Raw genomic sequence first — 70,733 nt, 5'->3', positions numbered from 1 at the left:
CTACACCATGTGTGCTCTTGGGGACAGGTGCAAGAAGCCAAAAGAAGAGAAATGTGGAATCGGAAAATGTACCCTGGTGAAGGTGGTTCTCTTGATATGGGTTTGGCTGGAGAGTTGATGCCTTGAGGCTAGATGCCAAACAGCTGGAGTTATCTTCTTCCAAAGTGGAAGCTGGTTTCAAGGTCATTCCCACCCTCACTGGCTACCATGATGCCCTGAGCTTCCCATAATTTCCCTTACTGAGCCCAGTCCACCATAGTCACGTAAGCTCAAGACTTTCTCCTCTGGGGACCATATGCTGGGTATCTCTAGGCCTGTGGATCCTGTGGGACATGTGCCATGCCAGGCTCATGGGGAAAATAGAAGCCCTTACATCATACCAGATATTCTATTTTATCGGCTGGAGTAAGTTTAGAAAGCAATAGTTCCTTTCATTTATTATTTGGTGTGTAGTATTCGTATAAGAAAATTGCTATAAATGCTTGATTGTTTCCATTGATTGATCAGGCTTTAAGACAGTGAATTGCTTTTCTGTCATCCTTCAAAAGAAACCAATTAATTGTGTGGGTTTTGTTGTTGTTGTTGTTGTTGTTCAGTATCATTATGAACTCATGGGTCAAACATCCAATAGATCGCAATCATTATCATTATCAACCTCATTGAAACTCAGATTGTCCCATTTTGGCCAGTGGAGGCCTCTCTCAGCTGGCTCTTGGGTCCCTTTGACATAACCTTAGCAGCTTGATAAATTTCTCTCTATCTAATATAGCAAGATGTTCCAGACTCATCTGAGCCGCTTCTTGTCCCAAACTAGGAATCTTCTATTTCTCCAAAACCCTGGTTTCTTTTCTTGGGAAGTAGGAAAGATAGTGTAATCTGGGCCCTAGGAATAGTCATTGCTGCTGGGTTAGCCATTGTTCCCAGATGTTTTCAGTGGACAGAGATAGAAAATGTAAATGAGAAATACATAAATACTTTAAGATCAAATACTGCAACCATTTCATACTGGGTCTTCCAAATCCAAATCCAATATTACACAGCTGTTATTTTAGCCTCTACTGTCTCCTTTTTCCATATCAAGATTCCTAGTTCCCAGTACTTGGGAGAGGAAGAATTAGAATATCCCATAAACATTTGCTTTACCACACTCTCATATGCAACAGTATCAGAATAGTGATATTTATGTTACCACCACCCATATGATTATTGAAAGTGGTTTAAAATATCTCTGCATACGCACTCATATTTCTCCTCCTGCCCCATAATCTGTGGTGGACGGTGGAGACGAAGGGACATGCAACTTCAAGTTCCAGTGGGAGGCAGCCACCCACCAATGAGGGGCATCTGTTGGGGTCTCCATGTGAGTAAAACATAGACTCCTATTGCATTCAGCCCCTGGGATTTAAGGAGGGAGGTTACAACAGGTAGTATTGCTTTTAATCTTGTAGTTAACAGTCAAATTATCTTTTTTTAAGTTTTACCTTTTTAAATTTATTTTTAGAGAGAGAGAGAGAGAGCACAAGTGAGGGAGGGGTGGAGAATGGGGGAGAGAGAATCCCAAGCAGGCTGTCAGTGTGGAGCCCCATGTGGTGCTCAAACTCACGAACTGTGAGATCATGACCTGAGCCGAAATCAAGAGTTGGACACTTAATTGACTGAGCCACCCACGAGCCCCAACAGTAAAATTATCTTGATCTGATGCATTTCTAATCATACATCTTTTAACAGCTTTTTTTAAAGTTTTTATTTTTAAGCAATCTCTGCACCCAATGTGGGGCTCGAACTCACAACCCTGAAATCAAGAGTTTCATGCTCCTCTGATTGAGCCAGGCAGGTGCCCCTAAGAGCTTTATTGAGATGTAATTCACACACTATACAAATCACTCATTTAAAGTGCACGATTCAGTTGTTTTCTGTATAGTCACAGGGGCAACCATTATCACAGTCAATTTAGAACATGTTTGTCACCACATAAAGAAACCTCCTACCCCTTTGCTATCACCCCCCTAATTCCTCTGCCCTCACCCCTAATTCTCAGCAACGATTAACCTACTTTCTGTCTGTATAGATTTTCCTATTCTGGACATTCCATATTAATCAAATCACATAATTATGTGGTCTTCTGGGACCGGCTTCTTTCATTTATTTATTTATTTTTAAAGATTTTTTTTTTCAACGTTTATTTATTTTTGGGACAGAGAGAGACAGAGCATGAACGGGGGAGGGGCAGAGAGAGAGGGAGACACAGAATGGGAAACAGGCTCCAGGCTCTGAGCCATCAGCCCAGAGCCTGACGCAGGGCTCGAACTCACAGACCGCGAGATCATGACCTGGCTGAAGTCGGACGCTTAACCAACTGCGCCACCCAGGCGCCCCTATTTATTTATTTTTAATGTTTACTTATTTATTTTTGAGGAGGAGGAGGGGCAGAGAGCGAGGGAGAGAGAATCCCAAGCAGGCTTCGTGCTGTCAGCGCAGAGCCCGATGCAAGGCTTACACTCACCAATCGGGAGACCGTGACCTGAGCCAAAATCAGGAGTCCGATGCTCAACCGACGGAGCCACTCAGGTGCCCCTGGCTTCTTTCATTTAATGTGATGCTTTAAAGGTTTATCCATACTGTAGCCTGCGCCAGAATTTCATTATGTTTTATGGCCAAATAACATTCTATCGCATGGCTGTAACACATTTTATTCATCCATTCATCCACTGATGGGCATTTGAGGTGTTTCCACCTGTTGGCCATTAGGAATAGCGTTGCCGTAAATATTCGTGTACAAGTTTTTGCGTAGACATATGTTTTCACTTCTCTTGGGTTCATGCGCGGAGTAGCATGGCTGGGTCATATGGCAACTCTGTGTTTAATCATGCGAGGGGAACTGCCACACTATTTTCCAAAGTGGCTGAAGCATTTTACACCCCCACCAGGAGTGCGTACATGTTCCAGTTTCTCCACATCCTCGCCAACACTGAGCCACCCAGGTGTCCCTTGGCCATTTTTAAATTAGATGATTTATCTTTTTATTATTGAGTTGTGCTAAGTCATAGATCTTCATGACCTTTTAATCTTGTGTATTGTTATGGGTCTATTTAATTTGGGGGAGGGGATGAGTTGGGTGATTTATCTTCTAAAAAGCTATGCGTTTCTCTAGTTCTTTAAATTTATTGCCATACAGTTGTGGGTCATATTCACTTGTAATTCTTTTCGTCTCTTTCATGTGTGTGGTTCTATCACCTTTCTTGCTCCTAATATGTGTTTTGAGCTTCTCCCCCAATCTGAGTCAGGCTTGTTAGAGGTTAGCTTTTTTATCTTTGTTAAAAGCTAAAGTTTTGTTTCATTAATTGTTTACTGTTTTTCTTCTTACTTATTTATTCCCTCTTGACTTTGTAGATATCCCCAATACTGCCTTTCTATTTTATTTCTTTTATGGCTATGTATCTTGTTTTAAGTCTTTTATTCTGAAAAACAAAAATGTGAAGGCTATGCATTTTCTCTTGTGAAGAGTCTTGAACGTGTCTGGTAAGTTTTATATAATTTGTTAATAATTTAAATTTTGAGTTTTGATTTCATCTTTGACACAGTGTTTATTTTAAAAGTGATTGGGAGCATCTAGGTGGCTTGGTCAGTTGACCTCTGACTCCTGATTTCAGCTCAGGTTGTGATCCCAGGGTCGTGAGACTGAGCCCCACGTCAGGGTCTGTGCTGAGCATAAAGCCTATTTAAGATTCTCTCTCTCTCTCCCTCTTTCTCCCTCTCTCTCCCTCCCTCCCTTTCTTTCTCCCTCGCCTTCTCTCTGGGGGCGCCTGGGTGGTTCAGTCAGTTGAGCGTCTGACTTCAGCTCAGGTCATGATCTCACAGTTGGTGAGTTCGAACCCCGGATTGGGCTCGTTGCTGTCAGGCACAGCCCGCTTCGGATCTTCTGTGCCCCTCTCTCTACCCCCTCTACCCGCTCATGCTCTCTCAAAAATGAATAAACATTAAAAAAAATTACAATAATCTTTCCGTTTTTGAGACACCTGGCTGACTCGGTGGAGCATATGACTCTTGACCTCAGGGCTGCGAGTTCAAGTCCCACATTGGATGTGAAAATTACTTCTTAAAAATTCTTAAAAACATTTTTTTAATAAAAATAATCTTTTCATCGTTTAATTACCATCCAAACGAATTTAGATCACGTGAATTTGGCCTATAAAAGCTCTACTTTTGGAAGTTTATTGTGTATCTTTGTGACCAAGTAAGGAATACATTTTTGTTAGTGTTTCGTATAGTTTTACGCGAGACACGATAATGCGAGATGCATATATGTGTACATATAAGGTGCATTTATATATGATCTTGGTGTTTTAATTATTCAGACCCTCCACGTCCTTGCCTAGTTGTGTCTACTGAATTGTCCAATTCCAAAAGCTTTGTGTTTGGATCACCAGCGTGACTGTGGGGCCTTGTCAGTTCCTTATTTTTCAGTTCTGTTTTGTATCTGTCAGTTCTGTTAGAAGTGCGTGTTGAATTTGATCTGCTGACACGTGGGAACGGAATCTCCTAACACCGGACCGTCAAGCGAAGCCATCTTGAACCCTGATACATGAGCTTGGTTCCTTCCTGTTGAGTGCCCTGTGGTATATATCCCACAGCAGGAAGACATCACCAGGTGTCCTCTCGCTGTCTCGTGGACACCTAGGAGTTTTCCCATTTTCACTATTACAAACCGTGCTGCAAGGAATATCCTTGTAACCACTCCCAGAGCACCTATGTGAGTGTCTCCAGGGCTCGCCCGCATGTTGTGAGCAGACCACTGGCCTTTGAGATTCTGGTGCCCGAAGCCCAGCACCTGGGTGTCCTTACTCTTTACTCAGGAAACTCATAAATATTATCACTATTAATAATGAAGAAGAAACACTGAAGAGAACTGGGAAGAATTGTCATAAGGCTTACACATTTGTTTTAACTATTTATTTGAGAGAGAGAGAGAGAGAGAGAGCACCAGTGGGAGAAGGGCAGAGAGACGGGAGGAGAGGGGGGACAGAGAATCCCAAGCAGGCTCCGCACTGTCAGCATGGAGCCCGATGAGGGGCGCAAGCTCACAAACCGTGAGATGGTGACCTGAGCCGAAGTCCGGCGCTTAACTTACTGAGCCACCCAGGTGCCCCAAGGCTTACACATTTTTAACTCTATTGGATTTTTTCTCTTTTCAATCAAGAGTTTACTTCTTCCATAACTTTACTGCCTATCTCCTTTTCCCAACTGTGTGTGCGCGCATGCATGTGTTACGTGTGTGTGCGCGTGTGTGCATCTGGTGGAAGGCAGGGAATGCCTGTCGCACGGGCGAGCCTTCTGTGGCCCTCAGCTTGTCTGTTCTCAGGGAAGCTGCTGCCCTTACGCTTTTCCTTTGCATCCTGGAAATGTTTCGCCATTTGTATCTTTCAGTGGAAATTTACACTTTCCATCCTGGAAATGTTTCTCCATTTGTATCTTTCAGTGGAAATTTACACTTTCCGTTCAACTCTCCATTGCCTCCGAGGGGAAGGTACATCAGCCACTGTATTCTTTGTTCATCGCTGTCTCTTACCATGAATTGCCCTTCTTTCATAGAAGCAATGTGTAGTAGGAACCTACTATGTGTTTGTGAGGTGCTACAGCGACGGTGATCACGAGATGCGGCCCTCGCCCTCGTGTCCTCCTTCCCCCTTTGCTGCACTGTTCCCCACTGGCCCCTACTTTTCTCCCGAGGACCCCTCCTCTCATGAAGAGTTCCTTCTCTGGCCCTTTGTCGGATGCACGGATTGCCACAGCGTCCGCATAGAACCCTCAGCTCCGATGGAATCCTCCTCACGGATCTAAGGTGGAAGACGTTGCGGTATGTGGTATTCGGCCAGGCCATGGCCAGTATTCTTCACATGCTGGCTCCCCTTCCGGGTGTGGGACCCTGTGCTAATCCTCCAGGCAACAGGGGCCATAGGCCAGGGATCTGTCTCCTGCTCCTACCGCCCCCCTCTCTGACTTGGGCAGCTCTCCTCGTTGGAGTTCCGAGACCCACGTTTGCTGCCACAGGGTCCACATGGGCCTGAAGGGACCTCTCCTGCCTTGCTCCGGAGGCCCCCCCAGCATCGCCCAGGTCAGCGTCAGGAGGACAGCAAAGCCAGTCATAGAACCCTATCCAGGACGCCCAGCCCCCACCCGCCCCTCACCAACAGCATCTTAGTCTGGGCCCTTGCTAGAAGCTGCTGCAAGATCTGCCCCGACACAGGCTTGGTCTCTGAAGCTGATACAGATACTGTTCTTATTTGCGGCAAACCCAGGTTTTTCACGAGATATGGGGAAGGGGAGAGGCAGCCATGACACGTTTACTTTAGAGACGGAGGAAGGGATACAGGAGTGGGGAGTGTCCGGGGACAGCGCGGCCATTGGCAGGGTGACCGGTGGTGTTAAAGAGCATGCTTACATGTGGCATGGCTGCTCCCCAAGCCACCACATGTGGAAACCCTTAGGATGTTCCCTCTGGAGAGGAGAGAGAAGCCCTAAGGGGGACATGGCTTTGACCAGGCTGACAGCCCTTGGCCCTTTGGGGCTCGCGGGTGGAATGCCATGCGCCCACTGAGTCCCAGGGGAGCTCCTGGCCATTTCCATCCCCTCAGCCAGCACCTCCTAGGGAGCACCCACCAGGACCACACACCATTAGCTTAGAACTGGGGGGACAGAAGCACATGAAGCCAAGTCCTGCCTGTCAGAGGAGGAGACTGAAAACACTCAGATCCGTAAAAGAGGTAATATGCTCAGTGACCGCTATGTTCCGATCGTTGCTTGTTAGCATGGCCTGCTAGGTGCAAGGGGCAGGGGGTGGGGTGGGGTGGGGTGGGGTGGGGTGGCGTGTTGAGCCCTCACAGGACCATGGCTCTACACAGTGGTCTCAGTCACCCCCCCCCCCAGTGACCTGGCCAGCTGAGGGTGCTTGTCCTTTTTTCACAGACCAAGAAACTGCCCTCCAGAGCCCAGGTGCCCGCACTGTCTCATTCTGACAGGTAAGACCCCTCCACCCTCCCCTGGCTCATTCCAGGCCCCTCCGTGGCCGTGGAAAGGTGGAGGCTTTGCAGTTGCTGGATGCCGTGGGTGCTAAGGCCTCGCCGCCCGAGCGGGGGAGGGGCTCTTCAGCCTGGGTCCTGTTTGGGGTGGGGGAGGGGAGGCACCGGAACTAACTGGCGACCCTGTTCAGATGCAGGCTGCTCCAAGCCCCGGTTCTTCCCTTCATTCCTCTAACTGGCCTCTCCAAGCCCTGGCGTCCTCACCTGCAAAACGCACATAATGGAGCACCTGCCTCATTGCTCAAGCGACAGCTAAACAGGATGGAGAAGAAAATACACTAAGCATGGTGGATAGCAATAGTGTTGGCATCTGGCCTCAGCTTCCTAGTCTATAAAGTCGGGTCGGAAAGTCTCGTCTACGCCAGCTTCATAGAATGGTCACTGGTTTAACGACCATTTATTGAGCGCCTACATATGCAGGCATTTATGGTGTTTTGGGCTCCCTCACCCTGTGTCTCACTCCTAGGGGGTAGGGGGTGGGAGGCTCACTGCAACTGCAGCCCCAGCACCCCGGCCCCGGGGGGGGGGGGGGGGGGGGGGGAGGGGGCAGGCTCGGAGGGGAGGAGAGGGTGGAGGTGGAGTGCTGGACTCCAATCAGCGGTCCACAGCGCCACCTAGTGGCGACAGGCAGCCATGCCAGGAGACTTGTGCCTTATGTCTTTCCGGGCTCTCAAAGACGACCACCAGGCTCCCTTCAAGGGCTCACAGACTGTGGGGAGCCAGGACTCGGTGCCAGAGCCAGCGACCCCATAATATTTCTGGGAGCTTCCCAGGCTCCAGGAGGGTGGCAGGCAGAGCAGGGGCTTGGAAGGAGCCAGGCTCTGGGGTTGCTGGCAGGGCTTCTTGGCATACAACTTACCAACTAGTCTGGTCTTGGTTTCCTTCCTCTGCGAAATGCGTGATAGTAAAATACGTCCCTCCACACCCAGAATGGAAGCGAGGCCAGGAGGAGATGGGAAAGGAAAACGTGGAAGAGTTGGCTACATCTTTCTCATGAGATGATGGGTAGTACCGTGTGAGCTAGGAATGAACTGGGCAAGTCCAGGAACCTACTGACTGAGCCAGGGTCCGGGGGTGAGGTTGGAGGGGTCAATAGGCCTTCCAGGGCCAGGCTGGCACAATGTGTGGGAGCAGGGGCTGCTTGGGGCTGATTTCCCCACAGAGCGTATCTCCCCAGCTCATCCTTTCTTGCCCTTCATTCAACCAGTCTGAGCTGCTCCTGTGTGTCAGGCACTGGGCTGGGTGCTGGGAACACAGAGGGGACCAGACACCTCTACGCTGCATTCTGTCCAGGACTGCCTTACCTCCAGCCTGCCCTGGGCTCCTCTGAGGCCGAGGGTCTGAAATGCCTGTTTTTGAAACAGCCATAAAAAGCAGTGGGGGGGGGGGGACCTGTCTGGCTCATTCAGTAGAGCGTTGCAACTCTTGATTTAGAGTTGTGAGTTTGAGCCCCACATTGGGTGGGGTTTTTTATTAAAAAAATAAAATAAAAACTTTAGCAAAGGGGGGCGTGCATCTGGGTGGCTCAGTCGGTTAAGCGTTCAACTTTTGATTTTGGTTCGGGTCAGGATCTCATGGTTGGGATCTCAATGTGGGATTGAGCCCCACATTGGGCTTCTCGCCGAGTGTGGAGCCTGCTTGAGATTCTCTCTCTCCTTCCTTCTCTCTCCTCCTCCCCCGCTCATAAGAATGTCTCTCAATAAATAAACATTTTTTATTTTTTTTTATATTTTTTTTTCAACGTTTATTTATTTTGGGGACAGAGAGAGACAGAGCATGAATGGGGGAGGGGCAGAGAGAGAGGGAGACACAGCATCGGAAACAGGCTCCAGGCTCCGAGCCATCAGCCCAGAGCCCGACGCGGGGCTCGAACTCACGGACCGCGAGATCGTGACCTGGCTGAAGTCGGACGCTTAACCGACTGCGCCACCCAGGCGCCCCTAGATAAACATTTTTTAAAAAGACACAGGGAACAGATTGGTGGTTGGCCAAGGGGAAGGTGGGAGTGGGCAAAATGAATGCAGAGGATCAGAAGGTATAAATTCCAGTTAAAACGAGTAAGTCCTAGGGACGTCCTGTAGAGCACGGTGACGACAGTTAACGGTACTGTATTGCATATTTGAAAGTTGCTAAAAGAGTAGATCTTAAAAGTTCTCATTACAAGAAAAAAAAATGTAACTGCGTGTTGTGATGGATGTTAACTGGACTTACTGAGGTGATCACTTTGAGATACGTACAAATAGCGAATCGTCTTGTACCTCTGAAAATAATGTTGTGTACTGCTATTTGCGCACATGGAATAAATGTTATGTGCCAATTATATCTCCTTTTCGAAAAAGATAAGTAAGTGGTGATGGACGTGTTCATGAACTCAACGGTGGGGATCCTTTCACAGTGTGTATCGTCACATTGTACACTTCAAACACCTAATTTTGTCAGTAAAGTTGGGAAGTGAAGTTATTAATAGAATGAAAAAATAAATGTTAAGTGAATCTGAAGAGAAAGAGTGAATCAGAGGAGAGGAATCAGAGACAGAGTATGGACACTCTTTCAAAATGGTTGCAGTGGGAGGAAGGCAAGATATCGGGTGGGGGGCAGGAGGCTATGGAGAAAGTAAGATCAAGAGAGGAGCGCTTGTTTGTTTCCAGATAGGAATAGCAAAGCTTGTTTGTATCCTCATGAGAATGACCCAGCTGGTTCTTTGAAGGGATCAATACAATTGCTAACCCCCGGGCCAGACTCAGTAGCGAAAATGGAGAAAAGTCAAATTACCAATATCAGGAATAAGAAAAATGTGATCAGTACACATTCTGCAGATATTAAAAGGATTATAAGAGAAAGTTCTGAGCAATTTTGTGCCCATAAATTTGACATCTTACATGAAATGGGCAAATGCCTTGCAGGATTAAGCTGCCAAGCTCTCAAGAAGAAAGAGCCTGATTCGCCTAATATTCAGTAAAGAAATTGGAATTATTGGGCAAAATCTGCCTACAAAGAAACCTCCAAGTCCAAGTAGCTCCACTGGTGAATCCTATCAAACTTTTCGGGAAGAAATTACAACTCCGCACAAACTCTCCCAGAAAATTGAAAAGGAAGGAATACTTCCCAATGAATTCTATGAAGCCAAGACATTACAAGAAAACTACAGCCCCAAATCCCTCCTGAACATTAGTGCAAAAATTCTAAACAAAATTCTAGCAAATCAAACCCAACAAATTATTGTCAAAAAAAAAGTGAGGGGCACTTGGATGGCTCTGTCAGTTGAGTGTCCGACTCTTGATTTCAGCTCAGGTCATGGTCCCAGGGCTGTGAGGTGGAGCCCCATGTCAGGCATCATGTCAGGCTTGAGATTCTCCCTCTCTCTCTCTCTCCCCGTCCCTCTGCCCCTCTCCCCTGCTACACGCATGCTCTCTCTCTCTCAAAAATAAAAACAAAATGAGTGGAGCTTATTTGAGGAACGTGAGGTTGACTTAACACTTGAAAATCAATCAATGTAATTAGCCATGTTTAGAAATTTTAAACAATGTAGAGAAAGCATTTAACAAAACCCAACATCCATTCTTGATAAAAATTCTCAGTTAAGTAGAAACACAACAGAACTTCCTCAAACTGATAAAGGACATCAATGAAAAACGCACATCTAACATTATATTTAAGGATGAAAGACTGAATGCTTTCCACACGAGATCAGAAGTAAGCTAAGGACAAGGTGCCTGGGTGGCTCAGTCAGTTAGGCATCCAACTTCAGCTCAGGTCATGATCTTGCAGTTTGTGAGTTCGAGCCCCACATCGGGCTCTGTGCTGACAGCCCAGAGTCTGGAGCCTACTTTGGAATCTGTGTCTCCCTCTCTCTGTCTGCCCCTCCCCTGTTCATGCTCTGTCTCTCTCTTTCTCTCAATAATAAATAAATGTTAAATTTTTTTTTAAAAAAGAAGTGAGCCAAAGGCATCTATTCTCACACTTTCTGTTCAACATTGAATGAAACAGAATAGAAAATCCAGAATAAACTCACACGTATGTGAACTGATTTTCAGCAAAGGCGCAAAGGCAAGTTGGTGGAGAAAGAGCTGTCTCTAAACAAATGATGCAAGTGCAACTGGATATTCATTTACAAAATAACCGAATTTCGATCCCTACCTCACACCATACAGAAAAAATTAACTCAAAATGGGCCATTGCCCTAAACGGAAAAGCCTTACATCATTATAAAGCTTCGAAAAGAAAATAAAAGAGAAAACCTTGCAGCCCAAGGGTTTCTTAAGTGGGATACCCAAAACACAACGCACAAAAGAAAAAAAGTGATAAACCGGATTTCAAGTTAAAATCTTCTGTTTTGTGAAAAACACTGGTGAGAGAATGGAAAGACAAGCCATAGATGGGGAGAAAAGACTTGGAAATCTGATATGTGATAAAGGACGTATATCTAGACTATGGGAAGAATTCTCAAGCCTCAGTAAGAAAATGAGCAAGACAATTTTTTGAGAAAGATTTGAACAGATACTTCACAGAAATTAGTGCGTGGTGAACACAGCCATGAAAAGGTATCCAACGTGGTTAATCATTGAGGAAGTGCAAAGTAAAACCACGATGAGGTATCACCACACACCCACACCAAATCCTGGCAAGGACATGGAAGAACGTGGGGGACCCTACATGGCTGGTGGAGGTGTAGAATCATGCAACCACTTGGGAAAATACGCTGGCAGTTTCTTATAAAGCTGAACATAGACTTACAGCTTTCCACGCCCGAGTATTTGCCCAGGAGAAATGCAAGTGTGTGTCCATATGAAGGCATGTACGTGAATGTTCATAGCGGCTTTGTTTGTAATAACAACAACAGAAACCTGGAAGTAAGACAAGCGCCCATCAGTAGGTGAATGGATAAGTAAGCTATGGTATATCCATTCAGAGGAATATCGCTGAGCAGTAAAAAGGAACGTGCTACTGATACATGCTACAAAATGAGCAAACCTCAAATTAATCATGTTGAATGAAAGCAGCCCAACAAAAAGAAGAGTACATGCTGTATACACCCACGGATATAAAATGTTAGAAAATACAAAGTCATGTATAGAAATGGACAGCAGATTCATGGTTGCCTGGAGATGGAGCAGGGGTGTGGCGGGGAGGCCGGTAAAGAAGGGATTCCCAAGGCAGGGCGCCTGGGTGGCTCAGGGGGTTAAGCGGCTGACTTCAGCTCAGGTCATGATCTCGTGGTTCACGGGTTTGAGCCCCGCGTTGGGCTCTGTGCTGATGGCTCAGAGCCTGGAGTCTGCTTCAGATTCTGTGTCTCTGTCTCTCTCTCTCTGCCCCTCCCCTGTTCACACTCTGTCTCTGTCTCTCTCTCTCTTTCTCTCAAAAATACATTTTAAAAAAACATTAAGGAGGGATTCCCAAGGGGCAAGAGGAAATTTTTTCTTAGCATGATGGAAATGTTCATTATCCTGATTGTGGTGATGGTTTCCTTAGTGATGTTTGTCACTTTAAATAGGTGTGAGCCCCCCACCCCCACCCCGGGTGGCTCAGTCTGTTAAGCGTCTGACTCTTGATTTCCACCCAGGTCCTGACCTCACAGCTCATGAAACTGAGCCCCATGTCGGACTCTGCCCTGACAGCACGGAGCCTGCTTGGGACTCTCTCTCCCCCCTCTCTCTGTGCCCCTTCCTCTCCCTCTCAAAATAAACAAATAAACTTAAAAAACACGTGGTTTATTTTACCTCAAGTACACCTCAATAAACTGTTAAAAAATAAGTTTGGCGAATATCGTATTTGGGATTTGTATTCCAAGTCAGTCTTCTGGGACACGTGATTGTTTTGTTTCTCTTGGAATTATGGAACAACAACAAAAAAGCCCAACATTAAAGCCTACACACCTCTCCCCGTTCCGCAGCTATTGCGGGCTGCAGTAACAAGGTCATTTTCTGTATGTGCCACGGTGAGGCAACAGGATTAGTCTTGAAGGTCATGCTTCCATTCTTGTGAGATGAGGGGCCGAGAGGATGTTGTCGCTTTGAACACCAAAAGAGGGCAAGAGCAGAAGCATCCCAACCTCAGGACTGAAAAAGTCCCCTCCTTGCGTCCCGTTTTGCGTTCTAGAGAGGTGAGTGGCTGCGGCTTGGAAGGAAAAGAAGAGTGAAGTGTCAGCTGGAGCTCAGCCCTCTGTGGCCACCCACCCCGCCCCCTGGTCCCCGTAAGCGGCAGTGTCACGTAGAGGGGCGTCTTTGCGCCTGCGCGTGGTGGCAGAGAGAAGGAAGACAAGGTGACCAGAGGTTTTCAGGTTACAGGGTACTATGACTTTGGATAGACATACTCAGGGGGAGTCCCAAACTCGCTCAGTGCCTCTGACGTCTTGCTGCCCCAAAGACAGCTGCCTCCCACTCAGCACAGAGAGAATCCTCAGAGAATAGCCAGAGCCAGGAGGCCACCAGCCAGATGCAGGGGGTGACCTGGCCTTGCACGCGTAGGTCAAGATGGGGACCGGGTGGAGGTTCCAGCAACAGCTGCTGTGACCACCCCTTGGGGACAGCTGCAGCATCGGCCATCCGTGCTTTGCACACCCAGGACCATGCAAGCGTCCACACCGCGGGGGAGATTGTACCTGGCCTCACATCACGGCTTGGTCACTTACCAGCCCTGTGCTTTGGGCAAGTTACTTGATATGCCCCAGTCTCTCCATCAATAAAATGGAGACAACACAGTTGCAAGACTTAAAGGAGCTAGTAGCTGCCCAAGGTCTAGACGGGCTCCCGACACAGTGCATGCTTGCTGACGCGTTTGCTATTGTTGCGTTATTCTATCTTTTTACACACCCCTCTCCTGCCCTTTTCTACACCCATCGGAACTCAGGCCCGTGTACGTGGCCGACCAAACATCCGACCGCTTCACTTCTGGGTGTGGCGGGCAGTTCCCTAACACAGACCGAGTTCTTCAGGTCTGGGGGCTCTTGCTGTTTATATCTACCGCTCTAGCTGCTAAGAACCGCACGGGAAACCTGGAACCCACGTCTTGGGGCAGGGAGGCCTGGGCGGGCTGATCCGTGCAGTTCCTGCCATCTCCAGCAGGGGGAGATCGGCACCAAGCTTTGCTGGGCATCCAGCGTTGTTCCTCCCGACCCGGGGCGGGGGGGGGGGGGGGGGGGGAGGGGGGGGGGACCGGGAACCAATCGCTGCTTTCTGTTGGAGGGAGAGCGGCTCAGGTTCGAAAGCTGCGGGTGGATTTGAGGGCACAGCGCCTCCCCAGACCCCTGGCTTTCCTAGTTCCCATCTGTCCCCGCTTTCTGGAGGAGGAGCCTCTTGCCATAGGTGGCTTTGCCTCAGTTTCCCAGTGTGTAAAACAGGGGTTGTCATCTCTGCCTCCTCCGAGGTTTCCCGCAGGTGAATGAATCGCTAGCAGGAAGGGCAGGTCCGGGAGGCTCCGGGGGCAGCCCACAAACACAGCTGGGAAAAGCCATTTCCGTAAGAAGCAACACCAGAGAATGGGAGAGGCTGTCCCAAACCCGGAGCAGGCGGCCTCCAGCCAGCTGCTGATGCACCAGCTGCAGTGTCCCCAACTGTCCCAGATCTTGGTCCCATAGTGCCCTGCCCTTCCCCGCGTGTCCCACCCCCCCCCCCTCCCCCGCGTCAATCCTTGCACCAAGGAGGGGCTTCTAAGCCCGAGTTGAGGACTTCCCCACTCCCTCCTGATCCTAACGGCACAAATGAAACACCAAAAAAAAAAAAAAAAAATCAAATTTTATTGTTTGATTAATAAACTGGATTGGAGGGGCAAAAGTGGGGTGTGTGGGGACACACCCAGCTTTGATTAGTCAGAAACTCCTGTTAACCATGTACAAAATGTTACAAAAATCACGTAAAAAAGAGGGTCAGCAAAGCAGCAGCCTTAGGGAGGGCTCGAGGTTCCTGGGAGGCTGGGAAATGGGCCCAGCCTGGCCTCCGGGGTGTGGCCGTGGGACTGCGGGCGCCTGGGGGCCACACGCCCTCTCCACCACCAGGCACCCATGCTCTCCTCCCTCCTCGCGTACAAATTGCTACAAAATCGCCTTCAAATGGGCATAAACACCACAGGCCAAGGCACTGCCAGAAATGCCATGGGCCCTGAGCTGGGCGCTGGGCACCCCCTTGCCCGGTGGCCCAGGCCTGGAGAAGGGACGCTCTTGTTGTCCGCCCCTAGAGTGCGGGCAGGCACAGGACCCCGGGACTGGGGAGGGCCTCCTCTCCCCAGAGAGGCAGCGGCCGTGGGAGGTCCGAGCAGGCCGCCAGAGCAAAACACAGCCGGGGCTTTGGACAGTGCCAAGTCTGCGGAGAGGACCCACAGTCCTGTCCGGCCACTGCGGTGTGGCCTGAGCGGTGCTGTCGCGGCACGGTCCTGCGGGAGCTGCTGCCCCAGGCCGGGGCGCTAGTTGGGGTAGCACATGCAGCATCCTGTGCCTGCCGCCTCCACGCTGGCCTTGGCACCAGGTCCCAAGAGCCCGTCGGTGACAGAGTGCTCCATGATGATGTCCTCTACCCGGGTGATGTACAGGACTGTCAGCAGCACCCCCAGGAACTGAAGAGAAAGGGCAGGGTGGGCGAGAGCATGCGGGGGATCTGTATGGCCCTCTCTGGCAGCCCCCAACCCGGACCCTCCTCTCCCCCTCCCAGGAAATCCCAGAGACCCTCCGTGCGCCCCATCAGCAGAGGCCCCTCCGCTCTGGGACCCCTGTCTCCACCCCGGCCATGCCACTCACTATCCAGGGGACCTCGGGCAAGTCACTCAACCTTGCCAAGCCTCAGTTTCCTCCTCTGTAAAGTGGGCATGATAACAGCATCTACCTCACAGAATTGAAGAAGGCAGTGTCGGCGAAGCACTTGGAAGAGCTTTATAAGCAGAGCTACTGCCATTCCCCCTCCCTTCCAGCCCTTTCTGCCCTCCAGGTGAGCCCAGACTGATGGTACAAGAGCGTTCTTCACCCCACCCCGTTGTACCTTTTCTGCCCTCTGTCACCACCAAGCCATGCTTTCTCCGAACCGACACCTTGCCCGCCACCCTACTTCCAGCTCCCCTCCCTGGGTGGAGGGGGGACCAGCCCACCTGGGGGAGCAGGATGCCCAGCAGGAGGCCCGCCATGATGGTGTAGTTGTCCATGAACCAGATGATCACGGCGTTGGTGCAGCCTCGCACGTAGATGACATCCTGCACGCTGAGGCGCTGCACAGGGAGAAGCCTGGCTGACACCTGACCCGGCAGAGCCCCAGCCCCCACTCTGCTGCTCACTCGACGTCCAGGCAAGCCCCTCCACCTCGGTGAGCCTCAGTTTCTCACATGCACTACGAGCAGGTGGCTCGAACCGGCGGGTCTCAGTGGGCAGCAGTGTTCCTTAGAGAGCACCGAGGACATTCTGGTGGCACTTCTGGGTGTCACAGCAGCTGGGGTTGGGGGCTGAGGGACTACGGAGCTAAGGGCGATCCTATCCCACAAACAATGGCCCTGTCTACCTGTCTCTCAGAAGTCCCCCAGGGGCATCTAGACGGCTGGAAACCCATCCAGAACTGTCTGAGCCAAAAGCCCAACTTCAGGTACTTATAAAAACCACAGTGTTTTCTGTGTGGTTTTACTGTGCACAAATACATAGTATACATACATACACACACACACACACACACACGCGTATGCTATATATAACTTTGCAGAAATACTACTATGTAAATTACAGAATGATTATACGGTATTTTGTCTGGAATTTTATCAAGAATTGGTCGCCATATTGGAAAAATAATGCCTGTGGTATACACGTTGCCACTCGCCCTGCCGGGGGTGTCAGCTGCCCCTGTGGTACAAACCCGTGACTGCTTTTTTTGCGTCTTCTGTTGTATCTAATGCCTGAGCATTTCCATGTGAAGTATGCTATAGGATTGTAAGTTGTTCTATTTCTCCTTTTATCTCGGATCCATCCCTCGTTCTGAAATTGGGTGTGTGTCGGTAGATTATATTATCTGTGGATTTCATTTCGAGATAATAACAAGGGCATTCCCACATGATTTTATAATACCTGGGCATCGGGTCTGATGGCTTGAGAACCTCTGCTAGTCTATGACTCTCCAGCTGAAATGTGTGTCAAGCACCTGCTGGGCTCTGCCCCAGGAATGTGTGTTTCTGGCAAGTTCCCAAGGCTGCTGTCACTGCTGGCCCAGGGAACTCACTCCTCACAGGCACCTCAAGCCATCATGATTTTTAGCTCCCTCCCAACACCACCCCAGTGTCTCTCTTAGTCCCCGGAGTTGCAAGGCAGACCGGCGCTGAGCACGGCTGGGCACACGGGCGTGCGGGGGGCACCGGCAAGGGCACGCTGACCTCACACCGAAAACCCACAGTAGGTGCTCAGTAAACACAGGCAGGCAGCCCCTCCCAGCCTGGGGGGTTCTTGGCTCCCTGAGTCCTTCTGTATCTGGGCACAGGTGGAAAATCCTGGCAGCACCTGACTCCTATTCACAGCCAGGAGCCCCACCCCCAGGAACCCTTCCAGTCACCCCGCGGAGGGGACAGGAAGAGCAACCCTTCTCAAGGAAAGAGATCCCAAAGACATTACCTCCTTGTCAATAGTTCTGTAGCCGCACATGGTGTTGACAACTTCTGTCTGAAACAGAAATGTGTATTAGCTGACACATAATGGTTACTGTACAAGACGCTATCAGTCTCCCCTTTTACTGATGAAAGGACAGAGGCACAGAGTCCGTATGAATGGAGCTGAGATTCCCTCCCAGGCCATCTGGCTAGAGTCTGCATCCTAGCCTCCCCACCCCCCCGCGCCCGCCAAGAGATGCCCAGGAGGAGGGACAGGAAGGTTAGTTCTGCGGCATGTGGGGAAGAGGACGACTCCTCCACCAGGGGCAGCCCAGGAACCCGGAGAAAAGCGTGCCGTCCCAGGCTCCCTTGCCGCCCCAGGGCCACGGCTTTGCGACATGGCCATACTCGGTCTCAGAGATGAGGGCTGGGCTGTTCTTGCTCCGCGGACTCTTATGAGGCAAAACCTCAGAGGGCAGCCAGGACCCTGGCCAGCTGTGGTTTACCTGAGGACAAGGCTGAGGCCGCTGACCACACTTCCCTGCCCCTGCAGACCGCCAACCCACCAGCCAAGGCACCACCCGGGTGTTCTTCTGGGAAGAGAGTTGCTCTCAGGACAGGGAAAGCTGGGGTCGGCCCTGGACGCCCTCAAGCCCCTTCTCAGCGTCAGGACTGGCAGGGGCACATTCCAGCACTGTCTATGCCCCGTGCGGCCTCCTTTCATTCTACAAAGTGACAGAAAGCTAGATGCCCCGGCCCCACCCTGTGACATCCAACTGAGAGCTGCTGTCGCTCAGGGCACTGCAGGTGGCAGCAGTGAGAGCAGGAGAGTGGCCTGGGCAGCCTCTGGCATCATGCTTACCTGGTCCGGGTCTGGCTCTGCTACTTATGAGCTCTGTGACCCGTCTTAGATGGCGCTCAATCAGTATTTGTTGAATGAATGAATGAATGAATGAATGAGATTCTTTGGTGTCTTCGATGAAGCAATGGTGATCAGTAAACCCACCTCATGGGGCTGTTTTGACCATAAAGTGAGGTACACCCGTCAACGGCTTATCTCAGGGCCAGCCACGTGGAAGAACAAAGGGATGCTGGCTGGAGTGACTTTGGACATGATCCCAGCCCCTGGAAGGCAAGGAAGGCTGTCAACTCCCCTTCCAAAAGAGCAGGTTGGACCGCAGGCCTCATCTCAGATGTCAGGACCTGGTTTGTGGGCAAAATAACCTCCCTCAGTCTAGACTGTACCCCAGGCGCCCCCTGATCCCAAACTGGCCAGCATCCACTTAACACAGGTCAGCATTTGTGGCTCCTCCAGGGGGTGAACATGACCCCCATGGAGAGGGTCAGGCCTGGGAAGCAGGTGCATGATAGAATGACGGGAATGATAGAAAATGGTAGAAAACACCTTACTTGTTCATTCATTCACTGAACAAATATTAACTGAGCACCTATTATGTACCAATCAATGGTCTAGGTGTTGGGAATGTAGAAAAACAAAGGAAAGTCCTTGCCTTCATGGAACTTATATTCTAGAAAGGGGGACCCACAATGAACATAATAAGTAGGTCATCTGCACGGTATATGGAAGGCAACAAGATTAACCACTTTGCACGGTGCTCCCAGCCCTGGAGGCATCGCCCCTGCCCTCAGGGAGCAGACATGCACCTGGCAAGGCCTCCTTTGCACCCACAGCCCCGACCCCTCCTCTGGACACGCCTCCCCTGCCAGGAGAGCCCCCTCCCCCGAGGGGTAAGAGGGGTAAGAGGCTTCCATGGCTCTTTCCAAAGGTAAAGCCTGTCTAGGTTTGAGCACAGAACGAGTATTCTCCAGAGCCTCTGCTGAAGGTTCGCAGGCCCTGAGACCAGTACTTGGTGGCCTTTTCCATCTGGCACAGGGCCACAGACAGGAGGTCACGAAGGGGGCTTCTGAGCAGCCCAAAAACGAACGCAGCAAAGTTCACAAGGGTTCTTCCCAAGTGCCGCCTCTCACTCTGGCACAGGGCTGATGAGCTGGGGTACCTGGGGTCTGAGAGGCCAGGGGGAAGGGGGGGAGAGACGCCTTGGGGGACAGGCCCCCTAAGGGTAGCCAAAACTGAGAGGGTGGATATCTATAAACATGGGCCCAAGAGCTCAACAGGCACGGCAGTCTGAGGCCATTTAACGGAGAGGCAGAGTGCCCTCTACGCCAACCCAGGCCTTGGGGACATCACAGCATAACCAAATTTTACCCGAGTGATCCCTGTTGCTGTTTCCAGTCTCCTGTAGGAAGCCTTGTATAAGACATTTCTTTTAATGCTGAGAGCTAGGGGGAGAAAGTGACTTTCCCTGAAGAAGAAGCTTGCTTTCCTCCGTTGAACATAACAATGTATATTATGTTCACGTCTCCTCTTTTCCTTTGGCTGCCAGGAAGCTCTCAACCACCAAGCATAAGGCTCTGGCTTCTGATTATTTTCAACTTGAGTTTTTTCCTGTGTATTTCCTGTGTGTCCATTCAGACCCCGTGGCTAAATGAAATAGGGTGAAATAAAAAGATCCATACACGAGTTCACACGCAGATTCTAGGAAGGAAGGAAACACCCTCTTTTCTATCGCGAGAGGAAAATCCCGTGGGAGACACAAGGTGAGCCCACCAGTGGTTCTGTAATACAGGACAGAGATAGCCCAGCTGGGTGAGTGTCACCTCCCCACCTCACTGTTCCCGTCCAGATGCGGACTTGACACTTCGCTTCCCTGCAGGGTCCGCGTTGATATGCCCAGCCTGGACTTTTCCCCACACTCCAGACGCCTATATCCACCTGCCTCTTGGACATCCCTGCTGGAATGCCACCCGGCTCCCAAGCTCCGCCTGTCACACTGAACCCCTGATCCCCCAAACCTGCCTCACTGCTGTCCTCCCCTCTCAGGCAACAGTAGCCCCGTCTTTCGTGTGGCTCAAACCAAAACCCGGGAGTCCTCCTCATTTCTCCCTTTCCCCCACCTCCCATATCTGAACTGTCGGCAAATCTTGTGCAATTACGTGCAAAGCCAAGCCAGAAGCTGACCAGGTTTTATCACCTCCGTTACCATCGCCTGACTCTGAGCCTCTGTCTTCTCCCACCTGGTGGGGTGGGTGCTTCCCGGAACCCCTGAAACACTGCGAGCACAATCGGCAGGAGCCTTAGCTGTCAGCCCTCGTGATGATTGTTACGTGTCGTTAATTTTATGTGTCAACTTGACCGGGCCCGGGGTGGGGTGCCCAGATATTTAGTCAAACATTATTCTGGGTGTTTCTCTGAGGGTGTTTTCCAGGGAGATTAATATTTAAATCAGTACATGGAGTAAGGCAGATTGCTTTCCCTAATGTGGGTGGGCCTCATCTGATCAGTGGAAGGTCTGCACAGAACAAAAAGGCTGCCCTCCCCCAAGAAACCGAGAATTCTTCCTGCCCGACGAACTGCCCACCTGAACTGAGACACTGGCTCTTCCTGGCTCTTGAGCCTCCAGCCCTCGGACAGGAACTACCCCGTCAGCTCTGCTGCTTCTCAGGCTGTTGGACTCAGACTGGAGCTAAACCCTTGGCTCTCCTGGATACTCAGCTTGCTGACTCGTCCTGCAGACCTTGCTCTGGCTAACCAGCATCTCAGAGCCTGCTTCCCGGACAGCCTGACCTGTGACACACGGACCGCCCCTAATCAGACTCCCCATGTTCACCTCTGCCCTCCCAGCAGTCAGCGTGATCCTAGTAAACCTGAAGTCAGATCTGCCACTTAGCCACTCGAGCCCGCCATTTGACTCCTTGTCCCTCCAGGGAAAACCAAAGTCCTGACCATGGTCTTCAGGGCACCCATGACGTCCCCAACTTGATCTGCTACTGTTCTCCCCCACGCTCACTCTGCTCCAGCCACAGTGGTTTCTGTGCTGTTTCTCAAATGCACCGGGGCAATTCTCACCCCAGGGCCTTTGCATGTGCACTTCTCTGCCAGGAAGTGCATCCTCCAGATATGCATGGCTTACTCCTTCACTTCCTTCAGGGTGTTATGAGAACTACCTTCTCAATATCTAAAATCACAATCTTTCACGCCCCTCCTTTATTTTTCTCCTTAGCATTTGCCACCTTTGAGGGTACAATCTGGCCCATACTTTGTTGGTCTAAAACGTCAGTACCGTGCAGGCAGAGTTCTCCATGTGTCTACAGACCCCCAGGACCTCGAATCACATCTGGCACATAGCGGGTCCTCAACAAATATATGCTGAATGAATAAACACACGTAGGACTTCCAGAGCTTGACGTGGACATTCAGGTGCCACTGCCCTATGTGACGAAGTTCAAGATCACCGCCCCCCCCACACACACACAAACACAGGCTTCTCTGAAAATGCTGGGCTCTTCTCCAGCGCTCCCCCTTCCCAGAAAGCTACCCTAAAACGGCAGCTAAAATTTCCAAACAAACCTTCTCTCCTGGTCCAGGCTCTTTTTAGGGCCGATGCACTTGGCACTGACTCCCTGACTCAAGGGTGAGGCCCCCCCCCATGCCCACCGGCAGCTGCTTGGTTTACAGAATCCAGCAGTGGGCACAGAATGGTAGAGATGTTCGAAAAGACATTTTCCATGACTGTCCAGGCATGAGTAATTGCAAAGCTCTCCACCTCGTTCCAATCCAGAAACCGAGCCGTTGGGGGACACGTTAGTCAAACACAGGATTGAAGAAGCCCTTCGTTTATAAGTGGCGACTACACAGGACAGCCTCCCACGAAGGCAGGCCCCTGATGTTTGGGTGCCTCAATTTCTTCATCTGTACAGTGGGTAAAATAACAGGACCCACCCCAAGGTGTTGTGGAAAGGGCTGAATAATCCAAGAGAGCCTAGGACGGGCCTGCACGTGAGAAGTGTTCACTAGCTGCTCACGACCACTGCTCTTAAAGACCAGCCTTCCACGCCCCCACCCCCAGATGCACCCCTGTCAGTGGCCCTGGGGACTCGGGAAGCCGTGGCAACGACCACCACCTCCTGCCCCACCCCCACCCCCTTCCTGAAAGACGAGAGGCGCCTGGCCAGCCCGGGAGGCCAGGAGCAGCGGGTACCGTGTTTCTGACGCAGCAGGTGTAAGGCACCCCGCAGGCCAGGGGTCCGGGGGCGTCGCAGGCGTGGTACTGGTTTTTGCTCCAATCCCGGTAGTCTTCTCCGCCGCAGCACTTAAACTGAGAGAGAGGCGAGCAGAGGGGTGCCGTGTCACCGCCGAGGCCCCAGGCACGGACCAGGAAGGGGCCCTGCCGGGAGACCCTGCGGTTTACGATGGGTCTCCTGGTAGGGGGAGCACCCGGGGCCGCGGTCGGCAGGTTGTCCTATGCTCTCCCGGGAGGCAGTAGCACCCCATCGCCAGAGGGGCACGCAGGCCAAGGCTGGGCAGCCTCCCAGGGTGGGTATGGGGAGGGTACCAAACACTGGAGGGAAAGTTCTCTTCGACCCCCATCTTCACGTCCCCAGTGCAGCTGCTCAACCCTGAAGGTCCCAGAGACTAGGGCTCCGTGGACGCCCCAACAGCCCAGTGGCCTTATGCGACAGCCACCCCAGCTCGGCCTGGGGGTGTTCCTCAGCAAAGGGACACACACACGGCCTGCCATGTGGGCTCGGGACCGAGGGTGGGGACAGGGCGGGCCTCCTTTCCCCCTGGCTTAGCTTCTCCGGGCACCAGCCCCTGCACTGGCACAGATCCGAGGAGCCAGTGGCTCCCTGGAGGAGGAGGAAGAGGAGGAGGAGTGAGTGGAGGAGGGGGAGCGGGGCAGGAGCGACCGTACGTTGGGAGGTCAGGGAGGCCCCTCTGAAGACATGACATTTAATCTGAAACACGAACAGCAGGGAAGAGCCAGTCACCAGTGCATAGGCCCCACAGAATGAGCCAGTGGTATGTGGGCAGCGGGCACAGAGGCCTGTCAGGAGCAGGGCGAGTGAGAGGGGAGGGACGAAGGGGAGAGGCCGGCCTGGGCCGCAGCACGCAGAGCCTACTGAGCCAGAATGAGTAGGGAGCTGAGATCATATTCTGAGTGATGGGGAGTCGCTGCAGGGTTGACTAGGGGAGTGATGATGCCAGAGAGACACAAAGCAGACACCCTTCCGCAGCCCCCCAGGGAGCCCTTCCGGCAGTTTTTAGGACCTGGAAGTGCCTCCCCAGGGTGCAGTTAAACGGCATTTGCTTTGCAGTCCAAGAGACCAGAGTTCAAATCCTCAGGCTACCCCTCCTAGCTGTGTGACTTTGGGCAAGCTGACCAGCCTCTCTGGGCCTCGGATCCTCATCCGCAGAGCAGGAAGAGCAATGCCAGCTTTGCACAGCTGAGCTGAGGGTGACAGAGCCAGGCCATACACGAAGCACTCAGCATGGGGCCTGGCACCGAGCATAAGTCACCCCGCCCCGCCCCACCCGGGGAGAAATGAAATCCCCAAGCCAGTTGAAGGCTGGTTCCAATAAAAACATCATGCTTCACCCGACGGTCAGAGCTGGCCGCCACACCCCTGGCAGAGAGGGGCCTCCCGGAGGCTGCACCTGTTGTGACCACAGTGAAGGCCTGAGCCAAGGGAGTGGCCACTGCGGGTGGCCCTGGGTGCGGTGAGATTTGGTTCTCACTGACGGCTAGCACGGGAAGCAGGTCCCAAGGCCATGTCCCCAGAAGTGCAACGTCAAGGCACAATGACATCAGGACATCAAGAGCGAGGGCCCCTCCCTGATGCAGATGAGGAACCTGAGGCTCAGGACTAAATGAGACCGAGGTGTAAGAAGCCACTGAGGGCTTATCATTGCATCGACAGACTTGGGTAGACGTTGTGGGGAGAAGGACAGTGTCCCAAAATGACAATCGTCGCGTTCACAGAAGTGCTATGGGGGAAAAGGGGACGTCGTGTTCTGTTCCCCAATGCAGGAGGATGTGGGATCAGGGACGAGCTCTTTCCACATCAGGGCTGTCCCTGACTTGACAGGGAGTGAGCTCCCCGTCACTGAACGGACCCTGAACTGGGTGGCTTGGAGGTCACTCCCACCTCAAGGAAGGATGGTCTTTGCCCATCAGAGAAGGGTACCCTGGGACCCTGCAAGGTGGCTTTTGGTTTTACCTGACCTTATTCTTTTGGGGGGGAGGGGAGGGTAGTAACTAAGGAGAGACAAGAAGAGTAAGGACATTCTGGGCCAGGCACGTGGGCAGAGGACTGGTTGAGAAGGTCAGGCCCTACACTTGGTGGCTGTCCATGGCACACCATTGCCTCCCAACGTGGCCAGCTACTTGCTTTGGGAGCGGACAAGCCCCTGCTCCGTCACCCTCACCCTCTTGAGCAGGGTCCCGAGTCGGGGGGCAAAGGGCATGGCAGCTGTGTCTCTGACCCACGGCGCCTGGCTCACCTCCTTCTGAACAAAGTCCATGATGTTTTTGAAGTCCAGATCGTCATAGTAGTTCTCGATTCCTCTTCGAATGTTGTCATTCAGAAAGTCGATGGTCTATTTAGATGGAGACAGTATGAAAGAAACAGACCTCCCCTCCCTGAGCCCAATCCAAGGTCTCCCAGGACTCGGGATTGGAACAGAGTGCCCACGTGCCCAAGGAGCTCCCACCCCGCCTGCACGAACGCCCCACCACATCCCTGCCCACACCCTCTCCATGCCCCCCGTGCCCATCTGATGCCTTAGTCCCTCTGCCATGTCTAAGCAGGAGTGATTCACACGCTTTCCCATACAGATCAGATAGGCCAGGACCCAAGAGATGGGGCCCTTCCCCAGGGAAGCAGCCACGCCAGGCTGGGACTGGGCTGGCCCTGGTGCCTGCCTGGTGTTCCTTCCACTGTCCAAAGACAGGCCTGAAGTGAGTCTTCCTTTGGTCCTCCAGACCTCCTCTCCACTCTCAGCTGCTATCCAAGCTCTTGCGTTATAGATAAGGAAACTGAGGCCCAAAGAGGGGCCTGACTCTGCCAGGGCACAGAGCAGGCAGGCTAGGGGCCCGGCCAGGACTGGAAATCAGCTCTCCTCACTTCCCCAGCGGTTCATCGCTGCGGGGCTCTGGCCTGAACAAAGGGCCCACCCCCTAGCTCGGACCGGGAGGGGTGCTGGCACATCGCCCTCTCCCGGTCACACTGGGCCTTCTGGATCAACAGCTCGGCTGTTGTGCTGAAATCCAGGAGCACAAAAGGCCCCACAGCGGGCAGGGGTGGGGGCAGGAGTGTGGGCAGCCCAACCCCAAGCTCAGAGCAACAATCAGGGCTTTCAGAGCGGGGAGGCCCGCATATCACCAGAGATCGTGCTGGCACAAAGGGGGCATTCTTGGCTCTGGAGCCAGACGATCCCCAGGGGAGGCGCCTGTGGGCGCCCCTGGGAAAACCGGGCCCTGGGTCCCAGGCCTGGTCCTGGGCTGCGGGCCCCACCACAGCCACTTCTCCTCTCTGAGCCTGAGTTACCCACTGGTGAACCAAACCTGCGGGCCCGTCTTTAAGGTAACTTCCAGTTCCGAGGACCAAAGACTAAGCTGAGAGATGCTGTCGAGGCTCAGAGTCAAGAACAGGCCCCCGCAGCCAGCCAGGCCGCGGACGCTGCATTTAATACCCGAGCCTCCAGTTCCTTACCTGCAAAATGGGGAGGAGAGATGTGAGTGTAGACGGCCTCCAGAACAAAAGCCAGCGGCTAGCCTGGGACCCCACAAACACCCTGCAGCCCAGGGAGGCCATCTGACCACAGTCACCTCACTGGTCACTGGCAGAGAGACGCTAGAACCAAGGTGGCGAACCCCCAGCCTGACAACACTAAGAAGCCAAAATAAGAACTCAAGGTTCAGTTTGGGGTCATCTCCCCACATCATCTCCAGTATCAGGAAGAGAGGAACAAAGGGTACATCAGCCACGTGCTTCCCGACACTCACTGCTCAAAGCCAAGACAATAAAGGAGACCGGCTCGGGGAAGCCTATCTCTGTGGCCAGAAGGAAAACCCTCTGCTGATGAAGGCCAGCTGCTCAGAGGCAGACCTAGGAGCCGACAACCTTGACGGTGGCCTGCGGGGGACATGGGGCAAGTCCACTCACCGGCGCGCCAACGACCGTGCTCTCACCAGCCCTCAGCCCCTGCGCTGACCCCGGGGCAGGGGCCGGCTGGCCACACAACCCGCGCAGAGCAGGGACCCGCCTGGCCTCAGGCCCACGCTTCTCAGAGGCCCCAGGCCATGAAACCTTTCCAACCTTGGGTGCCCGCCCCTCTGGGTGATGAAGGGACAGGCCAGCCAGCTGGGACACTGTTGGGGGCACCTAAGAAACAGGACACTAGGGTGGGGCCAGTCTGCCACCCAGGGTAGGGCAAGGGAATGAGCTCATGGCATTGAACGGCACGCTGCAGGGGGCCCCTGGGTGAGCGGAGATGCAGGGGTGATGCCAGGGTCAGGGCCTGTTTCAGTCAACTCTCGAGGCATTGCAGACACAGTCCCCCATGTCCCCCTGGACCTACCCCAGTCCAGTGGCCACCTCCTCGCCCCTCTACTGGGTCACATACTGTTGGGACTCCCCCGGGGCTAGAGCTGGGGGGCAGGGGATGAGGGCAGGAGGCCCGGGGCAGGGTCAGCCGAGGGGAGAAGCCTCTCCCTCCCTCTTTGGTGAGCCGCTCTGACCTTTCTCTCCAAACCATCTCAGTCTCTGGGCACTTTCCAAACATGCTGACTCCGAAAAAGGCCTCTGTGAAAATCAGGCCTCCAATCTGGTAAGCTGAGCCGGGCCCCTGCAGGGAAGGGAGGCCCCGCCAGAGGTCCGTGGAATGGGCAGGAGGAACAGATGTCCCAGGCTGCGTGGACCGTCCCCAGTTCCTCAGGGACCTCTTCGGATCACACTTGCTCTTGTGCTCTTGTGTGCATGCGCTGCCTGTGGCACCGTGAATATGTGGCCTCAGGGGCCACGTGGCCCGGGCTAAACTAAGCAAAGAGTAAGCAAACATCAAAGGCCACAAGATTTTCAGAGCACAGTGTTTAAACCACCAGAGGCAAGCTACAAAGAACTGTCCTTTCTAGTTCTTTCTTTTAAATCTAGTTTTAAAGTTATCCAAAGCCTCCACAGCAGCTTTCCCAGTAGAGGTGCTTTCTGCTTTTAAATGGAATTGGGGAGCCCGAGGAATCGGGGAGCCTGGGCTGCTCAGTTGGTTAAGGCGACCGACTCTTGGTCTTAGCTCAAGTCATGATCTCGGCTCAAGTCATGATCTCATGGTTCGTGAGTTCCAGCCCTACATCAGGCTCTGCACTGACAGCGTGGAGCCTGCTCGGGGTTCTGTCTCTCTTTCTTTCTGCCCCTCCCCTGCTTGTGCTTTCTCTCTCTCTCTCTCTCAAAATCAATAAATAAACTTTAAAAAACCGAATGAGGAATCAAGGGAGTGGGACCCGTGGCAGCCACAACCCAGGGCTGGGAGGCTGGGAGGCTGGGAGCAGGCGGAGAAGGGAGGAGGGGCAGGACGTTGGCAGGAGCCTCCTGCCTGGCCTCTGGGGATGGAGCTTCCGCTGCCTTCTCCTCAGCTCCCGAGACCCCAGGCTGCGGCCCCACTGCCACCAGTACCAGCCCGGTTCCCACAGTGTGGAAGGGGGTGCTCGGCCTAGGACTTCCTTCCCTTGCACCTGGGCTGAGCCGGCACCTCCGGGTTTCCCTCAGTGCCCCAGACTGTGGGGACTTGTCCTCTTGCCTCCAGTCCTGAGAGGGGGCCCAAATCTAACAAGCAAGACCAGAAGAGAACCCAGGAAGCAAGAAAAAAGGAGCAGAGAAAGCTACAAGGTTCTCCGGAACACGTGCTAGACCCTTCCTCAGACCTGGCCGGACGTCACGGGTTTAATCCCGAGGGAGAGGAGGCCATGCTTCAGCTTCGCAGGTGTTTGGGGCTCCAGCTGTCCCTCCCACACTCTGTCCACAGCGGGGCACCCCGGCTGTGAGGGTCTGGCCAGATCTCAGCAGAACCTTCTCTACTTGGCTCCAGATGGGAAAGTTATATACGTTTGCGTGCTCAGCCAAGCGGGCCACCGTGCCTTCTCCTTTCTCCCTGCCCCTGAACTTCAAGGGCATGTCCAGAACCGGCTAGTGCCAGGGCCATGATAAAAAAAAAAAAAAAACAGGCTGGGTGCTGTCCACCGTTCCCTGGCCCGGTGTTGGGTGTGACCACAGCACCCTCTGGTCAAGGCCAGGAAAGAGGCCACTCTTCACCCCTGCCTTGGTAGCAGAAGGAAGGTAGAGGCAAGGAGGCCTGCGACGGGCATACAGGTGCACCAGCTACAGCCCGGCACCCTCTGGGTGTCCCGCTCAGCTCTGCCTGACTGGGAGCACATGGGCAGGAGCTGCCCTCTTCCCACACCCCTACACCCTCGGGAGAGGTCCTGGAGCAAGCTGCAGCACTAGGAGGTCACGGTGAGACGCGAACCATCGTGGAGGTCACTCAGACTCTCCTCCCATTGGCTGGGGTCAGGACACTGCACTTCAGACGCCCGAGCCCTCGGGTCTCGGTGCCACTAGGCTCTGTGCAAACAGAGAAGCCGCTTCAGTCTGACCGCCAGGTCATGCCTGACAGCAGAAACGCCACCCAGGGTCAGGGATGGAGACTTTCTTCCTTATATCCAGGGGCATGTTTATATATTGCTGCCTGGCTGGGGCCATGGCCCGCGCACCTTCCTGGGAACCCAGCGTGAGGTCGTTAGCCTAATTTGTCCTCATTTGTCACCAAGAGCGACTTAGACTTGACTGGTAGCCCGTGGGGCCAGACTTGTTAACAGTGTGTCTCAGAGAAATATGTCTTCTCCTCTTGGTGAGGAGAAAGGGAATCGAGAACTCACCTCCTCCTGGAAGCGGACCTTCATGGCTCCTCACCTTTTTCTCCACCTTACACCGCCCCTTCCTACTGACATCAACAGCCAGGCTGTTTCCCTATCCTCACCATCGGCCAGTCTCATATTTTACATTCGGGTTGGGAGGGACATTGTTTTTTTTAGGTGGTATTTTTTCCCATGATTTTAAGAAAAAGAATATTTGGGAGCTAGGGAAAAAATACAAAGAAGAAATAAAAATCACCCTAGCCCTACCCCTCAGAGGATATAAAAGTTAATATGATAATATTTCTATTATCTTCCAGATTTTTCCAGGCCTAGTTTTTTCATGGTGGAGATCTGACCGCATTTATAATTTCCTATCTCATTTTTCAATGATTTTGAATTCTGCATCACAGGCATATGAGAACGTGGCCCACGATGAGCCTCCAAAGAGCTGAGAGCCCTGACGGTGAGGGTCTTTCCTGGGTTGCACACAGAGACCCTCCCCTGACAGGCCCCATGAAGGGACACACCATCCAATCCTCAGGGTTTGGGGATAATGAGATAATGAGAAACTCTCAGCCCTGACCTTGACCCACGGCGTCCTCAGCTGTGAGGTCTAGGGGGTGGAGGTCCTTCGGTGGAAGAAGGAGTGGTGGGTGTCATGGCCCCTGCTGAGCGACAGGGCACTGGGAAGATGGCTGATCGGGCCGCCTTTGTGAGAGTGCTCTGGAAACCAGAACTGCTGCTCACTTAGGGTACCGTTTATGAAAACAGTCGATGCTGCTGACCACAACCTGGACCTGGCTCTAGCCAGGAAAGCACTATTCCGTAACCTCTGGAAAGCCACAGGCTGGCTGGGGGCCCAGCGGCTGCACAGAAACACATCCCCACGGACGAATGGAATAAACCTCTCTCCCCTCAGGCTGCTGAGAAATGAACCAACACCCCGATCTTCCAGCTCTGAGCAGACAGTCTGAAAAGCAGAAAAGGGGGAAAGGGAGGAGCAGGTAGTGACACCAGATCGAAAAGATAACTGATGAGGCAAAGAAAAAGGGAAATAAAAGAATATTTTGAGACAAACGAAAATGGAAACACAACATACCAAGACTTTGGGGATGCAGCGGAAACAGTCACAAGAAGGAAGTTTATAGTGATAAACATCTACCTTAAGAAAAAAAGAGAACAATGTCAAATAAAAAATCTAACTTTACACCTCCAGGACGCAGAAGGAGAGGAGCGAACCAAGCCCCAAGTTAGTAGAGAGGGAAGGTAGTAACAAAGATCTGAGCAGAAATAAATGAAGTAGAGACTAGAGAGTCAATTAAAAAAATATCTACAGGGGCACCTGGGGGCTCAGTCAGTTAAGCATCTGACTTCGGCTCAGGTCATGATCTCACAGCTAGTGGGTTCAAACCTTGCATCAGGCTTCGTGCTGACAGCTCAGGGCCTGGAGCCTGCTCTGGATTCTGTATCTCCCTCTCTCTCTCTCTGCTCTCTCTCCCTTTCCCCAAAATAAAATAAACATTAAAAAAATTAATAAAAAGACAAAAAATGAAAAAATCAAAGTTAAAAAAGAAATAGAAAATCTGAACAGACCAATCACGGGTCAGGAACTAGTAAACTAGTAAATGTCCAGGGCCAGACGCTTCACTGGTGAACTCTACCAAACACTTAAGGAATAATTAATACTAATCTTTCTCAAATTCTTCCAAGATATTGAAGAGGAGGAAACACTTTGAAGTCATTACGAGGCCAGCATTCCTCTGATACCAATGCCAAGCAAGGAGACTATAGGAAAAGACAAATATAGGCTAATACCTCTGATGAACATAGCTGCAAAAATCCTCAGAAAAATACCAGCAAACCAAATTCAACAGTACATTAAAAGGATCATACACCATGATCAAATGGGATTCATCCCTGGGATGCAAGGATGGTTCAACATCTGCAAATCAATCCATGTGATAACCACATTAACAATGAAGGATAAAAGTCACAGGATCATTTTAACAGATGCAGAAAAAGTATTTGACAAAATTTGACATCCTTTTCTGATCAAAAAAACACTCGACAAATTAGGTATAGAAAGAATGTACCTCAACATGACAAACACCATACATAATAAGCCCACAGTTGACATCATACTCAATGGTGAAAAGTAAAAGCTTCTCCTCTAAGATCAGGAAGAGACAAATGTCCACTCTCACTACTTCTATTCAACATAGTCCTGGAAGTCCTAAGCCAGAGCAAAGAAATTAGGCAAGAAAAAGAAATAAAAGTCATCTAAATCGGAAACGAAGAAGTAACATTTTCTGTTTGCACACGACATGATCTTACATATACAAATCTTCGAGACTCCAGCAAAGATCTGTCAAAATTAATAAATGAATCCAGTAAAGTTGCAAGATACAAAAATCAACATACAAAAATCATTTGCATTTCTATACACTAACAATGAACTATCCAAAAAAAAGGAAATTAACAAACCCATTTACAATAGCATCAAGTTGAATAAACTATTTAGGGAGAAATTTAACCAAGGAAGTGGAAGATCTGTATACTGAAAATCATAAAACACTGATGAAAGAAATTGAAGACAACACAAATAAATGGAAAAGTATCCCTCGTTCACGGATTGGGAGAATTAATATTACTAAACTATTCACACTACCCAAGGTGATCTACAGATTTAATGTAATACCTATCAAAATTCCAATGGCCTTTTTTCACAGAAATAGAAAAAATAATCTTAAAATTTGTATGGAACCATAACAGACCTCAAACAGCTAAAGCAACCTTGAGCACAAAAAGTAAGCTGGAGGCATCACACTTTCTGATTTCAAACTATATTACAAAGCTATAGGTATCAAAATAGTATGGTATTGGCAAAAAAAAAAAAAAAAAAGACAAGACAAGACATACAGATCGACAAAACAGGATAGAGAGCCTAGAAATAAACCCAGTCATACCCACTAACTTTTGATAAAAGCACCAAGAATACACAACAGGAAAAAGATAGTCTCTTAAATGGTGCTGAGAAAACTAGATATCCACATGCAAAAGAATGAATTTGACCATCAGCTTACATCATACACAAAAGTCAATTCAAAACAGATAAAAGACCTAAACATAAGACCCGAAATTACAAAACTCTTAAAAGAAAACATAGGGGAAAAAGTCCTGCACGTTGGTCATGACAATGATTTTTTGGATCCGACATCAAATGCACAAGCAACAAAGGCAAAAATAAAGAAGTGGGACTACATTACACTAAAAGGTTTCAGGGCACCTGGGTGGTTCCATCGGTTAAAATCTGACTCTTGATTTCAGCTCAGGTCATGATCTCACGGCTTGTGGGTTCAAGCTCCACATCAGGCTCTGCGCTGACAGCATGGAGCCTGCTTGGGATTCTCTCTGTCTCCCCCACTCTCTCTCTGTCCCTCCCCTGCTCACATTCTCTCTCTTTCAAAATCAGTAACATTTTTTTTAAGTTTCAACAAAAGAAATAATCAAAAAAATGCAAAGACAACCAACAGAATGGGAGAAAATATTTGTAAACCATATATCTGATAAGAAGTTAATATCCAAAATGTATAAGGAAACCTTACAACTAAATAGCAAACAACAATGACAACAATTATGATCTGATTAAAAATGGGCAGAGGAACTAAATAGATGTTTTCGTAAAGAAGACATCCAGATGGCCAACGGGTATATGAAGAGACGCTCAACATCACTCATCATCAGGGAAATGTGAACTGAAACCTCAATGAGATACCACCTCATGCCTATTTGAATGGCTATTATCAAAAAGACAGGAGGTAACAAATATTGGAGGGGAGAAAAGGAAACCTTTGTACGCTGTAGGTGGGGGTGTAAATTGGCACAACCATTATGGAAAACAGTAAGAAAGTTCCTCCAAAAATTAAAAATAATGGTGCAATATATCCTTTGGCTATATATAGTACAGCATTGTTCACAATAGCCAAACTATGGAAACAACCTAAGTACCCATTGACGGATGATGGAGATATATATGTGTACATTTTTTAATTCATATATTTTTATTTTATTTTTTTACAGTTTATTTACTGATTTTTGAGAGAGAGACAGTGAACAAGCATGAGTCGGGGGAGGGCAGAGAGAGAAGGAGACAGAGAATCCCAAGCAAGCTCCCGGCTGTCAGTGCAGAGCCTGACACGGGGCTTGATCTCACAAACTGTGAGATCATGACCTGAGCTGAAATCAAGAGTCAGATGCTTAACCAACTGAACCACCCAAGAGCCCCTATATATTTTTATTTTTATATTGTATCGTACGTATATTCATCCATTGCATATACACACAATGAAATATTCTTTAGCCATAAAAAAAAAGAAGGAAATCTTCCATTTGTAACAACACGGATGGACCTAGAGAGCATTATGCTGAGTGAAATAAGCCAGTCAGAGAAAGACAAATACTGTATGGTATCACTTATACGTGGAATCTACAAAAAAGTTGGGCGGGGGGCGTGGTGGGGGGTAGTGGAGCCTGGATGGCTCAGTCGATGAAGAGTCTGACTTCAGCTCAGGTCATGATCTTATGGTTCGTGAGTTCGAGCTCCGTGTTGGGCTCCGTGCTGGCAGTGCAAAGCCTGCTTAGGATTCTTGCTCTCTCCTCTCTCTCTTCCCCTTCCCTGCTCATGCTCTGTCTCTCTCTCTCTCTCTCTCTCTCTCTCAAAATAAGCAAATAAACAAACAAATAAATAAATAATTTTTTTAAGAAAGGGAAACCCATAGAACCAGGGAGCAGAAAAGGAGTTACCAAGGCCGAGGCAGGAGTGGGGGAAGAGGGAGACGTTGGTCAGGGGTACGAACTCTGAGTTATATGACGAATAAGTTCTCGGGATCTAATGCATGTCGTGGCGACTATAGTTAACAACAGCATAGTCTGTATGTGAGATCTGCTGAGAATAGGTCTTGAGTATTCTCACTAAAGAAAAAACAAATTACCGTCTGAGGTGACGGGTGTGTTATTTCACTGGATTGTGGTAATCACTTCACATTGCACAGTTTGAATATATTACAATTTTACTTGTCTCCTATACCTCGGTGAAGCTGGGGTCGGGGAGGAGCAAAGAACTGAAAAAGAAGACTGAGCCGACTCGATCCTGCTGTGTGCTCTCAGTTTTCCCAACCTCTCTGTGCCTCCCTGACTCCACTGAGATGGGAATCTCCCCTCCCCTCTCCTGGAGTCCATGAAATGGAAAGAAGGCCCCTGGATTCCGGGGGTGGAGACAAGCCTGTGTTTAAGGCCCATCCCTGCTCCCACCCGGGCCAGGATCCAGCTGCGCGCATGAGGAGCTTGGTAGGAGTCAAACACCGGGTCATTTGAGGGATCCGGGATAGTGATGCTGCCTTGGGCTCAACTTCTGATAAGAGCGACAACCTGGCCACAGTCCTGATGCAACTGCCCCGCAGCAATGCCCAGGAGCGCCAGGGCCCAAGCTGTCTGGGTGGGGAGGGTGGAGGCAGGGGGTGGACAGACAAGGCAGAGGTTGTGCAGACTTGCCCTGCTCCTCAAGTCCCACCTCCGACACCAAGGCCAGGATGAAGACAAAGGAATGGGCTATGGGAGAAATGACAGAGCCGTGAGTTGGAAATCAGCCCTGCACAGCCACCAGCTTCTTGCAGGACCGTGGGCCAGTCCCTTCTCTTCTCCAGACTTCAGGACAGAGTTGCTAATGTGTAGCAAGAGTCCAACCGGGGGGGTCATTGCCACGCCAGGTTCTCACATGCATTCTCTCATCAACTCCTCACCCCACATCCCAAGAGCTAGGAATGATAACGCCTTGAGATCCTGAGGATCTGAGAGGCTAAGTGACTTGCCCAAGGTCACACAGCCCGTGTAAAGTGGCCCCTAAAGCATGGCCTACGAGGACCTAGGGGGTCTGTCTTGGTGGCCCTTGCGACTTTTCCTTCCATGCCTCCCCATCAGTTACCCACTTCAGCCCAGTGGCCCGCACACTGGTCCACAAACCTGCCAAGCTCCTTTCTGCTTCAGTGGCTCCCTCTGTCTGGACTTCTGTTCCCCCTGCGCCTTGCCTACCCCAGGCACTCACCTGTCACCTGTTCTGTTTTCTTGTTCTCTGGTTTACTTGTTCAGCGCCCGTCTCCCCAGCAGAATGGACGCTCCACAAGGAATTATCTACCCTACTGTCTGCACACCCCTAGTTGACAGCCCAGGGCACGCACGGTGGGAGCTCAGCATACACATGGCTGATACATGCACCAGAGGCCCACCTGGTTCCGGAAGATCAAGGCCACCACGCCACCAATGAGCTCAATTATGAGGCAAATCCCAAGGATATACATAAACTGAAAAACAAAATGCAGAGATTCACTTAGAGGGATGCTTCACTTAGAAGCATCCTTTGCCCCAAGGTCAAGTGCGATGAGGAGAATCCTCTCTGTTGGAGCTCCTCTGGCTCCCGGGCTTTTTCCTCCTTCCTCCTGTGAGGGCACGGGATGTGGACAGATATTCCCCGGGAAAACCCATCTCTGGGGCCAGTCAGTGGTCAGGAAGTGTGACTCAGCTGTCCAGGCCAGATGGTTGTTGAGGTTTATCCCACGGTCCTCAGCAGAGTCCAGGCAGAAAAACACCCTTCCTACCGCCACCGCCACCAGGAGAGCTGACCCAGAGTGGGCAGGCCTGACTAGATGGGCAGCCGCCACAGCATTTCCAGCTCTGCCCGCAGAGCCCCTCAGAAGTGGCGTCCCAGCACGCCCCCCCCCAGAGTGGGTGAGAGAATGTCTGAGGCTTGAAGGATATATCCCCCCACCCCTGCCCCATCACAAAGCAGGTATTGTCCAAACTGATGCCAGCAACTTCCAGCCTCAGGCAGCACCAACACACTGCTTATCAGGGCTTTTCGGACCTTCCCACGTGAGAGGTGACAGTGAGGTCAAACACACACGTGGGTACAGAGTGAATGGATCTGCCTACCCCGTACCCCCAGCTTTGGGGAGCCATCCCTCACTGTGCAGAATGGGGGGCAGGTAAGGCTGGCGCCATGGCAGGCACTTACTTGGCCCGGGCAGGCCCATCAGAGTCCTGGGACTTCGGCCATAGGTTACCAGGAAACGCTCTCTGGGATCAAGGGCCATAAACCCTCTATTGGCCTGAGATGCCTAGTGACCATTGCAAAGAGAGCCTGAGGACCCAGCCTGGCATCCAGCTGGGAGGTGGCGAAAGAGCAGGAGCCCAGGGGTACCATCTAAAGCCCTGGTCTCAGTGTGGGCTTGCTGATTACGTGAGCCAAGGACTCACCACCAACATCTTTGGGGTTTGCTTGCTCTCGTTTGAGTATGGTTTCTCCCACTCGCAGCAGAGAGTCTAGACCAACACAGGGTTTAAGTAAGAAGAATATTCAAGTCAGCCTTTATATACAAAAGTGGAGGTGGCCTGGTCTCTCTTGGGCCAACGTAACAGAGAGGTTGATCCAGGAAACCCTCTAGAAAGTGTGGTTTGAGGCAAGGACTGAAAAAAAAAAAAACAAACCGGGCTGCCCAAAGGCCCAAGGGCAGTCTCCCCAGTTCTCTAGGGACTCCAAGGACCGCCCCCCACCCACCGGCTGAGGGGTGCGTGGGGCCAACTCACCGCTTGGAGAAGGCACAGGTTGTCGCGGAGGGAAGCCAACACTCCAATGAAGGACACGATGAACATGATGACCCCCAGGAGGATGAGGATAATGGCTGGGGCCAGAAAGGCACTTTCAAGGGTTTTATATTTCTGCCGCTCAACTTCTGCGTAGATCCCCACCGACAGGATCAGGCCCCCGATCAGCTGCAGCAAGAAAGCAAGGAGTGAGAGCGAAGGACTGGCAGTCACTTGATTTTCCTACAAAGAGTTCGTCTGGGGGTTATGGTGCCCGTCACGGGGGGGCTCACCCCGGATGACCACAGACGAGGGAACGCGCTATGGGCTGAACCGTATTCCCCCGAAGTTCATACGGGGCACTGCTAACCCCCAGGGCCTCAGAATGTGACTATATTTGGCGACAGAGCCTTGAAAGAGGTAATTAAGTTAAAATGGGGTTATACGGGTGGGTCTTAATCCAGGATGACTGTTGTCCTTGTAAAAGGAAGAGATGAGGGACAGACACACACAGAGGGAAGACCACGTGAGGCCACAGGGAGAAGGCAGCCACTTACAAACCAGGGAGACAGGCCTCAGAGGAAACCAACCCTGTGAAACCTTCACCTTGGACTTCTAGCCTCCAGAGATGTGAGGAAATAGACTCCTGTGGTTGAAGCCACACGGTCTGTGGCGTTTTGTTACAGCAGCTGTAGCGCGCTGATACAGGCTCTGTTTGGAAATGCCGCGTTAGAGGCAAATACTGGTGAGTCGGGAGAAGGGCCACTGGTTGGAGGGTCAGAGGGCCTGGGTTTGAGTCCCAGCTCCGCCATTGCTAACCGTGGGCCTTAGACAGGTATTTGAGCCTACGGTTCCGTGTTGCCATCTGAAAAGCGTCAGAATGACACTTGTTTCTGCCCTGCTCACGCCCCAAGTTTCCGCAAGGCTTTCGTGAGATAAGGAAAGTGGAGAAACAGAAACCTAAATGCTCGGGGCCGCTGTAAGGACTACTACCCGGGCAGGTCACCCCGAGGACGTTTCAGAGCTGCTCAGGGGGACGGGCACCGCGCAAGCACCGTAAATATGGACTGTATTTGCAGAAGGACCGTCAGGAGGGCCGAAGGTTGGAGCAGGAGGAGTTTTGAGAGGATTTTTAAGTCAAATTCCTTGTTATCAACTTTCCCAACAGTGGAAAGACGACTCTTATAGCACTCCATCAGGAAAATTCAGGTGACAAAGTCCCCTTGGAGGGGCTCCTCCTTTCTCTCAGCCCGAAAACTCGCATACTAAATTTTCAGGGATTTTTTTTTTTTTACTTATTTTGAAAGAGAGAGAGAGCACGAGTGGGGGAGGGACAGAGAGAGAGAGAGAGAGAGAGAGGGAGAGAGAATACCAAGCAGGCTCCACGTGGTCAGCACAGCACCCGCTGCAGGGCTTGAACGCTGGAACCGTGAGATCGTGACCTGAGCCGAAACCGAGAGTCGGGCACTTAGCCGACTGAGTCACCTGGGCACCCCTAAATTGTCAGGGAGTGTTATCAGCTGACACCACTCCCAACCCTCAGACAAGTCTGGGGCTCCCTCGCCCGGGATCCCGTAGCAGTGTCCGGACTGACCCCCTCCAGCCCATTCTCCACACCAGAGTGACCAGGCAAACCCTCATCAGAGCAGGCTGGTTCTCTGTAAGAATAAAAACATCAACCTCGATCACAGACGATAGGCCCACATGACCTGTCTGAGCTCACCACTCCCTCTCCTCCTTTTCTCTGCTTTAGCAGCACTGGGTAAAACACGCTAGCGTATAACCCCAGGGCCTTTGCCCGGGCTGTTCCCCCTCCCCAGAATGCTCTGCCTCCTGACATCCACATGGCTCCCTCCCTCACCTCCCTCTTGTCTTTGCTCAATTGTCAGCTGCTTTGTGGGGCCTTTCTGGGCCATCTGATCTAGAAGGAGAAAAATCCCTCCCCCTGAAAGTCCTGACACCAGTCTCCCTTTTATTTTCCTCCTTTGCACTTACCAGTATGTAACAGGCAACTTTTTTCTGTTACCTTTTAATTGCTTGTCTTCCCCCGTAAGACTATAAGCTCCAGGTCAGGAGGGATTTTCCAACTCTTTTGGGCATCCCCAGCACCCAGAACCGTCCTGACATTTAGGTACCACCAGTGTTTACAATCCACGTGCGTTGAATGGATGCGAACCGGACTGTCCAACCAACCCCCTTGGGTTTGAGGCCAACGCTGTCTACCCAGTCTCCTGTCTGTCCAAGGACCCCGACATTCCATGCTACACGCTGCTGGGGGCAAGGACACCTCATTAGCTATGCTGCACTTCCCCTCCAAGGAGAAGCTGGTGTGAGAGAGTAACCAGAGCTGAGGTGCAGCCAGCTAAGGTGCCCGGAAAGGAAGTGAGGGATCATACAGACGGGATGTTGGCGAGATATGCCACGAACATAGCTACCCTAGAGTCACATCCAGAACACTGAGGAGGCCGCCCCTCCAGTTACTCACCGGTCTTAAATTGGCTCAATGTGCCTTCAAAATAGATCTCCGTGACTTCCTTCTAAAGAGCACTAAGACTGCATCCTGGGTAAAGGGAGGTGCCTGTTTTCCCCTCACTTTTGACAAGTAGTGAGGATGCCAAAAGTCAAACAGACCAAGCTTATTTAGAACCACCCCCCCCCCCCCTCATCACAGAGGATTGCCAGGAAGCCATCTCCCCCTGGGGGTCCTCTGTATTTGAAAAGATAATCCGGGATTACTGAGACCCACTTCCCCCCAGCCTGAAAGGAAGAACTTTCCAGCACAGGAGGTGCTAACCCAGCTGACAGACTCAGCCAGGAGTCACTTATTAACAAGTTGACCATATCAGGAAAACCATGAGTGAAACGATGTCATCGAAAGTACCCACTTGGGTAAATGTTTACATTTATAAGGCAGAACACACACACACACACACACACACACACGGAAAAACTTCTATAGGAAATAAAATCTACCTTTACCAGAGCAAGGTTATCTGGTCAGTTCACGCTCCAAAAGCCAGAACAAGGTAAAATGATTGTTCGAGGCCGTCCTGAGCCCTGTGGGTCCTCTGGGAACAAGAACAATCATTTTAAAAAGCCCAGTCTCCCCCTTCTGAATTACTGGACTGCTAAGGAATCGCCCACTGAACCCTAACCCTGAATCAGACCCAGAGCCCAGAGATCCCTCACCCCAAAGCTGAAGATCGTGCTTAAAGAAGACGGCACAGGATGGAAGTCTTCACAGCCCAGGCAGGGAGTGAATTAAATATGCAAGGACACAGTGTACTTGAGGGCTTCAGAGGTGGGGTTTTATCCTCTGTCTTGATGAAAAGTGAAATTCTCCTTCTGTGGCTGACCCAACAAGATAATATCTAAGTATTTTCAGAATTGCTTCCATATACTTCTGCGAATTTTGTGTTTCCTGTTTTAAAGATTTTTTTTTAAGTTTATTTATTTATTTTGAGAGAGAGGGAGAGAGCACACGAGCAGGGGAGGGAGAGAGACAGAGAGAGAGAGAGAATCCCAAGCAGGCTCTGTGCAGACCCCGATGCGGGGCTTGAATTCATGAACCGCAAGATCGTTTCCGGAACTGAAACCAAGTGTCGGACACCTAACCAACTGAGCCACCCAGACATGCCACTGTTTCCTGTTTTAAAGGAAAACAGGCTCTTCTGGGCCGGGGGGACCCAGGCCCTGACATCTAACTAAGCTGTCCCTCATTCCTGCCTAAGGCCATGCTTCTGGGTTAAGGTAGCCTGCTTTGGAAAACCATCTCCAAAACAGCAGAGCAGAACTGACCCCAGCCCTCTCCATAAAGGCAGTCAGTGGCTTCTTCTATTTTTACAAGCTCCCTAGAGCCCCGGGACCCACTCCAGAACAGCCTTGCCGGCAGGAAACAAAACTTCCTTTGGTCTGAGCTCCCTCCTGTTGCAAAGCATCGCATTTTCCCTGCCGGTCAGCCTTACAACATTTCCAGACCACCAAAGCCCTAGGAAAAACTCCTGTGGCAAACTTAACCCAAGCCTCCTGGCTCCACGAGCACTGTGCACTGAGTCGTCACACGCATACTTCTCCCGGCCCACCCACTTCTCCTGCCACCCCAGCCCCCCTAGCAGCCTGGCAGACAACCCCTGAGGCGGCTCCCAACTCAGCACAGGCCGCTCTGGTTTCCTCATTCAAGTGATCAAGGGGCAGTGGGCCTGGGGAGAGGCAGCCATACCCCCTTTCCAGGAACTTTAAGATTTCCAGTGATATTTACATATCCAATGACATCGGTTTATGTTTACATTTGAGTATAAAACTAACTGTCATTGTAAGCATGCGATCCCATCCAGTCCTCTCTGCTAATTATAGCCTTTCCCCCAAGGCTGCTGGGGGACCATTCCAGCTCCAGCCGGAAGCAAATGGCCCATCTGTCATGCAGGACATCTTCAGCTACAGACAGCTGGGGGGGGGGGGGGGCGGGCAGGGGGTGACCACATGGCCATGCCCATGTGGGGCCCAAAGCGGGGGGGATGCTGCTGGCAGCCACAGGCCAGGCCCAACGCCCCAGGCTTTGCAAGCCCTGTGGCATCATCAACAGGCTGTGCAGGAGCCCCGTGGTCCAGCATCAACTGGGCCTGAAGGTTCCCGCTGAGCCCTGCAGCTTGGAACCAGTTTCCTTCTCGGCAGGGAGAAACCCAGCTTCACACAGCTGCCGGGAAGCAGGAGGCCCTGTGACATTCCAGCCCCGGCGTCTCCTCCTTCAGGAAGCATCTGGTCACCAGTCTGCCAGCTCACTCCCAGCTGACGCATGTCTGCACTTACAGACCCGTTTCACCCCCAAAGGCACATACCAGGCACCTAGTATGTCCCAGGTCCTGAGGTCACAGGGGTCACAAGACCAGATAGGGGTCAGATAGGGGTCAGAGAGGTGGGAATTGACCTCTACAGTCCACTGGATGGAATTCAGCGGGTCTTTGAACTGGGGTCGGAGAAAAGGTCATACCTTTACTTTTGTTAACCTCTAGCTGAAATGTTTCTGGCACAAAAAAAGTTGCCGATTCCCTGGTCCATGGGAAGCGAGCTGCGATTCTTACCATGGAGAGGCACAGGGGGCTCTGGGAATTCCATAGAAAGTAATGGGGAGAAACAGAATGTCAGGAAATCAGGATGGGCTTCCTGGAGGAGTCAGTGAGTGTTTCCTGGAAGATCCCAAGAACGGCTCCATTCTGGAACTGTTTCATGAGGCCACTCAAGGCTCCAGAGTTCTCTGTTGGGCCCAAACAAAGCACTTTTCTGCGTTTCCGGCTTTGAAAGGATGTGAAGGGTAGCTAAACCCCAAGGCCCAAGAGAGATTTTAGATAAGACGGGGTGAGCAGGGCCCCTGCATCCGGCCAAGCAACCCTGAACCTCGCATGTACCAGCCCTTCTGCCCCGGGTCAGTCCTGCCTGGCCCTGGCCAGACAGCCCCCTCCTCCACAGGCTTCGTACCAGCTTCTCTCCCGTACAGACAGACGGGGGTGCCGGAAGGAGCGGCAGAGGGGAGACAAGAGGTGGGAGCTGGCGTTCTGGGCCTCCGTTACCAGCTCAGTGCTCCTGGCCACGTCACGTCTCCTCTTTAAGCCTCATTTTCCACCGGTAAAGTAGGGAAGCCCGCTGCCGCTTACAGAGCGGTTACGCTTACCAGCAGGCTGCATGCGCTATACCAGGTCAAGAAGGCTGGTCTGAGATGTCCTTGCAAAATACACCAGCGCCCATAGCGGGACAGCGCTGCGTTCTAGGATGACGCTACTGTCCAAGATCGTAGCCACTTGTCACGCTCTCGAAGTGTGACTCGTGTGCCTGAGGAACAAATTTTTCGTTTTATTTCATTGGGCTTAATTTGAATTTGACCACGTGAAGCTCGTGGCCACCATAGTGGACGGCACAGCCCTAGAGTGTGCCCCTCACCATTCCCCCGCAGTGGTCCTTTCTGAAGTCACAGAGGCCAGCCTTATTTAAAAACCATGTGCCCCAACCATCCAGCCACTACTAGAGAAGGTTCAATTAATATTCACTGACCTCACTCAGCAGAAAACAGTCTCTTTGCCCAGTTGCCCCAAGAAAGCTCAGCTCGTGCTGGCCCACTCCTCCTGCCCCTAAGGAAAGCAGGACAAGCAGGATCCAGAAGGTCCTGGCAGCGTCCCCAACCCAAGCTGACATAGGGCCCATTCTGTCTCCTCCGGAAGACTGCCAGCCCCACCCCAGGACCACTGAGCAGTATTCCCTGCCCTTGGGTGCTCGACCCGGTGTCCCGCCCTGGCCCCAGCCCTACCCACAGTCAGCCCGTGCTTGGGGAAACCAAACCAAAGGCAGCCCTTGGGGAAGCAGCAGTGGCTGTCCCCTCCTGCCGGCGAAGGATCCAGTCTCTGGTCTTCGTCACCGGACTCTGCTGACAACTCTGCCTTGACCCTGGACAGGACTTCTTTAAAACAAAAAAACTAGACATCAAGTGCAGAGAACCTGGTTAATTGCAATCCTTGGTCCATGACATTCTCTGACACAGCCCGCTTTTGCTTGTAATGTAATAAGCACCACTTATTATCCAGTTCTCCTGTCCCCGCTGATTTGGCACGACTCTGTTGTCACACATTAAGGTTCCACATACGCTTAGGTCTGTTTCTGGCTCCTTATCCAGTCCATCGGTCAACCTGGCTATCCCCAAACAAACCTCTCCGTCCCAGCAACTCCCGATTGGTAACACATCTGGGCATCTGGTAGGCCAATTGCCTCCTTTATGTCTTCTTCCCAAGTGGCCAGATATCCTTGGACATTAATTCTTCCATACACGTTTGAGAATCACTTTGTCAAATTCCACACACACACACACAAAAACCTGCTGAGGTTTGACTGGACCACATTGACTCCATAGATCTCTTTGGGGAGGATTGACATCTTTACTCTGTCAGGGCTTCTGGCCCATGGGCATGGTGTATTCCTTCTTTGTGTCTTCTTTATTATGACTTCTCTATAAACAGTGCTCTCCATCCTCCTCCAGGCAGAAATGGGGAAAGGCCTCTAGAAGGCTGGAGGGCCCGCCAGCTAGGTCCAGGGGTGGAAAACACAGAAAACAAACCTCTGGGAAGCAAGGTGGGCACATCAGTCTGTTTTGTGCCCTCTCCCGTCCCCAGCAGTCAGGTAGAGGCTCGATTTAGAAGACCCCTCCATGGACACAGAACGTTCCAGGCTACGAGGGAGCTAAGCTGGGAGGTCTGGCAGCCCCAGCTACAAGAGCCAGCCATGGCTGAGAGCGGAATTTCTAATTAAGAACCCCCACACGTACTGAGCACTGTGGGTAAGCGCCGACCCAGCTGGGCCTCTCCTTAGGAAAAGTTGGGGGGCAGACATGTGGGCAGTGGCAAAACAGATAACCAATAAGGATGTTCTGAGACAAGAGGCACAGCAATCAGGTCCTCCTGGGAAATCAGGAAAGGCCCATTGGGGGTTCCCACTATTGGACCCTCCACGAGGGCAGGGACCACCGGCCCAATGCACCTGTCGGAGGGATGAATCTGAGAAATGACCTTGCTTCGGATGCCCAGAAACCCAAAGAAGAAACCCCGGGGATCCCATTCCAGAACAGAACGTTCCACGGCTTACAGATCAGAGTGATTTATGGTTAATCTGAAACCCGGGGAAAGAGCCAAGGCAAAAGAGGAGAGTCCGGGGCAGATCCCCTCCACCCAACACACTCCTCTCCCTGGTTTCCTTTTTCCCTCTCCAGACCTCTCTCTCCCCCCCACGCCTTCACTGTGTCAGAACCAAGAGAGCCAGAAGCCACATCCTCCCGGGGCTGTGTTCCCATGACATCTGAGTGATTATCTCAGCCCCAGGTGGGTCCCAGCCAGGCGGGCTCATTAGCAGAAGCCAATCTGAACAGAAGCCACTGAGCCCTGGAATGCACCCTGGACAGGTGGGCCTGGCAGTGGGGACAGGAAGCCCCCCAGCTCTGGCCTCTGCAAGCAGCACCCTGGGCTCAGGGCTGTGGCTGTTGGCGGGAGTGGGTCAGGTGGCCCAGGCCGCCCCACCTCTCAGACCTTTTAAAAGGACACACAGGCTCACAGAGGTGGCGAAGGGGCTTTGTCCCAGACAACAGGCCCCGGCAGCCTTTCAGAGCATACACGTGTCTACCAGATACCGGGCCAGACATCCCCGATTCTTCCACTGGCCTGGGGCTTTTCCCAGAGAGAGCATGGGAATCATCCCTCAGAACCCGAAGCGAAGGCAAGAGGAACTTCAGGGATGGGGTCGGGGAGTAGGCGGGGGTCTCCTGTGACCTCACTTCTCCCTGACTCTCCGGGCTGCTGGAAGGAGAAGCTCCAGTAAAGGAGGCAGCTGCCTGGAAAGGACTGGGCAGGGCAGGGCAGGGCAGTGGCAGGGGAAGGAAGGGAAGAAGGGCTTCCCAGCATCAGCGCAGAGGGCATTGAGGCCCCACAGCCAGGCTACCGCCTCCCAAGGGTCACGTGGCTGGGTTGGGCATATACAAATTCGGCGTTGTCTCTACGCTAAGTGTTTCATGCTTCTTATCTTTAACGTGAGGTATAGTTTTATATCGAAGAAAAAAAATGAATCAAATTGCTTTTTATATATACGTGGCCCTCGGCTCGTTCTTTCCCCCTCTGCCCCTGAACTAGAGTTGGAAGGCGGAGGAGGCATTCAGAACACAAGTGTCAGTGCTGGGACACTTCAGAACTGCCTCCACGCCAAGGGCTCGTGACTCCAGAGACACGAGGAGACAAGGGGAGAGCGTCACACACTGAAAGGAGCACTGGGGGTAAGGGGAGACTATAATCCCAGCTCTGCCGCTGACTCCCATGTGACTTTGGGCAAGCCCCTTCCTATCTCTGGGCCTCAGTTTCCCTGCTCCAAAAAGGAGGGCGTTGGCTACAAGCTCTAGAATCCCTTCACTGCTCTAGAAGTCCATGAAAACTCACAAGAGAATAGCCCCGCCTAGAATCCCGGCCACTAGAAGACAGAATGTGGCCCGAAGTCTCCTCTCCTGGGGTCCTCTGCTCTCCTACCTGGTCCAGGATGTCACATTCGGCATGAGAAATAGCCCTACAGGGGACAGAGGTCCCCCCACCCCAGCCTCCACCAAGGCACGCACCCCAGGGCTGTCTCCTAGAGCAGCAATGGAAAGGAGATGAAGAGTTGTTTGGAAATAGTAAAGGTGTAAGGGGCTAATTAACACCCATCCTCCAAAACTCAGCTCAAAGCCCTCCTCCCCTGGGAAGCCTTTCTGGATCACCCCAGCAACAGGGATCTCTCTCCACTCCCGATCCCCTGTGAAACCAACAATGGGAAGCCCTCACTAGTCCTGATATTTACAGTATGAATGATGCCCATTGAACAGATAATTCCAGGTGTTTATTCCCTACTGCACACAGGCCACGATGGCAGGACCCCGCAGCACCCATGCCGTCTTTGACCTCAACAACTTCAGAGTCTTCACAGACTACGCCGAATCAGTTCCACAGGTTCGCAGGACGTGTGGTGGCTTAGCTCCCAGACCACACCCTCCCCACAGAAGCCACATGATAAGCGGGTAGGGCCCACACCGGCTCACAGTGGCCTGATGAGCCACAATGTCCCTGAAGCTCCTGACACCCAGCAGGTGTTCAATCAATGTTATTTCTCCTTCCACACTAAAGACATAGGACTGTTCTTTGGTTGCTGTGTTTTTTTTAAGTTTATTTATTTTGAGAGAGAGAGAGAGAGAGAGACAGTGTGTATGTGCCAGCTGGGGAGGGGCAGAAAGAGGGAGAGAGAGAGAATCCCAAGCAGGCTCCTGGCTGTTAAAGCCCAGTCCAAGGCAAGGGGAGGGGCTCAATCCCACCAACCGTGAGATCATAACCTGAGCTGAAATCGAGTCAGCCTCTTAACCGACTGAGCCACCCAGGCTCCCCAAAGATATAGTACTGGTCTAACACCGATGTTTCAAAACTCAAATCAGATGCCAGAAACCATTCCCCCTTTTAGAGACACTTTGGTTCACGGATAATTCGGGGAAAGGGGTGTCCCTATTCTGAATGCTGAAGGCAGCATTCACTGATTCAACATACATTTCTTAAGTACCTATTATGTACCAAGCCCTGGGAATAAAAAGAGAAGACGTAGTTGCTGCCCTCAAGACACCTGCTCACCAATACATGTAGCAGAGTTAGGGAAATACAATGCGGGAGTCGAGTGTGCAGAGGGGCCAGGGAGGAGCAGATGCTAAATCACAGGCAAGACCGGTGAAATCTAGGAAGGCTTCCCGGAGAAGGTGACGTTAATGGACTGAGTCCACGGAAGGCATGTAATAGACAAGCAAAGATTTCTGAAGTGGATGAGGGGTTTCAGATACCCATGAAGGTGCCATGGAAACAGCAGGTCGGCACAGCTGGAGTCAAGCACGGGTAGATGGAGGAACAGAGGAGGCCAGGCAAGCCCACAGCCGCCAGGCCACCAAGGCCAGGACTCTCGGATTAAACCCAAATGTCCATTCACTCAACATCTCTTCACTGAGAGGATTTGTAAGCCAGCGGTTCTCAACATTTTTCATCCCAGGACTCCTTTTCACTCTTCTGGAGTGGAGGCTCCCAGGGCTTTTATTTTTATGGACATCTATCAATCAGTTACTACCTAAGAAATTAAAACACATATTTTAAATATGTATTAACTCGTTTAGAAATACCAATAGATTTACGTATTAACATACATAGCATGCTTTTTATAAAAGATTTTCCAAAAACAACGGAGGGAGAAGAGGGGCACGGGCTTTACATTTTTGCAAACAGCGGGGGCTGATGGGAAGACGGCTGCTCCCCACTCAGTCCGCCGCCACGTCACCACGCTGTGCCCTGAAACGCTCCGCGGAACACCCCCCAGGATGAGGATGTGGGAGGCCAGCAACATCTCAGCGTCAGTCACTCTAAAAATGGTTCTGACTTCGCGGACCCCTAGAAAGGGTCCCCGCAAGGATCGCTGGAGGCGCACACTCTGAGAGCAGCTATTTGGGGAACGAGAGGCGGTGGGGGACACAGCTATAGCAGCGACCCAAACTCGAAAGTCCCCGCTCTTGGGGGCGGGGGTTCACATTCTAGCTGGGGAGAGACAAATAAGAAAAACGCAGTATGCCATGGTTATAAGTGCTATGGAGAAGAAAACAGGAAAGGCCAGGGAGGCTGGGGGGGGGGGGGGAAGGGGGAGGGGGAGACTGCCAGTTTAAATAGCTTAGTCAGGGAAAGTGACATTTGAGCAAAGCTTGACATAGGTGGAGGGCTCTCTACCATCCACGGGGATGTATGGATGAACGGTCAAGCAGCTACCAACACCTGGGAATGTGCTCCCGTGCTCACAGAAGAGCAGCCACGGGGTGACAGAGGGGGAGAGTGTGGGAGAGGAGGTCAGAGGGCAGGGGTGGGGCAAAGCAGCTGCCGGGAGCCTTTGAAGCCCCTAAGAGGACTCTGACTTCTGCTCTGAGTAGGTGGGAGGCACACAGGTTTCTAGAGGAAGGTCTGCCTGACTTTGATCTTTTTTGAATGATTATTTATTTTTGAGATGGGGGGGGGAGCGAGGGGGAGGAGGGGCAGAGAGAGGTGGGGACAGAAGATCCAAAGCTGACCCTGTGCTGACAGGAGAGAGCCGGATGTGGGGCTCTGAGTCTGAGCCACACAGGCACTCCCTGACTTTGATTTTTAAATGAGTTACTCTAACTGACTGCTGGGCTGGGAAGAGACAGGGTAGGTAGGGGTGGGGGTTGGGGGGCGTGGGGGGAGGGGTGGAGGTGCAGAGGGAGAACAGTCAGGAATCTCCTGCAGTCACCCCGATGCCAGGCGGCAGTGGCCGGGACCACGGTGGGCAGGAGGAGGTGGCGAGAAGCAGGCAGACTCAAGATAGATTTTGAAGTTGCAATAGGGAAATAGCTGAAATAACTTAAGCAAGGAGTCACATGCTCAGATTTGCTTTCAGAAGTTCTCTCACTGAACAGAACATTCACATGGCCCGAAGAGCCACCTCACAGCCCATTTGCCATCGAGGGGGAAATGCGTGTTAGCAATAGAGGGGGGCTGGCGGTCTAGCTTGGCACGGCTGGCGGTGCGGCGGCCAGGCATCATATGCCTCTGAACGCAGCATCCCGGACCTTCTGCCAAATCCCCTGTGCGGCGCTTATACGGGAAATGTGTGTGGCCTGAGCCCAACGACAAGGAACCTGTGAAACGAATCCAGAACGCTGGTGTTCTGCAGATCACCAGCCTGGAAGGCATCAAAAAGTCAAAAGCAGTGGGGTTGAACTAGATTGGGGGATTCCAGAGACACGCCACAGCCAAGATAATGTGTGAACCTTGAGTGCGTCCTGGTCGAGTCAAATATCTGTCCCAAAGGACATTTGAGGAACAACTGGGACATTTGTGGATATGACCTGCAGATTAGATGAGGTTTTATTTTACAGTGATTTTGTTTTTTTTCAGATGGAGAGTAGCAGCGTGTGGGAGAATGCCTTTTTTGGAAAGCTGAACGCTGGAGTATCTAAGAGTGAGGTCACAAGGCTGCAGCTTCCTTTCAGCTGGGTTGGCAAAAAAGCATTGCACGGAGAGAGAGAGAGAGAGAGAGAGAGAGAGAGAGATGAGGGAGAGAGAGAAATGTTAAGACAAGATGTTAACAATTCGTAACCAAAGGCATGCAGGTGTTCTTGAAACTCTTTCAACTTTCTGTGGGTTTAAAAAAATTGGGGTCGGGGGGGCGGCCCTGGGTGGCTCAGTCGGTTGAGCATCCGCCTTCGTCCAGGTCAAGGTCTCGCAGTTTTTGAGTTCGAGCCCTGCGTTCTGAGAGCTCAGAGCCTGGAGTCTGCTTCAGATTCTGTGTCTCCCTCTCTCTGCCCCTCCCCAGCTCATGCTCACTCTCTCTCTCTCTTGCTCTCGCTCTCGCTCTCTCTCAAAAATAAATAAGTAAACTTCAAAATAAATAAATAAATTTTTAAGTTCATTTCCCCTTTCACAATTCGATTGTGGGACTACTGATTTGAGGCTTCTCTAGCAACCAGGGTTCTCCAGCTTGCAAAGGAGAAAGGACCTCTCCTGACCCCACCCAACCACGCCCCAGTCATCAGAACCAGGGAACAAAAGAGTGCACCCTACATGCCCCTGGGCACGCGGACTTCCTGAAAACCTGCTGTATGCACTGGTTGTTTGCGGAGTGCCCCGTGATGTAGCAACCCAGGGCATGTCGGGTCTGCCCAAGCGGACTGTGTGGACAGCCAGCCCCGGGGGTTTGCAGCAACTTGGAGCCCCTCCCCCAGTGCCTGGCGCAGGGCCCAGCATGTGCAGCTGGTGATTAAGGGTGAACGCTCAGGGAGTCCCCAGCACGGCTTCCAACAGGAAGAGGGCTCACGCAGGCCCCCTCCACCCCTGCATTCCACATCACTACCCAGGCCCAGCAAGCCTTGCCCTAGCTGCGTTGCGAATTTCCCTAAACAAGCAGAGAGCAAGGCCCCAGTAGGTCTTGGTGGATGGGGCAGGCAAGTAACTCACGACCGTCCTGCCGGGCAGGATTCCAGAACGTACAACCTTCAGGGATTCAGAGGTACTTACCCTCATGTTTCAAGTGCACCGGGAAACTTTTTTTTTTTTTTTTTTTTTTTTTTGGCCAAAATGAGATTTGATGCAATGCACGAACTGTGGTGCTGTTGCCTGATTATTTTTAATGCAGCTCTTTGTATCGTCCTTTCACCATCTCTAATGTTTTAATCTTTTCACTATAAACCGTTGAGAAAGCGGGCAAGAGCCTTCTCTGGCCTGGAATGAATGCCCTAACCAAATGTATCAGTAACTGCTAACCAGAGCTAAATATAGGCTATAACAGGAACCTACCTATTATCCCTCCAAGAAAGCTGACTAGAAAACAGGCCCCCGTGGGCTCCGGGACAAGCTCCTGCCTATGTAGGAAGAGAGGCCTGGAGGAAGAGAGAAGGGGGTCACTCTTCACCTTCAGTTCCTCCTCCCCTGCTTGAAAAAAATTAGGACCAGAGAACACACACCACGAGCCATCACGACGCAATCCTGGCGCTCCAACTGCCAGCGGAGGGAGGAGGTGAAGGTTGCTCACCACTCGATGAGGCTGGCCTGGGGCCACCTGGCAAAGAGCACAGCCAGCCGGAGGCCCTCGGCCACTCAGGAGCTGTGTGACCTTGGACAGGCCACTTCCCTCTCTGAGCGCCAAACAGGAATGCTAACACCAACAGTCACTCAGAGGACCCCAGGAGAAAGAGAAACTCCTTTGTAAACTGTAAGGTGCTATAACACATCACGAGAACCCCCATTTTTTCTTTAAAAGTCAGCAGATACAAAGACCGTGTTACGTGCCTTCACCTGACCAGGAGGTACCTACTCTATTCCTTTCAAACAACTGCCGTTTCTTATTAAAATAAACACGATCCTGGGGCGCCTGGGTGGCGCAGTCAGTTAAGCGTCCGACTTCAGCCAGGTGACGATCTCGCGGTCCGTGAGTTCGAGCCCCGCGTCGGGCTCTGGGCTGATGGCTCGGAGCCTGGAGCCTGTTTCCGATTCTGTGTCTCCCTCTCTCTCTGCCCCTCCCCCGTTCATGCTCTGTTTCTCTCTGTCCCAAAAATAAATAAAAAACGTTGAAAAAAAATTAAAAAAAAAAAAAAAATAAACACGATCCTGACCTCACCTACCGACGTGCATGAAATCGTAGACTTGAGATACAAAGTATTTTCTTACACACATATTACACTTCAAAATGTTCCCGCAGGGACCACCTAAAAACCTCTTGTGAACCACCAGGAATAAGCAGATGGACGCTGTTCTGGCCGAACCACCTTATTCTGCAGATGGGAATCTGAGGCCCACAGAGAGGTTATCGCTCCCATGAGGTCGCACAGCATATCAGCCGCTGGACGGCAGCTGTGACCCGGGTCTCCAGACTCCCAAGCCAGTGCTCTCGCCACCCCAAGCCGGCCTCTCTTGTCAGGAAAGAGTTCTCACGCCCTGGCCTACCCTCTCCCGATGGAAACGTTAAAACCGCAGGGATGGACACTGAAGGATAGTGATGCCAGCTCCATTTCTGCCTTCCGGCGCTTCCATAACCAATCATGACCTGAGCCTAAATCAAGAGTGGGACACTCAACCGAGCCACCCAGGAGCCCCGATTGCTAGCTTTAAAAAGACAAAACAGTAGGATCCGGAAGAGAGGACCGGATTAGACAGCGGGCAGCATGGGGGGACTTCCCGACTGCAAAAAGGAAAGTTCAGTTCTAAGAGAGGCCAGCACCAGAGGAGACCGCAGTGGAGACAGAAGACAGAAACAGGCCCTACTCCTACCACAGGGACTGTAGGTCGCTGAACAACCCCTGTCTTCATCTTCCTTCTGCCCTGATCATGAGTCCCCCACTCTTGGGGATGGAAAGAGTCAAGTGGCCACCGCCACCCCTATGGGAGCCCAACTGTTTGTCCACCGCTAAGTGTCCCCGCCAGAGCCTCCTGGGAGCTGCTGGCCGGCCCTGCCCCCATCACAGGCTGTCTGCAGCTGCCCTGAGCTCTCTGCTAGGACTCCGTGAGTGACAGCCTCTCAAGGGACACGGACAGTGCTGGCTCATCTCTCCCCCCTCCCCGCCCCCCCAGCCCAGAGCAGGGCCAGCCAAACAGTGAGCCTGGGCCAGAGGCTGGGCAGAACCAAAGTCAGAGGCCTGAGTTCCAGGCGGCTGCCTGAGTCCTCTCTGGCCCTGCAGGGACCAGCCTTCCCTGCTGCACACAAGGCCACACATCAGGCCTCTGTCCCCGGGCACAGCAGCAGTCCCGTTTACGGTGTGGACACCGGTACCCCAGATGGAAAGGGTAATACCGAGTGAAATCGCCGACTGGTGCCCATCGTCCCCTCTGAACGCTCAATGGAGGTTGTCCCATTGGCTGAAGAGTTTTAGCACCAGAAGCCGTTGCTGTGTGGTCTGGTGTATTTCCTCCCCTTTGAAAAGAGCAGGTCGCACCAGATGTCCTCTCTGGCCTGGGCCCCGAGGGGGGAAACAGAGAAGACTAACTAAGGTGTCATTTTTTCCACCTAGAGGGTCAGCCCTTGACAGAGATGGAGCTGACCTCCGGCAGACACAGCCAGAAGTGATGTGTGGTTTCCTGTCCCACTGGATGGCCTGGACTGTAGAGGAGCTTCGGGGATAGCCTTGAGGAGGTAGGAAAGGGGCCTGAAGGACCAGGAGGGGGCCGGGCAGAGAGGAGTGCAGAAGGGAGCCTGCAGGAGGGAGGGCGGGACCCTGCAGAGGGTGACTGCTGGGCCTGGACGTGGAGGTCGGACACCCCCTCTGCAAAGGCTGGGCCTGGAGGCAGCACGTTGGGGGAAGAGCGCTTCTCGATGGATGGGAGAGGAGAGAGTCTGATTGGCTGCATGACCACGGACACGTCACCCTCGACTCTCTGTGCTTCAGATTCCTTGTCGGTGGGAAGCGGACACCGTTGTACCTCCCACAGGGGCCTGGCAGGTGGGGCGGTGCCCGCTGGGCTCCGAGCGGAGCGTCTCGTGCACCGGGCATCAGCATAGGTGCCCGGAGCAGGCGTCCCTGGGCAGGAGCCCTGCGCTCACGGGGTGTGGCCCAGAGGGAGGGGTGCCATCGTGCGCCCTGCCTCACCAACACTGTTTCACCTCTTTGGATCCTCAGAACAACCGCTGTGAGCCTGGCAGACAGGGGCACTTGTCCCGTTCTAGGGCTGAGGAGACTCAGGCCCCCATGAGGGGAAGTGACCGGCACAACCTACCATTTGCAAATCGCCCCCCTTCCCCACCAGACTATTTCACTGTGGAAAAGTGCCTGCTGTGTCTTCTTTCGTTTTTCCCAAAGGGGACTTGCTCATCGAGGCAGGCATTTGCATCTTGGCCTGCAGGAAATAAACATTTGCTTGGAGGGTAGAAGGGAAACCGCTTTGGCCTGGTCAGGACTCCGGGGGCTCAGAGCCCTCCTCCTTCCTGCTGGGAGAGCCGGAACCACCTACTCTCCCCACTGCTGGAAGCCCCTCCCAGGATGCCATGTGTGGCCTTGGACAAGTCACATCGGCTTTCTGTGCTCCTTCCTGTCCCTTACCAAGGGATGGGCTGTGCTGGTTGCAGCACAGTGGGGCCACGGAGGTGCTTGGGTCACAGTGAGCTGGGTCACTTGGGCCACAGTGAGCTGGGTGCTGTGCTGGGTGCAGTGTGCTTGGCAGAGGGCAGAGGCCAGCCCCCAGGCCCTCCCATTGCAGACCCCCTGCTCGAGGGGAGTCGGGTGCTGGCTTCTGGGGCTGGTGCCAAATTCTGAGCCTGGGTCACTTCCTGAGGTCCAAAGGACCTTGTCGATCAGTGGGCCTCATTGACTGTGTCTGGAGGCTTCTGATCCTGGAGGATTTTACAAGTACACACCAGGCCCCATCTTCAGAGTTGATGCAGTGGGTATGGGGGGGACCCAGGCACCTATCCTTTTTAAACCTACCCAGGTGATTCGAGCATGCAGGTCGGCGTGGAAGATGCCGCTCTGATGGTGCCTGCGAGGGAATTCTGATGAAACCAGCCAGGTTTCCAAGCCAACACTCTCTCCGTGTGAATCCAGAGCGACACATTGAGCCTTCCCCAGCCTCCTGGACCATCTGGACAGAGTCTGGGAAGTTAGCACACCACGAGGGAGAGGCTTGCTGCTTCAAATGGTGAAGGGAGAGCTAGGGGATGTGGGAGATCACCTGGGAGGCCAGGCTTCTCCAGGGGACTGGGATGTGCCCAGGGAGCGGGGGTGGTCGCTGAGCTCTAGAATTTTGCTTTCCTTTTGGTTATCTTTCCAACGTTCTTTTATCTGGTCTAAAGGTAACCCTTCTCTGGAGTTAACTTTGTAACTTAAAGAAGTTTCTATAGAACCAGACTTGAGGGGTCTTTCTGAGTCGGGAATTCACACTTGGGGAGTCGAGCTATGATTTTTTCCCCTTTAAATTATGTCCTCAGCTTGAGAACTACTGACACCCGGGCATCATGTTGGAACCCTGGTTGTGATCTCGCTGACCTGCAGCTCTATCCCCGGGAGGAGAGATGTGGCAGGGGGTGGCCTAGCCCCATTTTCCAGATGGGGAAACAATTCCAGATAGGCAAGATGTACTTGTTTGGGGTCATGGTGATTTTAGTTAGTGAAAGGATGGGGACTCCATTTCTGACTCTGACCACTGAGCTCTGCTGTGGATTGAATGCCCCCTCCCCAAACAAGATAGGTTCATGTTTGTGAACGTGACCTTATTTGGAAAAGGGGTCCCGGCAGGTATAATTAGGTTCTGAGTCTTGAGATGAAACCATCCTGATCACCTGGGTGTGCCTCAAGTCGAATGACAAGCGTCCTTACAAGAAAAGGCAGAGGGAGCTTCGAGACAGAAGAAAGACACAGGCACAGAGGGAAAGACCACGTAAAAGTGGAGGCAGAGGCAGGCAAGCCACCAGAAGCCTGTAGAGGTGGGGAAGGATTTCCCCCACAGCCTCTGGAGGTAGACGAGCCTTGTGACACGCTGGATTTAGACTTCAGACCTCCAGGATGGCGACAGCACATATTTCTGTTGCCGTAAGCCGCCCAGTTGTTACGGCAGTCCCGGGGAACTTGTGATTTGCGGAAACAAAACACAAGCCCCTTCTTTCGGCTGCACCAGGCGGTCTCACTTAGGGAGAGACCCAACTGAGCAGACAAAATCTCTTTCCCTTCTAGTGGGCTGTGCTGAAGCCTGAGAAGACCCGGATAGGGCTTGGGGGAGGAGCAAGGCCGGCTTGGGGGTGAGGCCTTTGGTCCTGCCCCTCCCTCGGCCCCGCCCCCTCCAGGTCCCTGCCTGCCCCACAGGCCAATGGCTGGGCTCTACATCTGCTTTCTTAGGGGATTCCGGTCTTCAAGGAAAGCCCTGATGGAAGGAGGGGAAAACAGGGGAAAGGAATGTGAGTTAGCTCTCAGGAAGGACTTCCTGGTTGTAAAAGCAGTTTAATCGAAATTGCTTGCCAAGCGGGGCTGTAAAACATTTAGAATTCTCTTACAGACTTTCAGAACAGGAGTGTCACCTGTTACTTGGCAGTTAGAAGGTGACTTGGACTGCCATTTGGGCCAAACTTCCAAGGACCGTGGAGGGCATCTGATGCAACCCCTGCCTTTCAAAGGGGGAGGAAATACACCAGACCACACAGCAACGGCTTCTGGTGCTAAAACTCTGCGGCCAATGGGACAACCTCCATTGAGCGTTCAGAGGGGACGATGGGCACCAGTCGGCGATTTCTCTCGGTATTACCCTTTCCATCTGGGGTACCGGTGTCCACACCGTAAACGGGACTGCTGCTGTGCCCGGGGACAGAGGCCTGATGTGTGGCCTTGTGTGCAGCAGGGAAGGCTGGTCCCTGCAGGGCCAGAGAGGACTCAGGCAGCCGCCTGGAACTCAGGCCTCTGACTTTGGTTCTGCCCAGCCTCTGGCCCAGGCTCACTGTTTGGCTGGCCCTGCGCTGGGCTGGGGGGAGAGATGAGCCAGCACTGTCCGTGTCCCTTGAGAGGCTGTCACTCACGGAGTCCTAGCAGAGAGCTCAGGGCAGCTGCAGACAGCCTGTGATGGGGGCGGGGCCGGCCAGCGGCTCCCAGGAGGCTCTGGCGGGGACACTTAGGGGTGGACAAACAGTTGGGCTCCCAAAGGGGTGGCGGTGGCCACTTGACTCTTTCCATCCCAAGAGTGGGAGACTCATGATCAGGGCAGAAAGAAGATGAAGACAGGAGTTGTTGAGGGACTTTATTAAATCCTAGCTGGGTAGTGTGGTTTATATAGGCTGTGAACCCGAGTTCTATCTGCCACCTGCCTGACATTCCCGGGCCGAGGAACGCCCTGCGCCTGGGCCCTTGGAAGTGCTTCTCCCAGCCCCACTTGTCCAGCTCTCAGCCTTGCGGGACACTTCTATGACGGCCTGCCTGGACCCACGTGCCCATCAGGCGGCACACGGCTTCTGCCGATAGGTACACCACTACAGCCCAAGAACTAAGGGGTGGGAAGGACCGGGTTCCTGTAAAAGGCCATCTGCACTCCCAAGGGGTCAGACTTCTCCACCTAAGAGTATGGCCACGTCCATCTGCTCTAAGCAGACAGAGCATCACCAGCAGGAAGTGGCCTCCTCTAATAAGACAGACTCCGGAAGTTCTCACATCTTCTATCCCAGCCCTCCTGAGCTCTGCAAGGCCCCAGCGGACACCAGGCCCTACAGTGTGCATGGTGCCTTGGCATCTCTCCTCTTGCAGAAGCCTCCCCAAGGCCTCTCGGGTATCCACAGATGAGAAGTCTAGAGGCTCAGAGAGTCAGTCCTCTCTAGGTAGGGTCACACAGCAGAACGAGCACTTGATCTGTCTCCAACTGGCCCTGCCATTGGGTCCTGACAATGAAACCTCCCTTTCAGTCACTCAGACCCCATACTCCTTAGAGAACCAGGAGCCACCCTCTCCACTCACAACATGGCCCTTCTTAAGCTTCCCCATCTGCTTCAGCCATACTTGCCTACCTCAGGGCCTTTGTACACACTACTCCCTCTGTCGGCGATGTTCTCTATAGGCCTTTTCTATGGCTGGCTCCATCTCATTCCTTGGGCGTCAGCTGAAATGTCAGCTCCTCACAAAGGCCTTCCTTGACCATACCATCCCAAGTAGGAACTCCCATCTCCCCCCACTTGCTCCCTAATTTTCTTTTTAGTACCAGTCACAAGCTACACTTATTTACTGGTTTGTCTGTCTTCCAAGGCCTGGACTAAGTCTGTCTTGTTCATAGCTGTTTCCCAGTAAACATCACAGTGCCTGGCATAGACACTAGGCATCAAGTAACTATTTGTTGACCGAATAAGCAAAGAACCTTCTTCACCCTGGAGAGAATGGCAGGTCAGGACCAGACTCTCCCACCTTCCACTAAGATGGAGGTTCAAACCCACTCACAGCCACAGGTTCTCTCTGGAAAAGGTTAATCTTCTCAATCTTGTGTGTCCTGGGCTAACCCAGAAGACATCTTTCCCCTGTCTGTGGAGCCAGTTGGGTACAGAAATTTCATTATCAGTCTCTTATCTGGTTTACTCTGAGCCCCACCCCAGGTTGGCATTGTGAGTCACCTGGAGAGAAGAGGCGCCAGGCAGGGGCACGAAGGAGGGCGGGTGGTTACTCCTGCTTCTCAGCTTCTCAGGAACAAACAACCAAAGATGGCGAGGTCCCAATCCAGTCCCACAATTTAAAACAATGCCTCTCCTACAGCGAGAGAAGGGCTGGTGCACCGAAGCCTAAGCTAAGAGCAAAGGAACTTTCTCGAGGCCTTAGTTTGCTCATCGGCAAAAGGGGTGCATTGGAAGGCTCTCCAAATCCCTTCCAGGTCTGCCTTCTTGATTCTCTGGATTTTTAAGGCCCCTCGGCCAGGCTGGGGGAGGGGACCCCAGTCCCATTGCTTCCAGGTCTTCTCTGACAGCCTCTTAGGCATGGTGGCTGCTTCTCCAGGGTGAAGTCACTTTCTGCTTGAATTTCACTATTTTCTCTTTGAAATGCTTGCCTAGAACAAGAGGAAAATGGACCTGCCTGAGGATTCAAGCACAATGATAAGTAATAATTCAGGAAATAAAGTAGGTACGCATGCGTACAAGGAGATGGCCAAATGAGTGTTTGCCAGCACGTAACAGTGGTTCTCTCCCAGTGACAGAACAAAGGTGACTTTTACTGTCTTCGGTGTACTTACCTGAATTGCCTGAAAGGTTTTTAACTATATGCACATATTATTTTCACGAAAACAATAAGGCTCTTCTCCAAAGTTGGAAATTCCTGCTGGAAACTAAATCTCCTTTCTTTTTCGTCTGGCTTCATCTAGTGCATAACTGGGAGGCCAGGTACACGGCTCCTTCCAGAAATGCTACCCTCCACCCACACCCCGAGCCCTGACAGCAGGGGGAGACCACGGGTGTGGGGGGAAGGGGGGCGGCTGGTGAAGGTCATGGTGACCCAATGAAGAAACTTCAATCAGGCAACTCCGGTCCTGTTCTTGGTCTGTCACGAACTTGCTATGGGGTCTAAAGCAACCTACTTCCTCTCTCCATGCCCCTGTTTTCCTCGGTAAAGTGAAAAGCTCACTCTAGAGGTGCCTTTAAGGACCCTTCTATGCTCAGTCTTTGGCTTTTGGGTACCTAAGAAAACAGAGATGGGAAAAGATTGGCTAATCCTTAAGTAGTTGTCGTCATGTTTATCACGTGCCAGGCATTGTTCTAAGCTCTTCCTACATATTCATCCATTTCATGGTCCCAGCAACTCTCTACTATCACCCATTTTACAGATAAAGCAATTGAGGCACATAGAAATTAGTGCCCAAGTCACTCAATTTATAAATGCTAGAATTGGGATTTGAACCCATGCAGCCTGATATAGAGTCCACACTCTTAAACATTAAACTATAGGAAATATAGGGGCGCCTGGGTGGCTCAGTCAGCTGAGCATCCGACTTCGGCTCAGGTCATGATGTCGCGGTTTGTGAGCTCGAGCCCCGCATCGGGCTCTGTGCTGACAGCTTGGAGCCTGCTTCGGATTCTGTGTCTCCCTCTCTCTCTCTTCCCCTCCCCCGCTCATGCTCTGTCTCTGTCTCTGTCTCTCTCTCTTTCTCTGTCAAAAATAAAACATTAAAAAACGGGGAAAAAAAAAAACTATAGGAAATATAAAGAATCACAAGCCAAGCTATGATAATGGTGTCCATCCTTGGAGAAGGCAAAGAATTAATACTGCCCGTGGCACTTCTTACCTCCCCCACTTAGCCATGCCCACTTCCTTCCCACTCACCCCCCAAGTCCTTTTCTTCCTGGTTAGTCAACATTCCCCAACCCTGACACCCTTTTGTACCCGACTGGAAATTCTACCGCATTGTCAAGGCAACAGGCTCATGCTTTCTGGATGGCCCGTGTCTCCATGATCAGCCCAGCCCACTCTGCAGATTCAAAGCCTCAGCAATTCTGACCACCGCTGGTTACACACCCAGCTCAGCCCCTGATCCAGGTGCCCCCACCTCAGGTCCTTACAAGACACAAGTTCGGACCTGACCACCTTAATGCAACAAGCTTTCCCCGAGCATTTCCTGTGTCCCCAGCCCCAAGACCAGCATACGGAAAAGGATATGAATGAGCTGCGCCCCTGACCTCTACGAGCCCACAGTCCAACAGGGAAAAACAGTCGTGTAAATGGATCTCTAGGATACCCTGTGGTCAACGCTAAAATTAGAGATGTGTCCCCAGTGGGTTGAGGGCACATGTGTCAGAATGATTCACACTGCATGGTCGGAAGAGGAGGCTCCAAAGTGCCTCTGGGTGAGCTCATTCCTCACGGAGACATGCTCAGAGACCTACCGGAAGGAGCACTGAACTGGGGATATGGAGATGTGGGGACTCACACCAGCTTTGCGGAGGGACCCTGAAACACGCCCTGGGCCCCGAGGTCCCCATCTGAAAACAAAGGGGACCCCAGGTGTGGGACAGGAGCTCCTGTAAGTGATCAAGGTCATATTCACCTTGACTCATAGGCTGAGAAACGTCTTCATGGCTCACTGCCCTTCCCATCCTGCCCGCCGCATCCAGGAGCAAATCTGTCTTGGTGTCAGTTTGTCTTTCCGCCTCTCAAACACTTGCCAGCCTGCCTTTTGAGCACAGAACTCAGGTCCACAGCCTACATCACCCGAAATATCCAGCCAGGATTTAATAACGTTTTGTTTTCCCTGCACTATTTACCATTACAGTTACATGCTATTTTTGATGATGCATTTTGGTTTCCCATTGGCAGTGATGACATACATAAAGCCTCCTTTGGAAAAAATATTAACATTAAAAAGTGAGTCAGTTTAAAGTAATATCGTAGATAACACCATAATTGGTAGGAACTCTATGTAGGGCAATTTAACAAACATCAAAATTTTAAACACACATACAAAAACAGGCAAAGCGGTTCTAGGCCATTTGATATTCTGACTGTGATTACCGCCGGAGGGAAGGGGTGGTGACGGGGGTGGGAGCAAGTGGGGGGCTTCTGGCTTCTGCTTCCCGTTCTAGCGGTTGACCTGGGGGCTGATGATACATGTGTGTTCACTTAGTAAAAATCCATCAGGCTGTGTCCACTTATCATCGGTGCATTTCTGTATGTCGATTGTACGTTCACATATACCTCAGGCCAGTTCTCCTTCTAGAAACTACCCTGCAGATAGACACACACGGGTGCAAAATGACACATTCAAAGCTGCTCATTGCACTGCTGTTTGCAGTCACCAAAGATTGGAAACACCCCGAGTTCCCCAGCCGAGGACTGATTGAATGAGTTTCGGCACAGCCTACAGTGAATTCTATCTCGTCATCAGACCGAATGAGGCAACCACTCCCAGATTCGCTCCCGAATTCGCATAGACTTCAATTTAAGTGAGAAGGGAAGGGCAAAACTGTGTATAATGTGCTACCTTGTATGGGGAAAAAAAGAATATATAATACATGCACATGTTCATGCCTAGGGCATCCCATGGCTAGAGTATTATCTTAGAAGAAAGTGACAGGAAACTGACCAGGGCAGAACAGGGGAGAGGGGCGGGAGAGAGGCTTATCACCAATGACTGCTCTTTGATAGTATAAAATTTTGCACAGTGTCCTCGCATTTCCTATCTGATAATAAGTTCTAAAGCAAAAGTCTTACAGAAGGTGCCTGCCTCTGGTGAAACTTATGGTCCCTTCCAGACCTAAAGACTGAGTTGAAAGTGTTACTACTTTGAGCTTATAAAACAAGTAACCCCTGACCCCACCCACATCCCAAGGGATGGTACCAGAGCTAATGGGCCTTCCTAAATGGGTCTCCGATTAACAGCAAGGCCAGTCTAGGACAAATTACTCACTCACACTGGCCTCCGCCCTGCAGAGAAAATCTGGCACCTGGAGCTGCCCTGGCACAGCCGGCAGGTGGCTGACCTCTTGGCATGGGTGGGGGAGGTTTTTAAGCAGAAACACTTCCAGGAATGGGAAGTCAAGGATTTAGTAAGGCAACCTCAGTTGACTAGAGAGGAAAGATTCTGAGTTCTGAGTCCCAGCTGGCCCCAAGAGAAGCAAAGCAAGGGCCATTGAGTGGTCTTCTCTCCAGGCTACAGGGACAGAGACAGAACAAGGCCTTGAAAATTCGAGTTCTGGAGCGCCTGGGTGGCTCAGTTGATTAAGCATCTGACTTTGGTCCAGGTCATGAGCTTGCAGTTTGTTGAGTTCCAGCCCCGCGTTGGGCTCTGTGCTAACAGCTCAGAGCCTGGAGCCTGTTTGGGATTCTGTGTCTCCCTCTCTGACTGCCCCTCCCCTGCTTGCACTCTCTCTCTGTCTCTCTCTCAAAAATAAACATTAAAAAAAATTTTTTTGAAAGAAAATTCGAGTTCAATTGTGCCTGTGTAACTTTCTTTTGTACAGCACTAGTCACACCCACATGTCACTATCTCCCCATATCACGAGTCCTAAAAACAATCCAATGAGGTGTGGGGCAGGGTATCAATTGCCCATTTTATAGATAGGAACATGGAGGTGCAAAGGAGGTTAAGAGTAAGAGACTGGTCAATGATTACATCTGGAGGGTGGCAGTGAAGCCAGAAACACAGCCCCCACCTTCTGGCTTCTGATCTTCCCACCTCCCCCCCACCATCAACCTTAGCCTTCTCTCAACTGTGACCTTCAGAGAGTAGAGCTCCTGTGGCCTGACAAGCAAGGAGCAGGCAAAGAATCCAAGAATCAGAACCGAGGGGCCTATGAGACCATCTGGCCCCGCAGTTTATAACCCTGACTACAAATCAGAATTACCTGGGGAGCTTAAATAGTTTAAATAAATATCTGTGCCATGGCCCAGGTATCTGTAGAGTTTTTAAAAACCTCTGGCTGGTGCTGATGCACTTTTGGGAGAGAATGACCCCCACCCCAATCCCACATACAACCTTCTGCCTCCCTGGAGCTTCCACCTTCCTCTGCTCCATCCTCTGGCCCCCAAATGTACTGCTCATCTCTCTTCCACATTACCTAGAACCAGGGAACCGGATTGGGAATTGGGCTGAGCCTTGTCCTCCAGACAGGCAGGCAAGTATTGAACAGCTGAGACCCCAAACGAGGAAGTGACTTGCCTAAGATCTCCCAGTGAGTCAATAACAGGACAAGACTAGAATCTGGATCTCTTGACCACCAGGCATCATCATATCCATTGAGGGGTCAAGTGGAAAGCCAGACCTGTTTGCTATCAGGCAGATCTAGCTGTTCCTGCTAGGAGAATAGATCCAGCGAGGGGCCCCAAGAAGAGAATGGGGTGTGCATATATTTCAGGAGGGATGGGAGTGAGCGATCTCCCCTGCAGTCCCTGTAGCATAGTGTAGGGGGGTGGGGGGCAGGAGACTATCCTAGAAAGGCAAGGTTCAAGCTGGCCTCTAGAAAGAGGTCCTCGTTTCTAGGTGAGGGTCCAGCCTAGTCTGAAATCTTCATGAAGAAATCAGTCTCTGGGGACAACTTACCAGGAGGGCCCAGCTTCCCAGGCCACAAGAGTAATAATGGCTCACACTTGAGCTTTTCACTGGTCCCTGGGCTCAGCACTATAACTTGGCCTATTTCATTTAATCTCCACGCCCATCCTAAAAGTTAAATATAATTACTGTGCCTGTTTGCAGATGAAGAAATTATGGCCTAGGGAGTTTAAGTAACTTCCCCAAGATCACTCAGCCAGAAAGTGACAGTGGCAGGGTTTGAAGCCTGATTCATGTCCGACCACTAACACCCTGCCTCCCAGCAATACACAAGAGGAGGTAAAACTCAGTGGCTGCGGGAAGTTACCCAGCATCCAGGAGCTGCTGGAGACCTCCCCAGACGTGGTCTGGTGGAATCCTCCTAACCACTCCTCACCAAGGACAAGTCACGCCCATTCTACTTCCACCGAAAAAGGAAACCGAGGCACAGTGGGGAAGCATCTCGCTCTGGGGCATCTGCAAGAAGCTAGGGCGGACAGGACCGGGAGTCCAGGTTTCCCGCCCAATCCGGACCACAAGCTGATCGGGAGGCAAAGTCTAACACTGGCGGGGCGGGTGGGCGCGGCCAACCAGCTAACCGAGGCCTAGCGCACCCCATGCGCCACAGACGCGGAAAACCAACGCTCCGGGCAGGTGCACACAGGTGAGCCAGGTAGCGCTCCTTCGTTGTAGTCAACTGTCTCTATCGCTCTGGTCCCACCGGCTGCTGAAATTCAGGCTGAGCCGGGTGCCAGAATTTCCTGGTTCCCAGTGAAAGTGAGACGAGAAACTAGGCGTGCCCTCCCCGCGCCCTCCCTGGAGCAGCCAAGTCTGGACCCAACCCCGATTCGGCGTGGGAGCGATCCAGGGAGTGTCGGCAACCCCTCCTCCATCTCAGGACCCCTGTGGGGTCACTCACCCAGAACACCGTGGAGTAGATGACCAGCGAGAACTTGAGCCAGAGGTAGGAGAGGCGCGCGCAGTAGCGCACCTGCTCCGAGTCCCCGCGGGGCATCCTGGATACTGTCCGCGGGGCTGCGGGGCTCCGGGGCTCCCGAGTTAGGTCCCTCGCCGGGAGCAGCCCCACCTGCGGCTGCTAGCCGGGCCGCGCGCCCCGCCACCGGCGCTCGCTCCGGGACTGACATCTGCTAGCCGCAATCACAGCCCCGGCTGGGACCAGCCGGCCCAGCGGCCAATGGGCGCGAGGCCCCGGCCCCGCCCTCTGGAAGGGGGCGGGCAGGGGGCGGGGCTGAGGCCGGGGCCCACCGGAGGCAAAGGGAGCGGAGGGGACGAGGGTTAGGCCAACCGGGTCCTGCGCAACTCGGGTGAAGCCTGTGCGAAGTGAGCGGAGGGGGCCGTAGGAGAGCGTGCACGGTTGGACGCTGGGGAGAGACCAGGCGTACCTAATTCGGGGTACAAAGAAATGAGTGCTTCCCACTGTTGCCAGGAGAGAAGACTGCACGAAGAGGGCAGGAACTAACCGGGAAGGTGTTAAAAGTGTGCAAATGAATGTGCAAAACGTGAATGGAATAAGGCAGTGGAGGCGCTCAGCCTGAGTGGGGCGGAGGACAGAAATTAGTTGGGAAGGTGCAGCAAACCAGGGTGGGACTGAGGGGTCCTCTTGCAGCTGGGGCCACGAGTTCACCTTTGTCACAGATCCCCGACCAGCCTTTTTCCAACAAGCCTCCGGGAATCACCTTCTCTGAGTCCGGTAGAGTTCCCAACCTTGCCCCGAGGGCCCCCCTCCCCTGGGAAGCGCTCCCCCATCCATCCTCGGGCCAGGTCCGAGACCCCTAGCGCACGCTTGGCCCGGATCTGACCCAGCCTCTTCCCTCCCTGCGTTTCCTCTGCCTGGGGTCAGAATCTGTCTCCCATGGCCCCATCTTGTCTCATTGCTGTTTCATTGCCAAGCTCAGCCTGGGGCTCGGGAGTCAGACAACCGTTTGTGGCATTCGGTAATTAAATGCGTGGCCCAGAGGTCACGAGCTCAAGGCAGTGCTGGATGGGGTCCCTGGTGGTGACTGAAGGAATGGCACCCTAGTCCAGGTCCCTTTTTTACACCCCACCCAGAGAGAGACACCAAGCCAGAGCCAGCCCCAGCCCCAGCCCCCCAGGCTCTGCCCTAGAAGGAAGAAAGTAAGATTGGGGTGCAGAAGTGTTGGGGAGCAGGAAGGTCCTGTCCCCTTCAAGGTCCTGCTAGCCAGACTAAGAATCAAACTGACATGACACAGATGAACAGGTGAAAATCACATCGTATAGAGAACCCACATAGACATAAAAATTCCAAAGACAGGCAAAATGAGATATAGGTGTTGTTCTGAACTAAGGGGAAGGGGGCAGGGGTCTGGGACTTCAAAGAGAAGAAATGCAATTCACAGGAAGATGAAAAAGAGTAAATGTTTGATAAATGTTTTCAGGGTGCCTCAGGGACAAAGAGGACTTGGATCAAACAGGCCTTGCTAGGTTCCTCCCTGTCTGTCATACCTAGTTTATGTCATAGTGTAGTTACCTGTGTCTTCCTGGAGCCGATTCTCCATCCACATTCTTTTTAGGCAGTTGAGGGGGAGGTAAAGAGCTTTTCCTGAACCTGCTGGGCTGCAATGCTTTTTAATTCGAAATAATTTTCATGCCAAAGTAGCCTATCTTGGGGCAGCCAGCCCTTGGCCCCTACAGGTGGAAGGCAATGGCTTGCCCAGAGAAGTAAAAGGAATTCAGTTTCCTGGTACAATGGGAGCGAGTCAGTCAAGGGTGTTTGTGATGGGTAGGGACGTGGAACCAGGAAGGAATAGCCAGGGGCTACAAAGACGTCTTTTAACAAGTTGTCCTTTAAGGAAGAGGAAACTAACTCTTTACCCTTCTTTGGGGGAACCAGCCTCCCCCACCCAGCCCTGGAGAGCTAGCCTTATACCCTCTCTTTCAGGTCCTGGTCTCATCCCCTACCCCCCTGAGAGATTGTCTGTCTCTCTCTCCCAGAGGGTTAGCCTCCCCACTGGGGTGTTCTTTCCGGTTGCCCCTGGCCTCTGTTCTGGCATCTAGCTAGCTGCACTTTATCTCCTATTTGAAGTCTTCCTTTGGGACATGCATGTCTGCAGCCCCTCTGGGCTCTCCCTGAGCCCCTATAAGTAGCGCCCTCAGTGATGAGACTATGACAACACCACCCAGGGAGCCTGGAGCTCTTTGGGACTAACACACCCTTTCCTGGGCTCCTAAGCTCTTTCGTTGTCCTTCCCCACCCCTAACCTGCCCCAAGTACTGTGGGCTGCCCGCAGCCACATTTGTGAACACTGCGACCCCCGAAGAAGTGACCCCTTATTTTTTAACTTTTCCATCCTTTTGCCAGGAGCTCTGGGCTGGGGGGTCAGCAGGCCTAGGGCTCATCCTGGTTTTGCCGTGAACTTTTTGCAAAACTGTTAGAATGTGGGGCGTAGATTGTGTAACGTACAAGTGTGAGTGTGGCCCTGGCTGCAGTTTACAACCCCCTGGTGAGGTTTAAATGTATGCTTGTATCCAGGCCTCACCCTGGTTCAGTTAAGTCAGAATCTCCACCAACAGCAACCCGGGAATCGGTACTATCTTTAAAGTCCCAAGTGATTTCTAAAGTGCAGCCGGGATGGAGAATTGCCGGCCTAGCGGTAATCATGCGGGCGAGGTGGTCATTTCGTCAGATAGGCCACACTCCAGAGGTCACTCGGCTTTCCAGGGAGGTGCTGGTAAAGGTCTAATAAGTGTCTATTGCTGGGGGGTGGATGGGAGGACTCCTAGTGCCGGTTTCCAGAGCATAAATACTTCCACCCGTGGACCTGGGCCGTTAAGAAGAGACACGATCACACAAATAGCTCCTAACACCTCTGTAGCTGTCCGCCCCTCGGTGCACTCCTGAAGCTTTACCGATTAGCGCAGAGAACCCCTCCCATAATGACAGAACGCATCCGTGAAATTCACGGCTCATCAGTTAACATGACAGGCATTAGAAATGAGCTCTCCTTGGGTGAAATTAGCAGCCTGCAAGATGCGTAGATTATCTAAAGTGAGACCCCACCCGTTTCTTGTTCAGAGCGAAGGAATTTCACTTAGGGATGATGCACAGGGCTCAGTCCTTGAGGAGCCCATGTCCCAAGATATCTGGTTGCCTGATGGGACCATCAGTCTAGGTGATCCTGTCCCTAGAATGTTTTGTCTTCCTTGAGTGGACCCTTCATCGAGGTGATAGAGCACAGAGAGCTGGGCCTTCACTGAGTTTACAGAACGCACCGTACGAACCAATTTTGTGGCTACTTGGTAATAAGTGTTTGTTTTACTGATATTCGTGTGGATGTCACAATTTGTTCTGAGATCTGTTGTCATGATAACCTGGCAGGGAGAGCGTAGGAGGAAACAACTAACCCTCACCTTTTGTGGCTCCTACCGTTTACGAAAAAGAACCTAAGGATATGCATGACCAACCTGGCCTGCACAAGGTTACGTTCATGCCGCTGGCCAAATGATTGTCTGTGCCTCTGGTTCCCCATCTGTGAAGTCATAGGTTTCTCTTCTAGCTCTAACAACCTTCGCTATGGTCCTCAGAGTCAAATTGGCGAGCAAATGTAAACTGAGCCTCTCCCGTGAGTCAGGTCCTGCCCCAGGCTCTGAGGATACATCTGGAAACAAGATAGATAAGAATCTCTGTTCTCTTATCTTGGGGAGAGAGTCGTGGGGACATATCGCACAGATGAACAAACACACGAAAGGGAAATTTCTGGCACTGGTATGTGCTAAAGATCTGGAAGAAGAGCTTCCTAATGGAAAAGACAGCAAGTGTGAGGACTGTCAGAGAGGGTCTTGGCTTGGAGAGCTCCCTGGGGCTTGAGCAAGGGACCTCAGGAGGCTAGACAGGGTGACGTCAGATATAGGAAGGGACCTTGCAGCTTTGGTAAGGAGTTTAGACTTATTTCCAGTTTCACTGAGGACCACTGGGAGGTTTTCAACAGGGATGTGGTACAAAATACATGCGATTTATGCTTTAGAAGGCTGCTGCACGGAGCGAGGACAGGAGGGCGTCGGCATTGGGAGGGAGGAAGGCTGGTGAGGAAGTCATTGTCGCAATCTCGGAGCAAAAAGGTTGCGGCTGGGCTGGGGCACAGCAGTGGAAACGGTGACCAGTGCTGGCATCGGGGATGCATCTTGGACGTAGAGCCAACAGGACTTGGCTGTGGAATGTGAAGAAAAGAGGAATCAAGGATGATCCCAAGGGTTTTTGCCTTGAGCAGCTAGGTAAATGCTGCTGTCCTTTGCAAAGGCGAGGAAGCTCAGGGGGAGTAGGGGTAGGAGGAGGTTGCGTTGGAAATCCATTACTTTGTTTGGCCATTTAATGTTTTGAGATATCTTTTTGAAATCCAGGTGGGGTTGTCCAGGGAACTCAGAGGGGAGGTTTGGGTTGCTCTATCTGGGAGAATATATATGGCCACGAATTCTTTACACCTTCTCCGCCAACAGGTAGAATCTATTTCCCTACCTCTGAATCCACGCCAGCCTTCTGACTTGTTTTCACCAATAGAATGTGACAGCAGTAAGGTTGCTTGAATAGTAAGTCTTGGAATCAAGAGGCCTTGCACCTCCTGCCTGGGCCCCTCTTGCAATGCCACTGGCATGAGAACAAGGCTGAGCTAGTCTGCTGGCGAGACCACAGGAGATAGAACCCAGGCTTCCGGCTGACAGCCACCAGCTATCAGACACGTGGGAGATAGCATCTTAGACCATGCAGATCATCACCCTAACAGCTGACTACATGAATGAGTCCAGCCCAAATGTGCCAATGTAGAGAATCGTGAACTGATATGTGACAGTTGTTTTAAGGTACTAAATTCTGGGCCAGTTTGTTATACAGCAAAAGCTAACCAATACATCCTTAGAGCCGAAGATTTTTAAAAACACAAACTCAAATACCCATGTCTTTCTTTCTCTCTCTTCCTTCCATTTTCATTCCAAAGTATTGCACTTCGGAGTCTATATTTTTATTCTCAAGAGGGAACTTCAGTTGTCCTTTGGGCTTTCCTTGACACCCTTCAGTGCCACCCCCGACTCAGACTTTAGACCACTTCTCCTCCTCTCAACCCACTTAAATCTAGGTTTCCCATTTATTCTCAATGAGTTGTTTGTTTAGCATCAGGCACTGAGCTGTGGACTCTCACATACTTACCACTGAAGTCCTCAAAATCCGTGGGATTTGATGTGATGGATCCCACTTTACAAAGGAGGAAACAGAAGTTCAGAGAAGTAAACTGACTTTTCTCCATTAGGAAGTTCAAGTGTTTCATGACTCAACAAGCAATGTGCCTTCTACTCTAAGGCAATTAGACCCCACCTACGCTGGAATGAACACTCAGCTCAGATACTGAGAGGTCGATACTGGTTAGAGTTTAAACTTTATTATACAGTTAGTATAGGTTTCTGCAAAATGGTAGTTTCGTGAGATTTTAAGCATTTTGTGAAAAAGGATCTATCAGGGCGCCTGGGTGGCTCAGTTGGTTAAACGTCCAACCCTTGATTTTGGCTCAGGTCATGATCTCATGGTTCCTGGGATCGAGCCCCATGTGGGGTTCTGTGCTGACAGCGCAGAGCCTGCTTGGGATTTCTTTCTCTCTCTCTCTCTCTCTCAAAATAAATAAACATTAAAAAAAAAAAAGGATCTATCAAGTAAGGCTTGGAATGCTGCAGGACTTCAGAGCCTTTATCATGGGAATGGAGGCTTGGCATCTCTAGGAGGAAGGACAGTTTTGCAGCCTCACTTGGCTGCACCTGACTGCACAAGTCGAGTTTCCCCAGACACCAGCCATCATGTCTCAAAGAACCAGGATCCTTCAGAATGTCCTTTGGGAAATGCTGTCCCGTGCGACTGGTTCCTAATTCTTGTAAAGTTGGAAGTGACTTCCTCAAAGTTATATGCTCTATATTTCAGAGGGAAATCAAAAACAGATTATTTTTGTTTTGTGCTTGACCTTGCAAAATAATACAACTTCCGGGGCACCTGGGTGGCTCAGTTGGCTAAGCATCAGACTTTGGCTCAGGTCATGATCCCGCAGTCTGTGGGTTCGAGCCCTGCCTCGGGCTCTGTGCTGACAGCACGGAGCCTGGAGCCCGCTTCAGATTCTGTGTCTCCCCCAGGCTCTCTCTTCAACTTCCTTTGCCATGATGGTCAGACCACGAGATCC

The 70,733-nt window shown here is 51.9% G+C and overlaps 1 protein-coding gene and 1 long non-coding RNA gene across 2 annotated transcripts; both read right to left on the bottom strand.

The window, feature by feature from the left end:
* Nucleotides 1-12,768: 12,768 nt before the first annotated feature.
* LOC122493519 lies at nt 12,769-13,819 on the bottom strand. The gene is made up of 2 exons (XR_006299907.1): nt 13,705-13,819; nt 12,769-13,184 (listed from the first exon to the last, which is right to left on the bottom strand). It is a non-coding gene; the product is annotated as an uncharacterized LOC122493519 (long non-coding RNA).
* A 969-nt stretch (nt 13,820-14,788) lies between these two features.
* Nucleotides 14,789-64,703, bottom strand: TSPAN15 (tetraspanin 15). The gene is made up of 8 exons (XM_043596517.1): nt 64,466-64,703; nt 37,022-37,207; nt 35,665-35,739; nt 24,979-25,074; nt 22,676-22,792; nt 17,641-17,688; nt 16,146-16,262; nt 14,789-15,620 (listed from the first exon to the last, which is right to left on the bottom strand). Exons 1-8 carry the CDS (start codon nt 64,559-64,561, stop codon nt 15,471-15,473), a joined length of 885 nt encoding a protein of 294 aa, XP_043452452.1. The 5' UTR covers nt 64,562-64,703; the 3' UTR covers nt 14,789-15,470.
* Between the last annotated feature and the right edge of the window lie 6,030 nt (nt 64,704-70,733).

The sequence above is a fragment of the Prionailurus bengalensis genome, chromosome D2 (genome assembly GCF_016509475.1).
Source record: "Prionailurus bengalensis isolate Pbe53 chromosome D2, Fcat_Pben_1.1_paternal_pri, whole genome shotgun sequence".
Lineage (NCBI taxonomy): Eukaryota > Metazoa > Chordata > Mammalia > Carnivora > Felidae > Prionailurus > Prionailurus bengalensis.
This window is presented reverse-complemented; position numbering and strand designations above follow the sequence as displayed.

Excerpts from the sequence above, each read along its gene's own strand:
- TSPAN15 (XM_043596517.1), bottom strand. The coding sequence starts at position 64,561 with ATGCCCCGCGGGGACTCGGAGCAGGTGCGCTACTGCGCGCGCCTCTCC. Across the intron at positions 25,075-35,664 it reads CCTTGATCTTCCGGAACCAG|ACCATCGACTTTCTGAATGA; the intron begins GTGGGCCTCTGG and ends CCATCTAAATAG. Across the intron at positions 15,621-16,145 it reads TGGGCATCCTGCTCCCCCAG|TTCCTGGGGGTGCTGCTGAC; the intron begins GTGGGCTGGTCC and ends CTTTCTCTTCAG.